A 69914-nucleotide genomic window follows, 5' to 3' on the forward strand; every position below is an offset into this window, starting at 1 on the left:
AATTAGCTGAAGAAAATGGGATTCAGTTGCAGAAAATCTAAACCATCATTACCACTGAAACAGAAGAAAACAAGGTTACAGTGAGTTAAAGAGAAGCAGTCATGGCCTGCAGACGATTGGATGAAAGTGGTATCCAGTGATGGAAATTCCATAGTAATTGATTATATGGGGTTGCATGTCAGGTGAAGGACCAGAGCATACGGAAGTCATTACCTTTGCAGTAAACACAACTGAAATTTTACAAATTCTTCCCAATTCCTCAATCAAAATTAGGTTTGGTGAAGATGGAGTCATTTTTCACGATGATCATGCATCTCGCCACCAAAGAGCATTAAAACATTTCTCCAGAAAAGCAATATCAACTCAATGATATGACAAGTAAACAGTCCGGATCTGAATTCAAAGAAAAATTTATGGTGGAAATTGAAAAAATGTTGCATGACAAGGCTCCAATCGATTTCTGACCACCGAACAATGAGCGTTTAAACGTTTGTTCAAGCCAAGGCGTACCAGCTGAAGGACATGGTACGGATCTCAATTCATCAATCAAGTTGAAAATTTATGGTGGAGACTGAAAAAATAATACATGACAAGGCTCCATCCTGCAAAAATGATCTTTCAACTGCTATAGGAGAGTGCTGGAACCCGAATGATGAAGCGCATTGTTTTTGATTAGTAAAGTTCATGCTTCAAAGACTTCAAGCTGTCATAAAGGCCAAAGAAGAGTACTAATTGTGGTTTTTGCTTCTTGATTTCACAATTTTTTCCGCAACAGAGTGACGCCATAATTTTTCCTTTACTTGATCTGAAAAAAGATGTGCCATTAGTTACAAAAATGTCAGTTCATTTTTTTATTTTTGTTTTTAGGTATGCTTTGCAAAGCCAGAATGTTCATCTGAGGATAAAATAGCTTTGTGTTATATCTGTAATTAGATTTTTTTACTATTATAGTACAAAAATCTAATTACATCCTCTAAGAGAAGCTATATATTTTATATTTTTTTGCCAGGGGTTCTATATCCTTAGTAAAGGCCAGCTGGCTGTTTACCCCTCCCTCTTCCAGTCAGTTTCATGCATCTGTTTAGTCTGGGAATCAGGAGAGGGGCGTGGCTTTCCATTATAGCTGCTATAGAGGAAGTGGGTTGGTCTGACTGGGAGTGAGAAGTAGGTCTCTGAGGATGTATGAACTGGTGCAGAAGGTGTTTTTTTATATTTTATACAATTGTTCAGAGGTGTCAAAAAATTCTAAAACCATTTAGAAAGATGAGGTAATGATGAACTTACCTCCTACAAGAATTGCAAAATAAAGAAACTTTGAGTGAAAAATTACAACTTTAAAAAAAATTGCAATGCACTTTGCGGGACTAAGCCAGCTTCATCGGGTAAGTAAGAGTGAAATCTCAATTGAGCTTACAGAAGAACCCAGCAACTCAAACTGAGGCAGAGTTTCTTCATTTTGCAATTCTGAGTCTTTTTGAGGGAGGTAAGGCCACCAATGCCTCTTCTTTTTAAACGGTTTTAAATATTTTAATTCACTTTGGCACTGAACAACTGTATAGTGTTTCAATCCACACTGAGTGGAGGGTAATGTTTGGCCTATCCCTGCAGAGAGCAACTTTTAAAGGGACTCCGAGCACCTCTCATGGGCATGGCTTTAAGACAGACGACTTCCAACAAAGTCGTGCTATGACCCCTCTGGAGGAGCCTCTTGCAATGGCCATGCGTGTCACTTCCTCTTCCTGCTTCATTCAGTGATGCACTTCTCTAACAGAGAAGACAGGGGTGACCCAGAAGTTATAACATAGCCAAGATGGCAGCCGCGATTTTTAAATTGAAATCGAACGGAAACTATTTGGTGTAGAACGACGATTCAGGCATCAAATGAAAGAGGAGAGCACAAGCTACAAAAAGGTATGCATGTTTAAGTACTTTGCAGTACTGGTCGGAGTCTTAACGGCATATCCATGAGAGGTGCTCGGAGTCCCTTTAAAGTGGGGATGGGTTTGTTCTCCCACTTGCCTATGGTGTGGCACATTTTAGTGAGTATAATTCACTCCCTCAAATGAACATTATCAAATTCAACATACCACAGTATAAGGCTCTCAGTTTTCTCACATCTGAAGTACCACATATTACTGAGCTAACAAGAAATCCAGGACTAATGCCATAGACAGCACAGTACTACGATAATAAATACAACTAATAAATGGTTTGCCTTTTCAAATATTTTGCCTAGTTAGCCTTTAACCACTTAACATCTCAGTCGTTTTCAGCTTATGCATCCGAGCAATGTTCACCTCCCATTCATTAGCCTATAACTTTATCACTACTTATCACAATGAACTGATCTATATCTTGTTTTTTCCGCCACCAATTAGGCTTTCTTTGGGGGGTACATTTTGCTAAGAGCCACTTTACTGTAAATGCATTTTAACAGGAAGAATAAGAAAAAAAATGAAAAAATTCATTATTTGTCAGTTTTCGGCCATTATAGTTTTAAAATAATACATGCCTCCATAATTAAAACCCACGTATTGTTATTGCCCATTTGTCACGGTTATTTCACCATTTAAATTATGTCCCTATCACAATGTATCGCGACAATATTTTATTTGGAAATAAAAGAGCATTTTTTCCGTTTTGCATACATCACTATTTACAAGCTTATAAAAAAAAAATAGAGAGAAATATTTCATCTTTACATAGATATTTAAAAAGTTTAGACCCTTAGGTAAATATTTATGTTTTTTTTTTTTTATAGTAATGTTTTTTTTGTTTTTTTTTATTAAACATTTTATGTGGGCATTTTTGGGAGGGTGGGATATAAAAGTGTTTTATTTGGGGAAATATTGGTGTATTGTAATGTTTTTGGGAATTTACTTGTAGTTTTACTTTTTGGCCACAAGATGGCAATCTCAATTTTTTTTACATGACGTCACTCTAAGCGTACAATGTACGCTTAGAGGGACACAGCTTCAGAAAGAGCGAAGCTTCCGAGAGAAGCTGTCGCTTTTTCAGCGGGGGAGAGGAATCAATGATCAGGCTCCATAGCCCGATAAATTGATTCCGTGGCTACCGACTCCGCGGCCGGGAGTGCGCGTGCACGCGCGCGATCGGCCGCGGGAGCGCGCCTGTCCTCCTTGACGTTTTTATACGTCAAGGAGGACAAAGTGGTTAAAGAGAACCTGTAAGAAAAAAAAAGCCTCTGGATCCTAATGAGGCTTCCCCCTTTCTCCTTTGCAGCATGGATCTGCACTGGGACCCCTGGACAGCAGCAGACGGCAATATTTACCTTTGCGATCAAGTGCAGGCGCAATACCACTTCCCGTCTCGTGTCTATGTAGTAGAGTGGACCCAATCGGGCTTGGCTATTTCTGCCAGGAGCCTGAGGGGGAAGATGGTACTGCGCCTGTGCTGTATCCCAAACGGAAATACTGCCGCATGCTGTAGCACTTCTGCGCCTCCACTGACAAGCTTGTTGGTGGATTTTCAGGGGGAGCCAGCACTGGATTGGGGCTACACAGGAGGAAGCCTCATTAGGATCCAAATAGGCGTGTCCGTGAGAACCTTATGCCTTGAGCCTGGTCAGGTTAAAGTAGCTGGTGCACGTTCCTCCTGTGGGTCACCACTTAACACAACTTTCAAAGTATACAGATAAGGAGGAGGAACTCAATAGGCTTTTAAACTTGCATCTATCAAATCTCAGCAATACCAACCCTGCGCTGACATGTGAAGACCAGGGTTCTGGAACATAGGGGTTGCATCTGCGGTTACAAGCCGGGGGTCAAGGCCTGCGATACCCCTGTGGCCAGACAGTTTTTTGATCGTAGCCATGGGGTGTCACAACTTCGCTGGTTGGTAATGGACCTTGTTCCACCACTCAACTGAGGTGAAGATAGAGATAGGATTCTCCTACAAAAAGAAGCAAGGTGGATGAGGAAACTGGATACAATTACTCCCAAAGGGATAAATGACATGTTAAGTTTGAAATATTTTCTGTAATTGTCACTGATGTTTCTTTTCTCTTTTTCCTTCTTTTCCCTCAGATATTGAGCAATATACCATCGGTGATGGTTGGGGGTGTCGGATAGAGGGTGGTAAGAAGAGACCTGCTGGTCCTAAAAGCTTGTATGCAGTTGTTGATTTAATAGGTAATTACCATGGTAATAAGCATAAGCCACTTGTATATCAGGTTATCTATGGGTCATAGGATGTATGTGTAGTGCCTTTTTGAGTACCCCAAGGGACTAAATGAACTTTGGACTTGTTCTATGATGTCACTGGTCAGCTGACCACGAAGAGACTGGGTGTGGTGCACATACTAATATTTATTCAATGTTGTTCTCTTTATGCATCTACACCTGATGAAGGGAGTCGCCCCGAAACATGTTGTATAACTGCTGAGATTTGATAAACGCAAGTTAAATGCAAGTTTAAAAGACTATTGAATGCCTCCTTCTTATCCGAAGCCTCATTAGGATCCAGAGGCATCCCCCTCCCTAAGTGACCACACACGATACAATAAAATGATCCAATTTCAAAGCAATTCGATAAAAATGATGGAAAAAATGAAGATCGAGAGTGATGGATTTTACCAATCAATTTTTATGAAAATGTAATGGTGTAGGATAGTCAATTTCTTGATGACCCAAGCAGTTTTTTTTCTTTTCATAACTGTGTAAAATTTAACGTGTGTGATACATTGGTCAGATTTTTGAAATGTTACAATCAAGCAGAAAAACTGATTGTAATTCTTGAATTGAAAGGAAATAATAATTAAAAAAAAAAATAATGGTGTTTGGCCACCTTTAGACATTCTATAGATTGCCTAGGCAAAGTACGAAATACGAAGCATTTTGTAGTTTGCCTAAAATTAGTTTGGTATTCTATAGAATGCCTGGATTTCGTACTTTGCCTGTATACTGTAGATGTACATTGTAAGTTAATGAAAAAAGCCTGAGTTTCAAGCTGTGAAGAGGAGTCCGTTTTAACAAATCCGGAGTCCGTTTTAACAAACAAACAATTTTAATAAACAAGATAAACGTGTTACTTTATGAAAAGGTTAATTTCTTTTTTTTATTTAACTTAGGAGGGAAATCCAACACAACGTAATCAGTCCAACACTATGTATTGCAAGGATTTATGGTAAATAAAGGTTCAGCTTGCTTAGTTTATGAACGAGCATCTAAAATACAACCATTCCAAACTTTTCCTACCAGAACTGGCAGATGGGAGTGTGAAAGTGTGCTGCCAGACAATGGATTAGTAAAGGTGTTGGAAATGAGTAGCAATGTCTCCTGCTTTGTGCAGTTAATTACTCAAGCTGCAAAGTGGCCACTTCTAGACAGTCTGTACCCCAAATGAATACTGCTGAGATGGGGGGCACAAAAAGTTCAATTTGAGCAATCAGTTTTAGACATTCTTAACTGATTGCACGTAGAAATAGAAAGAATTAACAACCTAAAATTACAAAAACAAACTTGTGAAGTACCAAATGTATAAAGAAAGTTGAATTTCCATTTGAAGGGAAAGTACCCTTACTGTTAACACTTCCAGGCCTGTTACTAGCACAAGTCATGTACACGTTCTTATATAAATACCAACTTAACTAAAAAAAAAAAAAAAAAAAAACAAACAAAAAAAAAAAAGGACAAAATGTCAAGGAACTTAATTTTAGTCATTGGGTTCAATTAGTTCACAGAGCCGCTTCAAGTTACCATTTATTTGTTCTAGAGAAGCCTGTCGCTTGTCCTCCAAATCATTCCTGGTTTCCAGGGCAACTGCAATTCGCTCCATGAAGTTGGTGATGCCTGAAAGGTGGTCGTTCTGTTCCTCTGTAGCATTTACTAAATACGACACATCCTCATGGAGTTGTGTCATCTGTCGGCTTAGCATTTTCCGATGTAAAGTCTGAAGGCGGGTAAAACGATTTAAATGCCTCACATTTAATTCCCGAATAGATTCCTTCTTGGCCTTCGGCGGCATCTGTCTGCCATGCTGAACTGTATGAGACCTTGAAATGTGGTCCACAGATGATTTTTCAGACACATCTGGTTGAGCTGAAGACGTCTCATGAGGTGAAGATTCTGATCTGTCTTCTGGCCCTTCCTGTTCAGATGTTTCTGGCTCTAGCCCATAAGTAAACTCATTAAACTCAACTTGTGACTGATCCAAGTCTTCCTCTTCCTCCATGTGCTCCTGACTAGCTTCATTCTGGATGCTGTGCGACCTGGACTCGCCCTTTGTTGGGCCGTCAGACTCAAAATCTAAAAAATAGACACCTACATTCCATTAATGTAGCAACAGTTCTCATGCCTTACTCTATGGTATATACATGATTTGGCTTAGATGAGATTTGGATATTTATAGCAGTATGGATAACCATTGTATAGGCTGTCATTAACTTATAAGGTAAGAGGATACCTGTCATGAGTACATATTGTAGCAGCACTGCTTGTGTTGGGCGTTGGGTGGTGCCACTAGTAGTAAAATATAGGTAATGTACAGTAGTTTACTATTCACTACCCAGTACCCATTCTCACTTGAACCCTCCCTTCTAAGTGCCTAAACCAAACCTCCCAACTTAATTCCTAAACTCCCCTGTAAATGCCTAAACCAAACCTCCCACCTATTGCCTAACCTCCCCTGTAGATACCAAAACTGAACCCCCATCTAATGCCTAACCCCCCTGTAAGTGCCTAAATTGAACCTCCCCTTAACCCTTATCCCCCCTGTAAGTGTCTAAGCCAACCCCCCCCCCCCCCCCCCCACACACACACACACACACCTAATTCCTAACCCCTCCCGTAAGTGTCTAAACCAAACCTCCCACCAAATGCCTAAACCTAACCCCCCATAAGTGCCTAAATTGAATTCCCACCTAATGCCTAACTCTATCCTTTACCACTTAATGTCTAGACCACACCTTCGTAAACCCCGGCACCCAAACAACAGCTAGTTGTAGATGATCAGCAACAAGTACTGAACACCTATGTAGCAGCCAGTTGGCTTCTACCCACATTGAGATGCTGAATCACTTGGGAACCTGATTCCCGATAACACTGACATCTATTAGAAGCTGATTATTATTATTATGCCAATACAATGAGAGTGGTACACCGCTCTGTTGTCTCCTGGCTCTCGCATTTTCACACTCTTGTATGTTGATATAGACACGCTCATTCTGTATCATCCTGTACCCTCCCAGTAGAAGTGGTGGCTATGGGTAACAATGTTTCACTGCACACATTTTATCTATAGAGCCTCTGCATGTTGGTGGTTATGGGCATACATGACTGCTGGAGTTTATACTCATCTTTTACTGTTATGGTTGTTTGCATTTTAACTGTTATATTCATCTAGTTTCTGCTAGCCTTGATAAAGGGGCCCCAGTGACTCCGAAACAATCAATACATTTGTTTGCTTGACTTAATGACACCCACACTACAGTTTATAGCACCCCAGACACTGGCATTGTGCAGTAAGGTGTGCGGAAGTCTGTTGACTTTTTGGCTCTATGGAGACGGGAGACACATGAGCGGCTTCAAGCTGCAAGAACTTCCTTTGAAGTTCCCAGCAGGGAACATACATCTAAAACAGCAATTTAACAGGGTGGATCCCTACAGGGGAGGCCAGTGACATCCGGGAAGACCTGTGCAGATGCGACATTCTCGTCCAGGAATAATTGTTTCAGCCAAGTGAAATCTTAAGTTTACATAGTTTTTAGATGAAGTTATAAAATGTTATGTTTTAGTTTACTCTTCTTCTCCATTAAGATTAATTATTGTGTATTAAGTTATAAAACAAAGCAGAAATAATGACCCTTTGAACTTCCCTGCAGTAAAACCTTATTGCAAGCTGTCTCACTGTGTCTTGGCTGTATAAGGGCTTCAGAAAACAGGAGTGTATTCGACTCAAGTTCGTCAAATCGCTCAGAGAAGCTCTTTTGCATAGATAACAACTGAAGTTTCTGAACACTTCCTGTACATAAAAACAATGAGACTCTTTTCCTTGCTACTAATGTTCGATCTCTTAGCTGTACTACACATACAAATACATTATCGTATTTTAGTTATTTTTACTTCAGATTTAAAGTAAATCTAAGATGAAGGGAACTAAAGGATTTATACTTACCTGGGGCTTCCTCCAGCCCCCTGTAGTTTGTCAGCTCACTTAATGTCCTCTCAGGCCAATTCGCTGAGCTGCTGTGAAGTCCGCGATCCAGCTGGGTTGCGAGCCACTGCATATGCGCTGTTCCGGGCCGCATGCATCCTCCATCGCACAGTCTTAATGAACTGCGCATGCACAGAACACTCCCAGCAACAGGAGCACGATTTGGTGGTTTTGTGGTCAGGACTGCGCGTGTGCAGTAGTCCGCAACTGAGCTAAGTCATAGACTTTAACAGGGCTGACAGTGTCATAGCGGATGGGACTAGGAGAACATTGAGGAAGCTGACAGACTGCAGGGGCCTGAAGGAAGCCCCAGGTAAGTGAAAATCCTTTTGCCCCATTCCTCTCAGATACACTTTAAGTGACCTGTGACATGATGTGATAGATGTGTATGTACAGTGTCAAGCACCGTAATAACTATGCTATGTTCCTGAAAGAAACCATTCAGGTATGCAACTGACATTTTCTCTCCAGTCAGACTATAGGGTACCCCTCACTGATAAGGGATTACAGCCATAAAATGTTTTTCTAGCAGAGAACAGCTTCTGAGTGTAGGGAATAGATAAAAAGGGTCAACAATTTATAAATTTTAGCTCTCTGCGACATGGAAAGACTGTGTCAATGAGCAAAAACAGAACAATAAATCTACTTTTTTTTTTTTTTTTTTTAACATAACATAAAAGTGTGGGATATCTAAAAAGTCATTTTTAGGAGTAGGAGAATATATACGATTGTTTATCTCTTCATTTTTTTAAAAGTATAAAAACTGAAAATACATACCTGTGTCTACAACTGAAGTGGAAGCATGCTGTGCATCATAGAGCACAGGATACCCCCGTGAAGTATTATTTGCCAAATATGGTCTGAGTAGCTCTTCAGATTCCAATAGAAATAAAGGGACTTTACTTCTAGCACTATCCCCAGCAGACAACCTGTATAAATAATACGGTAATAATAAAAAAAACATGTAACAAGCAGTAGCTCACATAAATTCATGTACAAAGAGATGCAAGTGACACTTACACAGCTGCCTGATGTGCTGCAATTTTCTTTCGTATGTTGCCTTTGATGTCCTGGTAGCGTTTTTTACAATGCTGAACATCCCGGCGAGCTCCGCCCAATGCAGTGACAGCATTCGCTATAGATTTCCATATTCTGCTCTTAGTGGTGCTGTCAGTCTGGGAAGAGAGTCTGCCAAAAAGGCGATCAAAGTGAGGGAGTAAATTCTCAATAAGTACGATGTTTTCTGGCTCAGAGAAGCGGCGTGCCCTTATTCTTGCTCTTGTGGTCTGAGAGGGTGGATGGGTTTCTCCTGCAACAAAAATATATTCCCAGGTCAGTGTTGGTGAGAACACATTAGAATGAAATTCTGAACTTTCCCATTCACAGGGGGACATTTTTCAAGAGTGTCTGAGACACAATCTTGGTAGGTTTTTAGAAATCCATGCAGAACTGTCTCACACATCTTAAGAAATCACTAAATAGTGCAGATTCCTTCCTAATCACTTGAGGACCGCAGTGTTAAACCCCCCTAAGGAGCAGGCCATTTTTCACTGCAGTTTTAAGGCCAAGTGATTCCCCCCCCCCCCTTTCTCCCCACCAACAGAGCTTTCTGTTGATGGGGTCTGATCGCTCCCCCAATCAGGGGCGTAGCAATAGGGGTTGCAGAGATTGCGACTGCATCAGGGCCCTTGGGCCAGAAGGGCCCTCCCTCAACTGCAGTATTAGCTCTATATTGGTCCTGTGATCATAATGACTTCTATAGATACTTTGAATAGTGGTAATCATTAAAGTGATCCCCATCCCCTTCTTGCACCTCTGACACTGTAGTTGCCATTGGCAGGTTTTGGTGTGCCGTATCTATTGATACGTATAGAGTGTTTGGGGGGGCCCCAATGTAAGACTTGCATCGGGGGCCCACAGCTCCTTAGCTACGCCACTGCCCCCAATGTTTATTTTTTGTTGCCAAATATTTATTTTATTATTTTTCTGATAAAATTTGACCCTTTTTTGTTCATTTTTTTTTCAGGACCGCCCTCCCTCCCCCCTGCCAGCCAATCCCCGTGATCAGCTGTCATAGGCTTCAGCCTATGACAGCCGATCACCTCTGTCTGCCCCAGGGGAACAGCCGTGGATCGCAGCGCTAAGGACTTTACGCCGATCAGCGTAAGGTGGTCCTGGGGCTGGCACCGCGTGCACGCGCATCGGTGTGACGCAGTCGCCAAGAAGTTAAACTGTTAGGAATAGGAGGAGTTAGGAAGTTTTCTCAGACAGTGCAGTGTGGAGGGAAATTGCCATTGCTGAGGTTAGCAATACATCTGCTGTATTGCATCAATGCCTAGCACTGGAAAAGTTAAGCACAAAACAGCTTCACAGGACACCTGGCAGCTGGGGGGAGGAGCACTTTACAAATCATGTCGAGCCTGATCTGCTGCATTATCTGTAGAACTGCTATTAAGCACTTCTTAATCTGTGACAGTTTAGGGATGGATTTGCACTTTTCTTAACTGTAGTGCAGCTCTAGAAATCCAAGCTAAACTGACACTAATAAGTAGGATTTAAGAAGTTTTTTATTATCATGGAGAACAGTTCCCCTGCTGATTAGAACCGTTTAAGAAGAAAAAAATGTTGGTAATGCTTTGATAAATCTGGTTCACGGTTTCCTCTAGAGAGAATAATTAGGGATGCTTCCTTTTTCTTAACGAAATGCAAGTTGGCTGAGGCTGACTCGGTCATATGGAGTAAAAGAGGACCTAAACTCTTTCACAGGAAAGAAGGAAAACACAGAGAAACCCACCCTGTGTGTATTTAGAGATAACAGCCTGTCTAATTATCCCTTAAAGTGGACCTGAACTCTGGCACCGGACAGAAGGAAACCGTAGAGAAATGCACCCTGTATGTATTTAGAAAGTTTAGCCTTTCTAATTCTCCCTCATCTGTGACTAATCACCAGTGTAACTTGATCTCTCAGCTGTGTCAGCTGGCTGTCTTGGCAGAGCAGCTAATTTGCAAACACAGGATGTTAACCCTGTGTATGTCTGCTTCCATGAAAGCAGGAAGTAGACAACACAGATTTATTACAGAATTTTTATCAGTTGTAACAAAGAAGTGTTTTTTTTCTGTAAAGGTTTTTTTATGCTGTTGCTGATCTTTTAGAGAAGAGAGGAAGTTCTGAGTTCAAGTCCACTTAAATTCTCCTTTATCTGCTAGTAATGAGCCACTGTAATTTGAGCTGTCAGATCTGTCCCGTTCAAACAGGCTATATGTAAACACAAGGGGTTAACCATTTCAGTGCTCCCATGAAACCAGGAAGTAACCATTCTGCAAAATCTCAGTAGGAGTTCTGTGGGCTGTACAGAAATGTTTTTTCTGTAAAAGTTATTATGCTGTCACTTATCTTTTAGAGTAGAGTGGAAGTCTTGGGTTTAAGCTGGTGCTTTTAGGCTGTGATAGGCCTGGACTACACTTTGACTACTGAGAAGCCTAGGGCTAAGCGCTTGACCAGGACCTATAAGAAGCCTAGGCTGTGTTAAATGGGGCTGCAAGAGGCCCAAGGCTGACATGTGGCTCTAGTGCTACAAGAGACCTAAGGGAGACCTGTGGCTCTAGGGCTGCAAGCAAACTGCATGACACATAACACCTCCGCACTCATGTAGGAGTTTTGGAAAATTCTATTGCTAGTTGAAAACATTGCGTACAGTGTAAACTGGTGCAATAAATTACCTGCATAATAATTGCAAGATCAGGGTCACAACTAGACTGTACTAGGAGTCCGGGTCCTGTACATAATGCAGAGCGGCAGTGGAGCAAAGCGTTATGCATTACCTGCTCCTGTCAGCAATACAGGTCTTTCTTCACTTCCTCTTCAGTATGCAAGTGCCGTGTAGCCAGCCAATCACCATGCGGCTACAGTCCATTGTCCTATCACAGGGACAGAAACTACATGGTGATTGGCTGGCTGCATGGCACTTGCAAACTGAAGAGGAAGTGAAGAAATACCTCTATCGCCAATTGGAGAAGGTAATACATAACATTCCACTCTGCTGTCGACAACATACAAGGCCAGCTCTCCTCTAGCTCTCGCTCCCCTTTAGTTACCAGGCACAATATAATTGCAACACAACAAAAATATATTGCAATGGCACAAACACATCTAAGGGTTAGTGATGTGGTGCGCAAGATTCAGCCCAAAACGCTTTGCGATACCAGACGCTATGCGCAATTACAGCAGCAATGAAGCATATGTCTGTGTACTGCAGGCGATGTATTGCACTCGTAACACGCAATGCAACTTTTCAACATTGTTGCCTCCCTACTTTGCAGCATATGCAACACATTGCGCATGGTGTGCAAGTAGCCTTATCTGTTTGGCAATAAATGGGGCTTTAGAAAGGAAACTCATAACAGATTGCTTGGTCCACTTTACAGACGCAGAATAACATATAGAAAACAATTGTTGCAGCAGGAAGATACCCTTGAATTGGAGAATATGTGACCTTTTTTGCATTTAATGTAATATTTATTACTCACTTGTGATCATCTGTGGATGAATTTCCTCCACTTTAACCCTCACATAATCTTCTTCCTCCTCAGCTCTGAAGTCTCTGCGAATCCGCCTGTTGCCTCTGATGCCTCCGGAGTCTGTAAATAAAGATGAGAGTGATGCCTCTGTACAGAGATGCATGAGAAACATTCGACAATACATGTAGCTGCTCAAGTCATGGTTATGAATGATTATTCAACATTTTTATCAAGGCATATACACATCAGGGATTAGATATGTAGAATAAAGCTCCATGCACACGCTCAACAGCGGTCTTTTATGCTTTCACAACTTTTATTGTGAAAACCCCCCCAAAAAGTCTCTTGCTATTGTTCAAACAGCTGATAAGACTGATAAGAAGTCAATCCAACCGTTGGATTGACGTCTTATCAGTCTTATCTGTTTTACCAAAAATTGTACAAGAATTGCGCTCCACGGACAATAAATTTCAACAATGGGATCGCAGCAGATCAAGAGTCACCTTACTCCCAGACTTGAAACCAAAATACAAACGTAGCTGCGCCTCAAAATTTTTAATTTGTTTTATAGGGTTGTCCGTATCTGGATGGTATAAGGACTTTGAAGCGCAGCTACGTTTGTATTTTGGTTTCAAGTCTTAAAGAGAATCTGTATTGTTAAAATCGCACAAAAGTAAACATGCCAGTGCGTTAGGGGACATCTCCTATTACCCTCTGTCACAATTTCGCCGCTCCCCGCCGCATTAAAAGTGGTTAAAAACAGTTTTAAAAAGTTTGTTTATAAACAAACAAAATGGCCACCAAAACAGGAAGTAGGTTGATGTACAGCATGTCCACACATAGAAAATACATCCATACACAAGCAGGCTGTATACAGCCTTCCTTTTGAATCTCAAGAGATCATTTGTGTGTTTCTTTCCCCCCTGAGGGGGGAGTGCATAGCAGAACCACAACACTGAAGAACTTGGCAGCCTTCAAGACACAGGCTGACAAGTCTGACAAGGGAAAGACACATTGATTTATTACAGAGACTGTGATAGTACAAAGTGCTGCAGTAAGCCAGAACACATTAGAATAGCTTTTGGAACTTGTAGGATGATAAAAAACAGGATGCAATTTTTGTTACGGAGTCTCTTTAAGGTCCGTACACACGCCGGACTGGAGGCAACGACGGGTCCGTCGTCACCTCCCGCTGGGTGGGCGTTCCAACGTCAGTCCGGCGTGTGTACGCACTGTTGGCGGACTGATACGGCTGTTTCTGAGCGATCCGCCAGTCCGGCGTGTGTACGGACCTTTAGCCGTTTTAGGTGTTTCACAACAAAAGCATACATACCTACCAACTATCTGCCAAACTTATCTGTTAAGCCCCATTGACACATTCAACAGCAGCCTTTTATGCAGCACATTTGTCAAACTGATAAGTCAATCCAACAGTTGGACTGACTTCTTGTCAGTCTTATCAGCTGTTTGAACAAAAGCAAAATACTTTTTTTTAGTCGTTTCACAACAAAAGTTGTATGGGGCTTAACAGACAAGTTTGGTAGATAGTTGGTAGGTGTGTATAAACCTTAAAAGATCGCTGCTGAGCGTGTGTATGGGGCTTAACAGAAAACAACGGAATAAGAATGAATAATGAATAGTCATCACTGGACCACAACTAATCATATGGAGGGGATGTGTATGTGCTGTGTGTGCTTGGAATTGATCACAATCAGATCAGATTCAAAACAGGGAGTGAACAATGAGTCTGAACAATGAGTCTGATTCTCTTCTGAGTGTTTATCACTCACCAGTGGTAATCTCCATAGGAGTTTCCTCCTCCTTAATCCTGATAAGTCTTTTTTCCTCTTCCTCAAATTGCATTAGTCTCCGAGACCGTCTGGTTTCTCGAGAGTCTGTGAATAAAGAGAGTGACACTTGTGTGCTGTGGGTGCATGTGTATACACATGCGTGTGTGTATACACATGCATGTGTGTATTCACATGCGTGTGTGTACGTGTGTGAATCGGACGGCAGTGGACCAATAGACATGTACAATGGATCTATGCTTTCCTATAGGCCTTTTCACAAAAGGTATTCGTCCACTCATTATGAAATTCAATTAGAAGTAAAAAAGAAACCCCAGGGAAGTTAAACAGAACATTTTCCCCATCTCAAATACACTTTAAAGCTAATGGGAACTGTAAATAAAAAAAATCAGCCAGATACTTACCCGAGGAGATCCTATAGATCCTTTCCACTACTATCATGGTTCCCTCGTTTAAGCGGCAGCTCCCCCATTTATACCCCCTCCACAGGAGACTTCAGAAGTCTTCGGGAGTCCAAGTGCTCCTGAAGACAGACGGCTCTGTACTGCGCCTGCTTGAGAGAGAATGCCAGCGCAGTATGGAGCCGCTTGTCTTTGGGAGCACTCGGGCTCCCGAAGACCTCTGGAGTCTCTTTCGGCAGCAGAAAGCTGTATTTGATGGGATACTGCTGCCAGGGGAGCCAGCGCTGGAATGCAGGGACTGCGAGAGGAGCAGCAAGGCTCTATAGGACCCAGAACCGTCCCTCTCATTAGGTAAGTATCTTGCTGATTTCATTTTTCAGTTTCCATTCACTTTCACTGTGTGAAGTAGCACACTGTGTGGCTCTTTTGTGTATTTGCTGTGTATTCCCCACCTGTGATCTCTGGGGGAATTTCTTTACTCGGCTCCTCATGCTTCACATCGGTCTCTTCTGATTCCTGTTTCACCTCAGCTTTGGTAACAAGTTTTTCATCCTTGCAAATGTACAATTATACAAACATTACATTAAGCTTGTGTATGAGGAATGCAGAGCATTGATCAAATATCAAGTTCTGGTTACCTGATAATCCTGAGAGATCTTCTGATCTTCCTGTACAGGATCCCCAACATAAGCAGAACTTTTCAATCTCTTTGGTGGACTACTGTTACTTGGCTCATCTGTAGGAAAACAATGGTGTCATTATGGTTAAATAGTTCCAGGTCTCTGACTCTTACTGGTAATTTCTGGACCTCACTCTCGCCTACCCCAACCAAGAGCACAGATGGTGCCATTAGCTCTGCAACATATTTTCCCATCCACCCGTCTGTTGAATCAAGGAAATCCCCCCCCCCCCTTTCCTCAATGAGGCTGTGGCAAACCCTCTCTGCTGGTGGTGTAAGCAGTGGTGAGTGTGGCTGTGCTACTAGCACATTAGGCTTCTCTGTGCTATCGGGGCAACCTTCATGGAGCACAAAGAGAGGGAATGAGCTGTGCTGATGCTGCCTGCACTGTAACAACTGGAACATGAGGGGAGCAAAATGAGGACCAGCTAAGACATTGGGAGCTACATGGGAGTGTGACTTCCAGCATAGAGCAAGTGCTGCTGTAGCTCCCTGCTTCTAGATATCAGCACCCACTCTGTGAGAGGCGCTATATCTGGCTCTTGACCCGACTTTGCTCCCTCCAAAAATTGTTTGCCTGAGGAAGCGGGACTGTAACCCGTGAAACGCGTTGCACTTTTGGAGCTCATAATAAATGTTACTTTAAACTTGAAGTAACCTGCCCGTTGTCTGGCCATTTTTTCAGAAGGGAGGTGAGTCCACCCACTTCCCCCTTTTTAACAATTTTAACTAATTTTACTCTACTTGGCGCCTCTGTTGTTATACCACATAATTGTTGAGTCCCCCCTTGGTGGAGGGGTGTATCCCCATTTCCTTCTATCTACAGAGAGCGACTTCTTAACCCTGAGCGGGGTCAGGTTACAATTCTCCCCGCCTGCTTATCCAGTGGTTGCCTTGGAGGCGACCGGTCCTTGTGAGTATAATCATTGTGTGTGTTTGCATCAGGCATCACCTCATTAACATACTACACCATATCGGGCTCTCGGTTCTCCCCCTTTCTTTCAACCTTTTGGATCTCAAGGAACCCCTGCATTAATTTTACAGGAGGCATGGTCTTTAAAAGTATGTGTGGCTAATTTTTTACTACCACCTAGTACACTTCCACTCATACTGTCTCTTTATTCTAGTGCAATTTATTAATGTGCTCATTATTTTTCTGACCCCCAATTTAGTGCTTGTTTTTACAGTACCCCCTATTTTAATGTGCTCTATTATATCACACACACACACAATAAATGTGAAGGCACCCCTGCAGAGTGCCTGAAGGCCATGTCCCGTTTTCAACACAGCGTGCAACACATCTGTTCATTAAACAATGTCTGCTGATTGCCGAATCTTCTGGAACCCTAGCAACGGCCATGAGAAGCAACTAAACAAGCACTAAATGTTTTCATTTAATGTGTTTAACCTCCTTAGCGGTAACCCCGTGTGTGACACGGGGTAAGCCGCCGGAGGGTGCCGCTCAGGCCCTGCTGGGCCGATTTAAATAATTTTTTTTTTTGCTGGACACAGCTAGCACTTTGCTAGCTGCACCAGCACCCCGATCGCCGCCGCTGCGCGCCCGATCGCCGCTATTCGTTGCTTCTTTGAACGGGATTTCCTGATCGGAGATCGCCGAAGGCGATCGAAGCGGGCGGGGGGATGCCGCTGAGCAGCGGCTATCATGTAGCGAGCCCTGGGCTCGCTACATGATTTTAAAAATTTTTTTTTTAAAAAAACTGCTGCGCTGCCCCCTGGCGGAATGTTTCATACCGCCAAGGGGGTTAAAGGGAACCTAAACTGAGAAGGATGTGGATTTTTCCTTTTAAAATAATACTGATTGCCTGACTCTCATGCTGATCCTGTGTCTCTAATTGTGGGAATACACGGGTCGACCGGCGGCTCGATTAGCCGCTGGATCGACCCCCACCGCGAGTCTACTCGTTTCCGCAGCTGCGCAGATCGATTCCCGCTCGTCCCCGTGGGCGTTGTCAGGAATATATTGGGGTGCTTAGGATGTAAGGAACAGGAACATATTCTTTCATTTTTCTGCCTGTGTTCCATGTAGGTCTGCTAGAAGGGAGCTGTTGCCGTTGATTGCTTGGGGCAAGGAAGTGGGTATTGTCTTGACCATATGAGGTGCTTTGAGTTTCTGCTAATGGGATTATCTGCCTGGCTTTTTGAACTCAGGAGACGGCCCATTGTCTCAATACACAAAGCAAGCCTAGTCAGGAAAAGTCTAAAACATGTCAGCTTGTGGTGAAGAAACCCTATTTCACTGTGAGGAAATTAAATTATTGGTGGAGTTGAAAAGCCTCACTTAACAATCTCTTGATGTATAGACATTGTAACCTGGGGAAATTGGGCTAAGGAAGTCTTTTGTTGGGTGTGGGTACTATAGTGGATGTTGGATCTCTGAATATCCAATTATGACTGAGGATGTAATTAAATCTAGTCTCCCCCCGTCCACACAGGCTTACAGCCTCGAGGCGAATATTTCATTATAAAAATCAGGGGACAGCTACCTCAAATCAGTTCTCTTCTGACGGTAGCTGCGGCTGGTCTCCTGGCCCAAGCTAGTGGACTCCTGGTCTAACCAGAATTGTGTCCGTCCACAAAAGTCCAAGATTCTTCTATCTGGATTCCTGTATTTTGGTAAGCAAAATCGCTTTGTGTGTATCTTTGTAACCTCTTATCTTTGTAACTCTTAATTTTGTAATTTTTTTATTTTTTGTATATATTCTGTTCTGCATTGTTCTATTTTTTCCCTGGAATATTAAATTATTATTTAATAAGCTTGACTTCTGCGGTACTAAACTAACACTCATAGCCTAGAGGAGACTGCAGTGTAGCTGTGTATAAGTCCGTGCCTAATTGTATGCTTGAGCAACACTACCATATGAAATTGTAATTGCATTGTATGTGTGGGGGCGTTTGTCATACGTTGGCCTAAAGCGCGCAGCTGACCCAACGTACAAAACGCCAGTGCGAGTAGCTAACAGTATCGTTCGGAACGACTGTTAGTGGTTTTGCTGCACGACAGGGTAACTTGCTTTACAAGTCAGTGTCTGATTGTGCTGTGTTACTGTACAACTGTACTGTGTGTGTGGGTGTGTGGCGTTCTCGTATTTGGCCTAAGCGCAAAGCTGACAAAAATACGAAAACGCAGTTTGCGCCTGGAGCCCTCGACAGCTGAGGGGACGTGTCTAGCAACGCTAGTGGTGGCAGTGGGAAGTGTTTGAGGGGTCCCAGCCTTGTTTGTAGCTTAAATAAGGCTGTTCCCCGCTTGATCTGGTCAAACCCGCAGTCGGGAACCGTATACGCAGGCGTGCCGCGGGCCGGTTCCTGACAGGCGTTTCCTTATCAGTGGCTCGATTCCCCACTATTGTCCGCCCGCGGGGATCGAGCGCAGTATCGATGCGCCGCGTGATCGACCTGTCGGAAATGATCAATCGAGCCATCAGCGGCTCGATTGATAAGGTGGCATCGAGCCGTGTATGCCCAGCATAATGCCGGGAATACACCATACAATTTTCTGTTAGATTCTTCTGTTAGGAAGCATAATTAGATTATTTTCTGTAGAGACTGGTTATGATCTCTGGTGCATTGTCTTCTGGTTATCTCCTGTTGAGTAGAACAATGCCTAATTGCTATGCAGATAGATGGTTAGATAGATAATTTCCAACATGTTGGAAATTATCTATCTGGCAGGTAAATCTTAAGGGGCCCATACACTCAGCCGATTTTCTGGCCGACCGATCGATCCATCGATCGCAAATCGGTTGGCCAATCGATCGATCGATGGCCGATTTCGATGGATTTCCATCGAACTGGCAGGGTGGAAAATTTAGGTCGATCTGATGAGATTGCTTATCATTTTGCATTGGCCTTAATGGAAATCTGATGGCAAAAAAATGCCATCAGATCGAATTTCAATAGATTTCAAACTGAAATCTATTGGAATTCTATCCTGGTAAAAAATGTTCTAAAAACACATCAGATAGATCATCAGATGCATTTCTTATCTATCTGCTGCCAATCTGACGAGTGTATGGGCACCTTTATGCTGGGGATACACGGTACGTTTCTGTACCGTGTATCGACCAGCTGATCCGGCCAGCTGATAATATTCAGCTGGCCCGATCAAGCCGCTCGACCCCCGCCCGATCCCCGGGGGTGGAAAATGGCAGGGAATCGAGCGCTGATAGGAAAGCGCCGGCGGGGACAAGCGGTAATCGATCCGCGCGCGGACGCAGCTGGGGTCGATCCGCGGCTAATCGGTTGCCGGATCGACCCGTGTATTCCCAGCATTATGCTGCAGAAAATCTAACAGAAAATTGTATGGTGTATTCCCAGCATAATACTTTCAGCCACAGCCCCTGAACAAGCATGCAGATCAGGTGCTCTGACTGAAGTCAGACTAGATTAGCTGCATGCATGTTTCAGGTCTGTGATTCAGCCTCTACTGCAACTAAACAGATCAACCGGACTGCCAGGCAACTGGTATTGTTTAAAGCGAAACATCCATATCCCTCTCAGTTTACGTTCCCTTTAAGTGGATCCTCCATAGTATTCTATCCTTCACAAGAAATGAAAGTCTCTTCTTACCCAGTGATGTGAGAAGGGGATGATTCTCCATCATGATGTCCTGCACACACTTCCGGTGCCCTCCAATTACTCCCAACTCTTTTGTTTCCAAGCCTGAATTCAGAACGTAGGCTGACTTGTACAGAAATGTATCTATAAAATCATACACTTATTAGCATTTTGAATAAAATCTTTACTGTATAGAAAACCCTAAACAGATCTCAGTTCTGCATACATTTCATTAGAATAACACTCTAGGCAGAGATATAAATATACTGTCTGAATAAACTTCCAATCAGGATAGCTAAATGTTCCCCAAAAGCTAACATAGCTAACATAGTATTCTCTATAGAGCTGCCCTTCCTTGACTTTACTTTATGGTCCTGTTCAAATAGCGCAGGGTAAAGCAGGCACAGAGCTGTCCCAAAAAAATTACAACCTACTGTACAGCTCTGGAAGTCCTTGGTATTTGGTACAGGTGGCAAAGGGAACAGTGACCATGTATTATAAAACAATTTATGTGACAATAATGGCACTCTGAGACTCCTTCACTGGCTTTTAAAGAAAAATGGGAAGGGGATATAGTAGTGACTTTCAGTGATCAGCAGTGCAGAAAAATTTAATCTAGGAGCCAAGAGGCGGGCTGCAACATCTTTATGAGGTGGTACTTGATGCTCTCTAGGCTTCATGCAATGTTTCCTGGCACCTCACATCTGTGCTGGAGGTGTGGTTTGGAGACAGGCACACTGCTGGGCATACATGCAAATATGGCGCCAGGAGATTTGGGCGCAGGGTGAAACAAAAAAAGTCTCACCCTGCTCCTGCAAAAGTCCCAGAGGCGTTAATTACTATTGCCCCTCCAGGTCACCATGGACTCAGGAGAAAGATGTAATTCGGCTGCCAGCTACTGCTGGCTCAGTCTTTTGACTATGCGCAAAATTACTGTCTGACCGCTGCTAGAGCTGTAATTCACATTACAGCCTATGGAAGCATGGCTGCCCACCAGGTGATGGAAATCGTCAGACCCCCCCCCCCCCAGTGCAAGAAATGATCCAAGAAGTAGGCCTAGTGCACAACAAAAACCGCTAGCAGATCCGCAAAATGCTAGCAGATTTTGAAACGCTTTTTCTTATTTTTCTGCAGCGTTTCAGCTAGCGTTTTGCAGTTTTGTGTAGCGGTTTTGGTATAGTAGATTTCATGTGTTGTTACAGTAAAGCTGTTACTGAACAGCTACTGTAACAAAAAACGCCTGGCAAACCACTCTGACGTGCCGTTTTTCAGAGCGGTTTGCGTTTTTCCTATACTTAACATTGAGGCAGAAACGCATCCGCAATCCAAAATCTGCAGCAGCCCGGGAGTATGCGTTTCTGCAAAACGCCTCCCGCTCTGGTGTGCACCAGCCTATTGAAATACATTACCCTAGCAGATCCGCACCCGCAAGCGGATCGCAAACTGCAGCCGAACCGCTCTGGTGTGCACTAGGCCGTAGACAGGGTTCAAAAAATGAAGGATCTGACCTCAACTATCCGAAGCAGGCAGGAGCAATTCTGGGAGACATGGTTTGGCTGGTCTTAATTTAGAAATCCTCACAATATACCTCCCTTATGGCAGCATGGGGCCTTACTCTCTCCTTACGGGTGATTGGGTTATTGAGGTAGATTACCGATGATAACTCAGTCTCATCAGGTAGCTGCACGATGATTTAGCAGATCCCAGATCTGCAACCCAGTGGATTCAATTACCCCCTTGAAATGAATACTCTCTCTCCAGCTTGGAGATACAGAACCACACAACACTCAAATAGGTGGAAATGCTTCTGATTTATGTATTTGAAACAAGGTACTGTATTTTTTGGACTATAAGGCTCACTTTTTCTCCCCCAAAAGTAGGGGAAATAAAGTAATTGCGTCTTATAGTCCAAATGCAGGGACTTCTTCACTTGTGAACGCCTACCAATACGAACCTCCAACCTTCGCAATGTTGGGGACTCCCTGTACTGTGCTCATGCAGAGGAGGACACAGGGAGACAAACGGAGGACACAGGGGACACAAAGGGGCATAGAGGAGGACATAAGGAGGACACAAATGGGCATAGAGGAGGACACAAAGGGGCATAGAGGAGGAAAGAGGCAGACACAGAGACACAAGAGGTACAAAGGGGGCATAATCCACAAGATGCCCCTTCAACATGGATGCACCAGGTTTAGTATATTTTTTTTTCCTCTGGTTTTTGTCCTCTAAACCTAGGTGCGTCCCATAGTCAGGAGCGTGTTATAGGCTGAAAAATACGGTATATATAGACATCCAGTGAATGCAAGATTTTGCAGGCCAATCGGGTGCTTATACATTTCAGTGTATATGGCTACAGACCAATCATCTGCTTGTACAGGATGGCATACATGTTTGGCTAACTGACCCTAGTTTGTCATTATATTTACATACACATTAACACTGCTTTCTAGTTTTACACAATGGTGTACATTTTAGTATGTTTGGCTACCTGACTCGAGTTTGTCATTCCATTTACATACATGATAGCAAAGACCCATATAAACAATGCATTCTAGTTAACTTAAAGAGACTCCGTAACAAAAATTGCATCCTGTTTTTTATCATCCTACATGTTCTAAAAGCTATTCTAATGTGTTCTGGCTTACTGCAGCACGTTCTACTATGACAGTCTCTGTAATAAATCAATGTATCTTTCCCCTGTCAGACTTGTCGGCCTGTGTCTGGAAGGCTGCCAAGTTCTTCAGTGTTGTGGTTCTGCTATGAACTCACTCTTCCTGGCCCCTCTATGCACACTGCCTGTGTATTTAGATAAGAGAGAAGAGAGAAGCTGCTCTAATCAGCTGGATAAATCGTCCTCTGAGCTGGCTGGGCTTTCACATACTGAGGAATTACAAACAAGGGCAAAGCTGTTTGCAAGAAGAAAAGAGCAGCCTGAAACTTCAGTGCATGGGGGAAAGAAACACACAAATGATCTCTTGAGATTCAAAAGGAATGCTGTATACAGCCTGCTTATGTATGGATGTATTTTCTATGTGTGGACATACTGTACATCAACCTACTTCCTGTTTTGGTGGCCATTTTGTTTGTTTACAAACAAACTTTTTAAAAATGTTTTTAACCACTTTTAATGCGGCGAGGAGCGGCGAAATTGTGACAGAGGGTAATGAGAGATGTCCCCTAACGCACTGGTATGTTTACTTTTGAGCGATTTTAACAATACAGATTCTCTTTAAGTGGTCACAAGATGAATACATATCTCCTTTAACAGCTAGCAAACATTTAATAGACTTGATCAACAACACCGGGGGACTTTTCACAATGCACACTTGTGAAGAAATTCCTATCGTCACTGAAGGTAAAACATGTGTTCTTCAATTACATAACAGGTAATATAATTAATAGAAAAATACTGGTCCCTAATGAATCAATATAAAATAATTAGAAAAAGAAAAAAATAATTTCTAGCCCAACATGCACCATCAGAAAGAAGAGATTGGCAGTGCACAGATCTAGAATTGGACTAGAAAGCAGCAATGGTGAAATGGCAGGGCTGAAGAAGATAAGATTTTAGCTGTTAAGGCCTCATTCCCAATAAATGTGTTGCTCTGTGCATTTCAGTAACATGTATAGTGTGCAGTATGCAAGGAAATGAGAAGTGCACTGACAGCTACCACTTATGTGTTGTGCAGCAGTGCATCATGGTAATGCACTGCTGCGTGCATTCTTACCTGCAAAGCAGTGCTGTCCCATTCACTGTCATGAATGAGATCAGCACTGCAATGGACAGTAACATTGGTGCCGTGGGTTGATGCATAAAAGTATGGACATCTGCATTGTATTTTGGGATAATGTAAACATTGACAACCTCCAGCACCAGTGGCTATTGTTAGAACTAGACATGCATTGTAAACAATCAATGTTCAATGTGACTTTGAAGGAAACCTGGCACTAGATATACATTGTAGTAAACCAGAAGTTAGAAAAGTTTGAAAGGAATCATTGTTGGCTCTTTGTCTGGCTGTTGTTCCAATCCTCTATGTGTGAACACACCTTTGACTGATGCCACCCGTTGGGGATAGTGACGAGACAACGCACTCTGTTGCTATGCCGGAGGCAGATGGACAATGGAGCAGTGCATAGATGAAATTACACAATGAAGCTGCCCGTTGCCCAGCCAAGTTGATCCGCTAGACGGATCGCTTGCGGGTGGTGATCAGGGTCTACTGTACACATGCCTCCATAATGCAATGTACTTGCATTATTTAAGTCTACGTACAGTATGTCAGTCCCAGCATGCACTAAATAAGCTACTCTGTGCTTATACTGATAATAAAGTACCTGCAGCTTGTATTTACAAATAAAAAAAAAAAAAAAAAAAAACAAAGCCCAGTACAAAATGGGGATCTGTGCATTATCTAGGGGTTTGCTGTGATCCCAAATTACATATACCAATAATATACAATAAATATTATGTATTTATTCAAACAATTTGTAGCTACTGTTATATTAAAAACATCTATAGATCTATCTTATTCAGTGTCTGACAATTCTGATATAGTAAACTACTTGGCTAAGTCCCTTGGTGTTTACTATAAAAGGATTCCACTGTGTACATACACTGCATTTCAGTACAATTGATATTATCATGCGCAATAGTGCATCATTCTAATACTTGAAGCATGTTTTGCAGCCTCCTTGCCACTTCTTCAGAGGTTCAGCAGTGGGAACACAGTTTTATTAAGGGCTCGTTTCCACTGTAGCGGTGCGGAATCGCCTGGATTCCACCGCTGAAGAAATCGCATGCGGCTGCGTTTCCCCATGCGGATATACCCGCGATTTCGCATGCGATTTCGCATGGCAAGGAGCCATGCGGATTTAACCATGTCACTGCCTGTGTTAAGTTCCATTGGCTTTCATGCGAAATCGCATGCGAAATCGCTGGGAAATCCGCATGACAAAGCCGCATGCGATTTCCCTATTGAATACATTAGCGGCGATTCGCCCGCATTCCTGCCGCACGCGAATCTGCACGACCCTGTCGTGCAGATTTTCCCCGCACCGAAAAACGCCGCCGCCGCCGCACACGTGGAAACAGCCCCATCCACTAACATTAAGTATGCGAATTCGCATGCAGTGCCCGCATGCGGATTCGCTATAGTGGAAACGAGCCCTTATAGTCACAGCAACCTCCTGATCTCTGATGAAATAACCGAAAAATGTGCAGAGAACCATGTAGGATGTATTTATCGCTGTAAAAGACTGTTGGCACATCTTAGCCACCAATGTACACTGCATACAGTGGGTAAAATGTTTAGCGCTATACAGCTAGTAATTTGTAGAATTATACCCTGTGAATAGAAACTTGTTTGCAGAAATAAACACTTGTAGGAAAAAATTTAACATACACTTGAATTCCATGCAACATAATACTAGGTACACACAAGTCAATTTCCCATCCAATCAGTGGGAATTGGACGATTGTCTCTAACATGTTTGATTTGTTTCCGATCGTTAATGGGATCGGTTCTTGCACGTTTGATTTGTTTCCGATCATTAATTGGATCGATTCTTGCAAAGTTATCATCAGAAAATCGATCCCGTTATCGATAGGCGCAGTTTGGACATGTACACACGATACTTCGAATTACCCGTCGATTGTACGGAAAATTGAATGTGTACCTAGCATTGAACATGTAGGTTTTCTACAGCCAGGCACCCCTTAAAACTTCTTAACTACAGAAGCTACAAGCACTCCTAATCTCGTCTATAGCCATATTTATTTTCTGTAGTGGCTAATCAGTGATCAGAGATCTTTTAGAATGCCCCCCGTCACATCAATGCTCCCCCAGTGCAGCCCCCATATACAGATTAGAGGACTAGCAGAAAGATGATCATTTGTTGGGGTTCCCCATCCAGCCCACAGAGAGTGCTGCACCGCTTTCTATCATCCTAATTCTAATATCGTAATTAGCAGACATTAATACCTTGTCTCCACTCTCCAGCCCAACACCCGCATCAGGAAGTTTCTTGCATACTATTACAGCTCCTCCCGACTGCTATGTTGGGCTACAACAAAATGGCGACTATCGCTCCAACACCGAGGACCTGATAGAAAGTTATTTTGCATCATATATTGTATAGATTTTACATTCGCGCTCACTGCTAAAGGATCCATCTGCCTGCACATAAGATGTCAATTTAAGACATTCAATTAAGAAAATCATTCAATTCATTGCCGTGCTGTAGGCATCACTAGGGCATCCGGAAGTAGCCACGCAGCCATGAAACTCACGAACCGGAAATACAGGAACAAAAACAAAGGGATTGTTTCCTGTTTTGTATTTCAAATGAAATTGCTCCTTTAATTTCACTGTGTGATGATGTGATGTGATGACAAGACAGAGTTTTGCGAAAGAGAAGTATCTCTGTATAAAAATATGCAATTCAGAAGACCATAGTAATAATGCACAGTTTATTTCTGTGGAGTGTGGCTCATCACGGGTTGCACATCTCTTCTTTAGTTCAGGAGATGAGAAGAACCCCAATGTGTATTATTTCTTTTATTGCACTTATTCCACTTCCTGCAACATTATTCTACTTGCATTACCTTGTTTGTGTAATGTTCTTAGAAGGCTGAATATAAATACTCTATAAACAAATATCACTGGCGCTATTCTACTTGAGGTGACCCAGCGAGAACCCTCATAGTGAAATTCTGCTAAGGCATACCTCCCAACTTTTTGAGATGAGAAAGAGGGACACTTAAGCCACGCCCCTGTCACTCTCCTAATCACGCCCCAGGCACACCCCTAGTCACGCATACCATCAAGATTTCATTACAAAAAATATGTTGTTTTATAATTCAAACCACACTGGTCCTTTCTATCCTGGTTCATTTTCCTTCATATTAACATTTTAAAATAAATTAATAATATATCCATTTAAAGGATGGGAATAAAGTTTAGACTCAATCAAACACATTTTTTAGTGGAGAAATATATATATATTTACATAGAAAGAGGGACAACGTCCTGAACCAGGAACAAATGAAGGACAGAGGGACAGGGCTCCCAAAGAAGGCTGTCCCTCCAAAAGAGGGACAGTTGGGGTGCTATGGCTCAGGTGATAGGGTGGACGGCACCCTCTTGAACCTTTAGGTTTTAGATAGGTAGTAGTAATTGTCACCTCAAGTTGATTAGCTCCATCACTGTGTGAAATTATACAAAATGGGTTATACAATCCAGAGGCTTCCTCCATCTACCATGAGCGTATTATTCTAGTGCTGAAACCATCTCAACATTTTAGACCAGGGCTTTAACGAGTGTGGCTGCACTGCGCCTGCGCAGAATGCTCCCGGCCGCTGGAGTGGCACCAGTGCACATGCACAGAAGCCAGGTCGGTGGCTGTTACAGAGAGGACACCAGAAGACTGAGTGATGTCGGAACTGCTGTGAGGGACACAGAGACTTGTAGGGGCTGGAGGAAGCCCCAGGTAAGTAAAGCTGCATGAGTTTTTTCATCTCATAAAGATAATAAAGACAATGGGCTTGATTCACTAAGACAAATAGCACTCCTTTTCAAAGTTAACATGCCTTATCAAAGTTAACACGCCTTATAAGAGTAGCATAGCAAACTTATGCCTGCCAATTGGTAATAACGAGAGTTCCACTCGTCCTGCCCTGAGCCCATGCGGGTTCGTAGCGCTCGCTATGCTACTCTGATAAGGTGTGTTAACTTTGATAAGGCGTGCTAACTTTGATAAGGCATGCTATTTGTCTTAGTGAATCAAGCCCATTGCGTTTTGCGGAACCTGCCCACTTCCTCAGGTCTACAGTGTAGTGTCTTATGCACAAAAAAGAGAGTGACCCCCACTCAAGAACTATAAACATGAAAAACTTTATTGATCAGATGTTTAATCCCCTAATCCAAAACTCTCCCCCATAAAATTCTGCCTAGGGTCTCAAATGGGAGCGCTCCCCCACACTCACACATAACACACCACCAACCATACAATCCTGATCGGCCGATCTTTCTAAGATTGCACTTGTGTGGATACTTGAGAGTAATGATACTTGTCCATATAGTTCCCAAAGAACGCCTCCTGAATTCCGCTTCTAAGTACTTTCTTCAATGGATAAAGCAGCCTCTGATGCTTAACTAATCTAAAGGTAACAGTATATACACTTGTAGCAATGTCCTGTAAAAACTGAGCAGTAGATATTCTTCAAACAGCAGCCCAAGCTGTATAACAACAATTCCACTCTGCTCAGCAGCGGCGACCACAGACACTTCAAGTGATAACAGAATGAGAATCCAAGAAGGTCCGCACACTCCAGGAATCAAATTCCAGACTTTTATTCAGCCCATGTGACACAATTCCATTCCATTACACCAACGAATCGTTTCGGGGCCCCGTGGGGTCCCCTTTGTCAAGGCTATACAGACAGAACGTTAACAGTGTTGCAGTAAACCATTTACCTTATAAGCAGTCATGGGATCACATGCCACTCCCCCCATCAAGTTTGAAAAACCTTAATTAGCATATGTAAACACACTGTTCGTTATAACCATACAGACATCGTGATTAACTGTCTGCAACATTAACATCTGTCCATGACACTAATACTGTTACTCCACATACCTGCACAGTGGAGACATGTTTTTGCATTGCCCCACTCCTGTGAACTTTAAAAAGTTAGCGCTGATGGCCCCGGTAACGTACCAAGGGCGGAACTCCCGCCTCTCCCATGGTGCACTCACGCAGGGCGGGTGTCCGTGACAGGCTCAGGTGAGAACAACTACTTCTACTGGTTCCAGCACCTCGCTGGTGGTGTGCGATCCCACATCTACTTGGTCAAGTGATAACAGGTCTTCACAGATCCGCTCGGTGGCGGTGACAGATATTACCGTCTCAGGTCGATTCTTGCATCAGGGTGCATGTACCTTCACTGCGGCGTCTCCAGTACATAATACTTTTAGTCATAGACTAGAACTAGTCCTTGGTAAGAGTACTTGTAGAAGGCAGGAACAAAGAACATCTATCAGGCGCTAGGCAATGTAACTGTGGATACATGTAAGAGTGATGTGCATGCAGGTACTATGCAGGGGAATGAGGGGATCCTTCCTCTATTACACATTCTTCATGTACAATCTGAACCAGGTTTATGGGTGATAGACAACACCTCTGTGTTCAATGTGCACAACATTCTCAGTGGATTCCCTGCAGCTCTGTGGGGAGTGCATATGTAGAGAATAGTACTACTTTGTAACAAAGTAAACCTGAGACAGAAGAAATTAAAGTTTTATACATACACAGGGCTTCTTCCAGCCCCCTTCAGGCTTATCAGTCCCGTACTGTCCTCCTCTGCCACCTGGATCTTCTGCTATGGGTCCAGGTACTTGAGCCTGTCGGGCGTAGTGCGCATGCACACACTCCACCACTGGGAGCATACTACACCTGCGGAGCACTATTGCGCATGTGCAAAATGTTCCTGGCTGTGGGAGCGGCACGCGGCCGGAGTGCGCTGACTGGCTGAATTACCGGGACTCATACAACAACAACAACATATAACATTTGTAAAGCGCTTTTCTACCGTAGGACTCAAAGCGCATAAGCATGGCTCAGACCATCGTGGTACAGAGGAAGAATTTTATAAGTCTGGAAATGCCAGGCTAAACAGGTGGCTTTTCAGTCTGGATTTGAATAGCTCCAGGGATGGTGCTGTTTTACTGGGTGTGGCAGGGAGTTCCAAAGAGTAGGGGCAGCATGACAGAAGGCTCTATCGCCAGATTTTTTGAGGTGCACTCTGGGAGTGACCAAGTTTATAGAACTTGCTGATCTGAGGTTGTGAGAGGTGTGGTGCAGCTTCAGCAAGTCCTTCATGTATCCAGGGCCCAGATTGTGCAGGGATTTGAACGTCAGCAGTCCAATCTTGAAGAGTATTCTCCATTCTACTGGTAGCCAGTGCAGTGAGCGAAGGATCGGTGTAATGTGACAGTGGCGAGGTTGGTTTGTTAGCAATCTGGCAGTAGCATTCTGCACTAATTGCAGGCGACGCAGGTCCTTTTAGGGGAGGCCAGCATAAAGGGCATTGCAGTAGTCCAGCCGTGATGTGATGAAGGCGTGAATTAGGGTTGGAAGATCCTCTGGGGGAATCAGATGTTTAATCTTTGCAATGTTCTTCAGATGAAAGTAGGAAGATTTAACTACAGATTAAATTTGGTTTCTGAAACCCAGTTCCCCATCGATTAGTATGCCAAGGCTGCGCACAAGGTTGGAGCTGTTTATGTCTGAATTCCCAATCCTGATTGGTGTTGCTTTAGGATAGAGATGTTTTGATGGCGAGCTCTGGCTTTGGACAAAAAGGACCTCAGTTTTGTCAGCATTCAGTTTCAACCAGTTATCATTCATCCATGCCTGTAGCTCAGCTAAGCAATAGTTTATTTTTGGAGTAGGGTCTGTTTCACCAGGTTTGAAGGACAGGTATAGCTGTGTGTCATCGGCGTAGCAGTGGTACGTCAGGCCATGTCGTTGGATAAGTGTACCGAGTGGCAACATGTAGATTGTAAACAGCAGAGGGGATAGGATTGATCCTTGTGGCACTCCGAATTGTAGAGGTGCAGGTTTGGACATTATAGGTCCTAAGGATACTCTCTGTGTTCTGTCAGTCAGGAATGATCTGAACCACTGGAGGACTGATCCACTGATGCCACAGTACTCCTGCAGTCTGTTAAGAAGGATTTCATGGTCAACTGTATCAAAAGCCGCTGAGAGATCCAACAGGATTAGGATGGAGCATTCCCCTCTGTCCCTTGCCATGAGCAGGTCGTTGCAGACTTGGATGAGGGCTGTTTCACAGCTGTGGTGTTTCTTAAAGCCAGATTGTAGAGGGTCCAGGATGTTGTTTACTGACAGCCTGGTTTCAAGTTGCAGATAGACAGCCTTTTCAATAACTTTACCTAAGAAGGGGAGGTTGGAGACAGGTCTGTAGCTGCTCATAGCATCTGGATCCATGGAAGGTTTTTTAAGAAGGGGCTTGATGATTCCTTCTTTTAGAGAGGTAGGAAACCTCCCTGCTTGCAGAGAGCAATTTACTATTTTGTGAAATGCTGGACCAAGCAGGTCAGGGCATTTCAGCATATGTTTAGTTGGTCCAGGATCCAGGTCGCAGGTTGTCTGGCGGAGGCGACGGAGGATGTCTGAGATCTCTTCCTCACTAATACTTTTGAAGTCAGTCCAGGTTGTTAGGTTGTTTTTGCAACTATTTCCAGGAGTTGTATAAGTCTTAGGTGCTGTGGACGGAATGAGAGACCGAATAGAGGATACTTTGTCAGCAAAGCAGCAAGCAAATTTCTCACATAGCTCCTTTGAGGAAGTTATAGTAGGCTTTAGACAGGATGGGTTACATAGTCTATCAACTGTGCGGAATAGTTGGACTGGTCTGTTGGCGGCCTTTGCGATATTCTGTGATAGGTAGGAGGATTTTTTCTTGGTGATCACATTTTGGTAGCTTTCCAGGTGAGAGACAAGGGTGTGTTTATCTTTTGAATTCTGAGATTTTCGCCACTTCCTTTCTAGTCTGCGCACTTCTTTCTTTAGGTCCTTTAGTGAGCTGTCAAACCACCGTGCATGGTGAAGTGGTGTAGACCGTTTAATGCGAACTGGAGCAAGGGCGTCATAGGCAGATGACACTGCATGGTTGTACTCATAGCAGAAGATCCAGGTGGTGGAGGAGGACAGCGAGGGACTGATTAGCCTGAAGGGGGCTGGAGGAAGCCCCAGGTATGTATAAATTTTTTCTTTTCATCCGTTTCAGGTACCCTTTAATTATCTCCATCTCATCTCATTGACCATCTCTACCGTATTCGTGACACAGCTACACATCAGGCTTTATTCTTACAGCATAGATGTTATTTAGTATACAGTGGTGTGAAAAACTATTTGCCCCCTTCCTGATTTCTTATTCTTTTGCATGTTTGTCACACTTAAATGTTTCTGCTCATCAAAAACCGTTAACCATTAGTTAAAGATAACATAATTGAACACAAAATGCAGTTTTAAATGATGGTTTTTATTATTTAGTGAGAAAAAAAAACTCAAAACCTACATGGCCCTGTGTGAAAAAGAAATTGCCCCCTGAACCTAATAACTGGTTGGGCCACTCTTAGCAGCAATAACTGCAATCAAGCATTTGCGATAACTTGCAACAAGTCTTTTACAGCGCTCTGGAGGAATTTTGGCCCACTTATCTTTGCAGAATTGTTGTAATTCAGCTTTATTTGAGGGTTTTCTAGCATGAACTGCCTTTTTAAGGTCATGCCACAACATCTCAATAGGATTCAGGTCAGGGCTTTGACTAGGCCACTCCAAAGTCTACATTTTGTTTTTCTTCAGCCATTCAGAGGTGGATTTGCTGGTGTCTTTTGGGTCATTGTCCGGCTGCAGCACCCAAGATCGCTTCAGCTTGAGTTGACGAACAGATGGCCGGACATTCTCCTTCAGGATTTTTTGGTAGACAGTAGAATTCATGGTTCCATCTATCACAGCAAGCCTTCCAGGTCCTGAAGCAGCAAAACAACCCCAGACCATCACACTACCACCACCATATTTTACTGTTGGTATGATGTTCTTTTGCTGAAATGCTGTGTTACTTCTACGATAGATTTAACAGGACACGCACCGTCCAAAAAGTTCAACTTTTGTCTCGGCGGTCCACAAGGTATTTTCCCACAAGTCTTGGCAATCATTGAGATGTTTTTTTAGCAAAATTGAGACGAGCCTTAATGTTCTTTTTGCTTAAAAGTGGTTTGCGCCTTGGATATCTGCCATGCAGGCCGTTTTTGACCAGTCTCTTTCTTATGGTGGAGTTGTGAACACTGACCTTAATTGAGGCAAGTGAGGCCTGTAGTTCTTTAGATGTTGTCCTGGGGTCTTTTGTGGCCTCTCGGATGAGTTTTCTCTGCGCTCTTGGGGTAATTTTGGTCGGCCAGCCACTCCTGGGAAGGTTCATCACTGTTCCATGTTTTTGCCATTTGTGGATAATGGCTCTCACTGTGGTTCACTAGAGTCCCAAAGCTTTAGAAATGGCTTTATAACCTTTACCAGACTGATAGATCTCAATTACAGTACTTTTGTTCTCATTTGTTCCTGAATTTCTTTGGATCTTGGCATGATGTCTAGCTTTTGAGGTGCTTTTGGTCTACTTCTCTGTGTCAGATAGCTCCTATTTAAGTGATTTCTTGATTGAAACAGGTGTGGCAGTAGTCAGGCCTGGGGGTGACTACAGAAATTGAACTCAGGTGTGATAAACCACAGTTAAGTTATTTTTTAACAAGGGGGGCAATCACTTTTTCACACAGGGCCATGTAGGTTTTGAGTTTTTTTTCCTCACTAAATAATAAAAACCATCATTTAAAACTGCATTTTGTGTTCAATTATGTTATCTTTGACTAACAGTTAACGTTTTTTGATGAGCAGAAACATTTAAGTGTGACAAACATGCAAAAGAATAAGAAATCAGGAAGGGGGCAAATAGTTTTTCACACCACTGTATATAAAAAAAGATTCCTGTGTACACATCATATATACAGTCACAATCAGATATGACGGACTTTAAGAATACGAGGACTGCTTTTTTGAAGCAGCACAAGTAACTATTTTTTTGATTGGTTTATTTCATTTTTGTGGACTAAGCACAGCTATTACTGTATATATTATTTATGATGACTATTATATGAGAAATAGAACATGTTATCATATTTTCAATTTTTATTACAGTTTAAATTCATTAGGAGTCGGAGTCGGTGTTTCCCCGACTCCAGGTACCCAAAAATCTCAGCAGAAAAACGTGTGCAGAAAACTGTAAGACAAGTGTGTCCCCTGCCTTAAAACGCATTTCCAAAACTCTTGAAAAACGCATGCGTTTTTAATAACGCAGCAGTGGGCTCATGCCCTAAGGAAGTATCCCTGTTCAAGTCTGTTACCACATCAGCTAAGAGACAGCCCATGTACACTGCATAGAAGGTTTTTCTTATCCTGATCAACAGCAGAAAGCAGGGCCATTCTCATACTGTATGCAGAATTATACCGTGGATGAAAACATTTATCTGCAGAAAAACACCAAATGAAGCAGCAGCTGATCATCCACTGGAATTAACCCTACATTTCCATTGCCAAGCAACAAAACATGCCAGACCCTACAAACCTGTCATGTAGGTCTTTTACTGCCGCAGACCCTTAGAAGGTTTGTAGCTAGTGTAGTTGAGGGGCCCCACGGTTGCTTTCTGTTTGCAGCAATTTGGTCCTGACCACTAATTTTTAAGAAACGGGAACCCAGCAGTAAACACAAACTCTAAAATTGAACACCAGGACCTTCGGCCACGGCTGGGCTTCAAGTGGACCTGAAAAATGGAGAATCAATTTTAAGATCTGCCTGCTGACATTCAAGGCTCTACACCACATGGGTCCCAAATACATAGCGGATCTATTGGAACTTTATGCCCCTCCACGCACCCTCCGCTCTGCCAACAAGATGAAGCTGGTTATTCCCAGGATACACTTAACATTTGGTGCTCGGGCCTTTTCCTACGCAGCCCCTACTCTATGGAACTCACTTCCACAATCATTACGAGAGGCTCCCTCTCTGGACAGCTTTAAAAAAAAGGCTAAAAACTCACCTCTTTTCCCTAGCCTTTGAGACTGCATAACGCAGGGTCACAGCGCTTTGAGTCCCCAGGGAGAAAAGCGCTATATAAATATTATTGTTATTGTTATTGTAACTCAGAACTTCTTTACTGCTGCAAAAGATAAGCAAGATAAGCAACAGCATAATAACCAGGAGGAAACACTATCCACGCCACCAACCGAATAGGTTTAGTAGAGTTGCACGAACAGAGGCAGTAGCCAAAGCGAGTGCTGTACCTTAAGCCCAGCGGATGAAAGTCCTGGTGTGCAATGTTAGCATTAGTCTCCTGCTGGGTCCCCTATTTCTTACAAATTAGTGGATGCAACCAAATTGCCATGAGTGGAAGTGGCCGTTAGTCATACCTCCCAACATTTTGAGTTAAGAAAGAGGGACACTTGAAAATACGCCCCTACCACACTTTCAGTAACGCCCCCCAAGCCACGCCCCTAGTTACGCATATCATAAAGATGTCGTTTTACCACTCAAACAACACTGGTCAATTCTTTCATCATGAATTTTATTTCATAATAACACTTAAAAGTAATAAATACATTTAAAGGAAGAGAATTATATTCAGAGTCAATTTGAAACTGAAATTTGAAATACATAGATCTGTACATCAGTCCTGAAGGAGGGACAAATGAAAAAGAAAGAGGGACAGTGGGATTTGGTTTCCAAAGAGGGACTGTCCCTCTGAAAAAGGGACAGTTGGAGCTATGCCCTTGGTCTACGATAGAGTGACCAGACGTCCCGGATTGCCCGGGACGCGTCCCGGATTCGGGGTCCGCTGTCCCAGGCTGCATGAGGTTAGCAGCGGCCTTGGGACTCTGGTCACTGTATTGCATGAACTAGCTGCGGCGTCTATAGACGCCGTGCCAGTTCATTGCCCGCAGCCCCGCTCCACCCTCCTTAGTCTTCCGGTGTCTGTTCCGACACCGGCAGGCGAGCAGGGCTACGGCAAGATGGCTGCCGAAGCCCTGTACTGGAGATTATTTGTGTCTCCAGTACAGGGCTTCGGGCGCCATCTTGCCGTAGCCCTGCACTCCGAGCGCGGGAGACTGCAGGAGGAACAAGACGGTCCCAGGAGCAGCGCGCCAGAGGAGAATTCTGCCAGGTGAGTAAATGCTTGTTTTTCCAGGTGAACTGTGCCCCCATTGCGTTTATTTTCTGGTGACATGTTTGCCCCCATTGCATTTATTTTCTGTTGAAATGTTTGCCCGCAGTGCGTTTATTTTCTGGTGACATGTTTGCCCGCAGTGCGTTTATTTTCTGGTGACATGTTTGCCCGCAGTGCGTTTATTTACTGGTGACATGTTTGCCCGCAGTGCGTTTATTTTCTGGCGAAATGTTTGGCCGCAGTGCGTTTATTTTTACTGGTGACATGTTTGCCCGCAGTGCGTTTATTTTCTGGTGACATGTTTGCCTGCAGTGCGTTTATTTTCTGGTGACATGTTTGCCCGCAGTGCGTTTATTTTCTGGTGACATGTTTGCCCGCAGTGCGTTTATTTTCTGGTGACATGTTTGCCCGCAGTGCGTTTATTTTCTGGTGACATGTTTGCCCGCAGTGCGTTTATTTTCTGGTGAAATGTTTGCCCGCAGTGCGTTTATTTTCTGGTGAAATGTTTGCCCGCAGTATGTTTATTTTCTTGGGAAATGTTTGCCCGCAGTGCGTTTATTTTCTAGTGAAATGTTTGCCCGCAGTGCGTTTATTTTGTGCTGACATGTTGCCCGCGGTGCGTTTATTTTGTGCTGACATGTTGCCCACGGTGCGTTTATTTTGTGCTGACATGTTGCCCGCAGTGTGTTTATTTTGTGCTGACATGTTGCCCGCAGTGCGTTTATTTTGTGCTGACATGTTGCCCGCAGTGTGTTTATTTTGTGCTGACATGTTGCCCTCAGTGCATTCATTTTGTACTGACGTTGCCCCGTTGCCCACAGTGCGTTTATTTTGTGCTGACATATTTGCCCACATTCGTTTATTTTGTGCTGACATGTTGCCCGCAGTGCGTTTATTTTGTGCTGACATGTTGCCCGCAGCGCGTTTATCTTGTGCTGACATGTTTGCCCACAGTGCGTTTATTTTGTGCTGACATGTTTGTTACCCCCCCCCCCCCCCCCCCCCTCCCAGGTTGAACCAACAAAAAAAATGGTCACTCTATCTATGAGGTTTCCCTCTGGGTCCCCTAAACTAGACCAGTGCCCATATTATTTTCTGTAGTGGCAAATCAATTATCTCTTTAGAGCTTATCCCCCGTCACATCAATGCTTCCCCAGTGCAGTTCCCATATACAGATTAGAGGAATAGCAGAAAGATGATCATTTGTTGGGGTTCCCCATCCAGCCCACAGAGAGTGCTGCACCGCTTTCTATCATCCTAATTCTGATCTCGTAATTAGCAGACATTAATACCTTTTGTCTCCAGCCCAACACCCGCATCAGGAAGTTTCTTGCATACTATTACAGCTCCTCCTGACTGCTATGTTGGGCTACAACAAGATGGCGGCTATCGCACCAGCACTGAGGACCTGACGGGAAGTTATTGTATCACGGACTTACTCTCTCGATAGCGACTAGATGCGACTCCGTCGCCCAGCTGAAAGAGGAAGAAGGATTGAATAGGCGACATTAGGGCACCCGGAAGTAGCCGTAAACGCACCACAGGCGCCAAAGATAAAATGTAAGATGATTGTTTAGTGAAAGGGAATCTGCTGTGTGTGCAATTATGATAGACGGTATCAGGAATAACAATGCGACAGTTTATTACTGTGGGGTGTTGCCTATGGGGTTCACTTGCTTCTTTTCCGTTACAAGATTAGAACCTCAAGCTGCTGCATTCACTTAAAGGGAACCTGAAGCGAGGAAAATTATTTACAATAAACACATGAAGTAACTGCAAATGAATATTACATACTTACCTCGCCGTCAAATCCTCTCAGAGGCTCACCATTTTCTTCTTACATTGATCCCTTCCAGTTCTGACAATATTTTGTCAGAACTGAAATATACCAGTTGCTGTCAGTTACAACTGAATGTGCAAGGTAATGTCCATGTTTCCATATGGCTAACGTGGGTGATATTACAGTTTAACAGTGTGCTGACCAGGAAGCTGTTAGGGGGTAAAGAAATACTTTGTAAACGATTATCAGTGGAGCTAAGCCAAAAATCTTAATAGTGAACCGGAACCTGCAGGGGGACAAAAAAGTGAGACACATAGGTAGAGGTTAAATCAAACCTGGGAGAACCTCACCTCACTTACCTCAAGAGGGGGAAGCATCTGGGTCCTCCAGAGGCTTCCCTGTCTTCCAGTGGCTGTTCCACTGCTGAAACCCCTCAAGTGAGGCCACACTGCGCTTGCGCAGTGTAATGGACCTAGTTAGGGTTCAGGGGGAAAACCGAGCCCGATCGGGTCCTTGCTACTGCAAAAGTGGCATGTGCTGTATCATGGACTGGATCAGGCTCAGCTTTTTCTGTCGAAGCTTGAGCAGGTCCGTGATACTGCGCATGCGTGAGCCATCGACGAGCAGATTTGTGAATGGGACAGTGCTGGAACGGGCCAGTAGAGAAGGTTGATTATTCATTTGGGGCAAGTTTTTTTTTTTCTTACAGGTTTCTTTTAAAGGAAACATGAAGCAAAATGTGCTGCCCCATGATATACTTACCCGGGGCTTCCTCCAGCCCTTTTGGAGCTGACATATCCTTCGTAGCATCCCCGCTCGCAAGCCGCCAGCCCAGGGTCCCTGCCGGGGCAGAAGCCGACTTCGAGGTCATCCTAACGGTGCCTGCGTGAAGCGCTGCTGTCAATCAAGTCCACGTCCGCAGTGTACTGCGCAGTACACTGCGGACAACGTGGACTTGATTGACAGCGGCACTCGCGCAGGCACATGAGAGGAGGTCGGCCTCTGCATCAGCTGGGGGCTGCGAGCGGAGGTGCTGCGTGGGACATGTCGGCTGCAAGGCGCAGGAGGAAGCCCCGGGTAAGTATCATGGGGCAGCACATTTTGCTTTATATTTCCTTTAAGCTTCTGGCTGGAAAGTCCAGCGGATTCCTATGTCCTCCTCGCCCCCTCTGTTGCCAAGTGGGGACCCTCTGAACATATTCCACAATAGCTTGATGGATATTTTCTTGTGGCTGCGATCCCAGTCCACAAGCGGCTTCATACCACTCTGTAGGTGCAGCAGTGCTCGCACAGGTACTGTCACGTTCACAAAGGGAAGCATGGCTGCAAACTGTCGGAGGGTCCGGCAGCAGTGGTGTTCAGGAAGATATGTGAAGCCTCTGAACTATCCAGAAGCTTCTTTCTACGTAGGTAAGTATCTAACTTTTTGTTCCCTGGCCAGCACAGGTTTGCTGGAGTGCTATGATGAAAATCTACAAATCCTAAAATATACACAAGTACATGCATTTGATCCGGAGTAAATGCACTGCAAGTTACCAACTTCATATGTAGCTGTCAGTTACAGTAGGTATTATAACTTTACTGAACCCTTTACTGACAGGATTTGGAATAGTACTTTTGCTCATGGGGGATTCTCAAGGTTTCCTTTACTTCCAAAATCACTCCCTGAAAAGCATAACACAGCCCAGCTGTCAGTATAGGGGCAAACGAGCAAGCAGGCCAGCCGCAATTTTACTTTAAAGGAAACATCAGGCGAAGTAATAAAAACAGATTTACTTACCTGAGGCTTCCTCCAGCCCCTGTTTTTTATTACTTCGTCTGATGTTTCCTTTAAGTATTTGCCAGAGATGAGTTTTGAACAACATAAAGGAAACCATGAGAATCCCCCTTGAGGAGGTGGACTAGTCCAAAACCTGTCAGAAAGAAGTTTAGAGCCATCAGATTATAATAATAATGACTATAAGTGACTGCTACATTGGAAATAAGCCATTAACTTTGCAATTTTCTCTTGGACAAATATGCAGCTTAATTAAATGTGTACACATGCTTCATACATTTTATTCATCATAGTGGTCATTTAAAGGGACCCAAGTAGGGTTGATCGGAACTGCCAAATTTAGATTTTGTTGGAATTCGTTTTCCACAGGCAACTTCAGAATTTCGAGTTCTGATTTTCGTGTTCTGCAGACATTTTGCTGGCAACACGAAAATTGTCTTCTGAAACAAGAACTTTTGGCAAACGGTGACAACAACAAAATGGCCGCTGGGTAATCCCCGGGGATGCCCTTGTCCCCTGGACCCCACATTCATGTGAAAAACCACTCATTCTGCCACTTTAGTGTGGCTTCAGAGGACCAGGGAATCCCTGGCGGCCATTTTGTTGACCTCAATATGTGCTGCAAATTTTTGTTTTAGAAGCCAATTTTAGCCATGTTAATGCTGAAAATTCTTGTTTCTGAAGCCAGTTTTCGGTACAGAATATGGTACCATGAACAGTGTAAATTACGAGTTTCCTGATTTTACTTGAAACCGTTGAATTCCTATGCGGAGCTTCGGAACTGTGCCGATCCGAAAGCTCAACCCTAGACCCAAGCACCTATATACAAAAATATATAAAATGATATTATGAACCTCCCATAAGGGTGGTTCATAATAGATTGGGCTATTGGGGTTATCAACAATACTTTCCTATGTAGGGCTGCTCCTTAGCCACCATCAGTATGGAATCCTCCATCTCCCCCAGGAAGAACCTCAGGTGCTACGGATTCAACCTGTGCCTCTGACGACTGCAATGCATTCCAGGAGATGTTGTCCTGCGATGTTAGTACATCTTCCATCATGCATTGTGCCAGTCGGGGGCACACTGCACTGCCGGAAACTTCAAAGTACGGCAGCTGCATTTCTGCCTGGGGAGTATGGTGGGTGCCATACCGATGCAGGGGCTAGGGAGAAGCCTTCCGATAGGTAGGTATTGCTAATTAGCAAGAGACGAGCCTCCCCTAGGTAGGTAATGCAGGTCACGCCCACACTTCTTTTACCATCTCGGAGCTAGTGTGGTTAAATTGAGCTAGCATGAACAGTACTCCAATTACAGCAACGTCTACAACTTGAAGCATTTTGATTGGCCGAATTGTGCCAGTGTATTATTACTACAACCTATCTGAAACCTAGCAGTTCGAGAGGGTGCTGTCCGCCCAATCACTTTAGTGGAATTCCCCTATGGACTCTCTCTGGGTCACCTCAGCCATACCAGCTCCACCATCTCTAGAGGTCAAAGCCCTGAGAACCACAACCATGTACAAATCTGTCTTGATTATTCACTGCAGCTCATTCCGAATCAAAAAGTCAGCTGGTACGACCATTATCTAGACCAGGCATGGGCAAACTTGGCCCTACAGCTGTTACGGAACTACAAGTCCCACAATGCATTGCAGGAGTCTGGCAGCCACAATCATGACTCAAAGGCAAATGCATTGTGGGACTTGTAGTTCCGTAACAGCTGGAGGGCCGAGTTTGCCCATGCCTGATCTAGACCATATTTTGAATTTTTGAAGGTGGCAATATGTCAGCCTCAAATAAGTGGAACATAAATAAAATATTCAGCAGAAGTAAACTGTCATAAACCTCCAAGGTTGTGCATATCTCGGTTGAAGTGATTCAACCTACTCCATCTTTGGTGCTCCTCGGTAAGCCTTCAGAACTACTAGCCTCCCTAAGTTGTTCAGAAGAGCAGTGCATACATACTGCATAAGCGTGAGCCCAGTATGGGTGCCCTGTTCTTCAGAACTACTCAGGGACGCGAGGGGGGGAGGAATGAAGAGAGGAACGGACAATGCACAGAGGTATTTGGATTCAGCATGAACATATCCCTGTGCTTATGTTTGGAAGTATCTGGAATTTCAGGTCACTTAGGTTCCTGAGTTCGGAATCTTGGTGCCTGTAGAATAAGGGCAAACCAGGAGCCTGATGAGGCCAGTACCATTAGGTCAGGCGGAGCAGTGCTTTTCAGCGCTGCTAGATTTGGATGCAGCCAGCACCGCCATAGACTGTAATGGGAATCAGTCTATAGCGGCGCTCAGTGAGTAACGTCAGCGCCGTCAGAAGACGGAGCGGAAGTTGCTTAAAAAACACAATAATTTGGCCTCCAGCAATCGCTGGAAGCCGAATTATTTCATTCCCCCATTATCCATAGCGGCCTGGAGGGGTAATAATAATTAATACGGCCCGGATTTGTGCAGAAGCAGGATCAGCCATATACCGGCTGTGTCCTGCGCCCAAGTCTACCGGCGCCGATTTCAAATGTACGCAGGTCAGGTGTAATAGGACAGGAATATGGGTGTATTATTCTCACAAGGATGGGTTGATGGACTGCAGATCCTGCAACCACAGTATGTGCCAATGGGGAAATTACCGTCCCCGAGTTCTGAGTCTTCAAGGACCTGGATGGTAGCCCTCCTTGGGTCTTTCCTAACTCCAGGTAAACTACAAGTGATAGGAACTATCCCCTCCTTAGGAGATGTACTAGGTAATTCAACAAGATTTTTAGGAGGCACCCAAAATAAATTCACATGTATACTATATTGTAAAAGTAAAGGTTAGAAGTGTCTTTCCTCATCCGAAGGATCGGGGGAAACATTTGGAAAAGTCTACAGAGGCACCCACATCTACACAGCTCAGCAATAAGGCATCTGCCTGTTTTATTGACCTGATGAAGTGGGAAGAGACACGCAAAACGCATTGTCATCATTTTAATCATTCTCGAATAAAATAAAAAATACTTTTCCAAATGTTGCTGTCGATCCTTCCGATGAGGTAAGACAACTCCATTTTACTTTTATAGTATAGTATACATGTGAACTTATTTTGGGATCCTCCTAAAAATCTTGCATTTTGGTAACGTTTGGTAGCTTTGCCTCAGGTCAGGTATGCTTTAATGCCTGCTTTATCTCATTTTCTTAGCTGTGCATTGCTATCATGTTACCTCATGACTCAGTAGCATTAAGATGTGTTCATTTTACACATAGATTAGTGCATAAATTAACACATACTTGTGAAATCTGCTGTGTGTTATCTCAGGTGCTGTTACTGAATGATTCATGGTAGTTTTTCAGCTGCCAGCAGAGGAGAAAAATAATTGTATCCCCAAAAATATTCCTAGATAGACTTTCTTACAATACTATATACTTTCTTTGTTCTTTTTTTCTCCTAAAGGGTACCTGTACCAATTAAATTGATTTAAATCCTCCTCAGGCACGTATACCTGTGCGCTCCCAAGCATCTGTAGAATTACACACGCTCAGTACCGGATGCCATGGTGTGCTGACCCGCTCCTATGTTGCTGAACACGGAGATATGCTTTAAGTGCGACCGTACTAAAATAAAAGGTATCAAAATGTTAATATAAGTTTATAAAAAAATGTTTGAATTATTTTTCTTATTTTAATTTTTATTAGTTTATTTTTAATATATTGATTTTTTATTTATTCTTAAGGTGGCCATACACTAATACACTAATAATGCTCCCTAGTTCCGGCTGCGCTGCCCGCCTGTAGAGTTCTGTCCGATCTTTAGATTGCTGCCGCAGGGATATGGGAGAGAAGTGATGTGCAGTAATGCGCTATATGATGCAGCGCAGCCGGAACTAGGGAGCACATCCTCCGGTCCCCTCCAGTACTCTCACCCACCCTCCTGTCCGTACAGTGGCCTGGCCAGTGCTCCCCTGGGCTGCCTGCAGCAAGTGTATACTCCTCGCAGCCGATCATGGCTGTGAAGATACTCAGCGTGAAGCCGTACTGCGATCAGAAGCCGGGCACCAGCGGGCTGAGGAAGTGGGTCACAGTGTTCTAGCACAGTGGCAGGACAGGGTGCTGTGGACAAGCGCTACTACATCAAGGAGGCTGCCGCTGATCTTAAGATATGACAACTCTACAGGCGCCAGTAGGGCAGCGCAGCCGGAACTAGGGATTGCAATTCAGAGGGAGACCCGCTCCATGCGAGCAGACGGCAGCGCACATGAGCATGTGATGCGGGCGGGCCTTGGAGCACCCGGACGGGGTTTCAAAACAGCCGGGCGGCCTGCCCCCTTAATAGGTCCTGGGGAGAACACTGTATAAGATTAATCTACACTGCGTTACCGCGTATTGTGTCCCATCAACCCCTCTGTGTGTCCAGTTCAGTCCCAATACAGCTCTCTTGCGAGGCAAATGGTGCATACTTTATCCACTCCATGCACCCTCTTCGTGCACATTTCAGAACTGCTGTGTGAAGCAGTAGTTGCTGTAAGCATTGTGGGAAAACGCGGTTCAAAATGTCTTGGATTGCATGTATGCCCATGAATCTCTCTGCTGTGTCTGCTCAGCCTTTCTGTAAGGCTCGATTCAGATCCAGCCAGATTGCCAACGGTGGTGCGTTGTAGTCCAGTTGCTTCAGTGGGAAACGCATCCGCTGTCTGCAATTTTCATGGAGGTTGGATTTTTGCATTGTGATCAGCGCACCAGATCCATTATGGACCGACAAGTTTGAACAGATCCTATTAATAGGCTCTTGGACTGTCAGTTTTTGCAATTCAACAAAATGGACAAAAACTGTCTGTTTTGTGTTGCACTGTGCACTGAGGCTCACACAATCCACAAGCCGGCGCCCGGTGGATATCATAGTTACATAGTTATTTTGGTTGAAAAAAGACATACGTCCATCGAGTTCAACCAGAGAACAAAGTACAACACCAGCCTACTCCCTCACATATCCCTGTTGATCCCTGTTGATCTCAAATGTTTATTCATCTGTGTGTACCTTTAGCTACCTAATACTATTTTGAAATCAGGCTACCTACTCCTTTTGGTATTATAAGGAAATAAAGCCAGATAGTACTAAACTAGGACAAATATCTAAGGGCTGGTTTAGAAGGTAAGGCTGGTGGGGGACCTGTTTAGCCAATGCTAAATGCATTTCTGTTCCCGATTGCAGGACACATGTAGCATCCAGGACAAGACAAGATAAAGTGATCTACCGCAAGGTTTATATGAACAATGCCGACTGCCATCATTGTCATTCATTTGAATGGAACGGCAGTCGATAATGCTTAAAGGGACACTGTAGGGGGGTCGGGGGGAAAATGAGTTGAACTTACCCGGGGCTTCTAATGGTCCCCTGCAGACTTCCTGTGCCCGCGCAGCCAGTCACCGATGCTCTGGCCCCGCCTCCGATTCACTTCAGGAATTTTAGACTCTAAAGTCTGAAAACCAATGCGCCTGCGTTGCCGTGTGCTCGATCCCGCTGATGTCACCAGGAGTGTACTGCGCAGGCCCAGTATGGTCTGTGTCTGCGCAGTAAACTCCTGGTGACATCAGCGGGATTGAGGACATGACAATGCAGGCACAGTGGTTTTCAGACTTTAAAGTCGGAAATTCCAGAAGTGAATCGGAGGCGGGGCCAGAGCATCGGAGATTGGCTGCGCGGGCACAGGATGTCTGCGGGGGACCGTTAGAAGCCCCGGGTAAGTTCAACTAATTTTCCCCCAACCCCTCCCTACAGTATCCCTTTAACCACTTGAGGACCGCCCCCAGCCGATGGGCGGCGGCAAAGTCCGGGCCCAAACGACCGCAATACGCCCACCGGCGGGGGCGGCTGCGGGAGTGGCTATGCGGCGATCGCGTCATTCGTGACGCGATCAGCCGCCGGGGACTCGCTCCGCCCACCGCTCGTAGTAACCCGCCGGCCGTTCGGAAGCGCCGGCGGGTTACTAGCACCCGGATCGCCGCTGCACGTATGTATAATAGGCTTTGTAATGTATACAAAGCCTATTATACTGGCTGCCTCCTGCCCTGGTGGTCCCAGTGTCCGAGGGACCACCAGGGCAGGCTGCAGCCACCCTAGTCTGCACCCAAGCACACTGATTTCCCCCCCCCCCTGCCCCCTGATCGCCCACAGCACCCCTCAGACCCCCCCTGCCCACCCCCCAGACCACTGTTTGCACCCAGTCACCCCCCTAATCACCCATCAATCACTCCCTGTCACTATCTGTCAACGCTATTTTTTTTTTATCCCCCCCCCCTGCCCACTGCCCCCTCCTGATCACCCCCCCACCCCTCAGATTCTCCCCAGACCCCCCCCCCCCCCGTGTACTGTATGCATCTATCCCCCCTGCTCACCTGTCAATCACCTGTCAATCACCCGTCAATCACCCGTCAATCACCCCCTGTCACTGCTACCCATCAATCAGCCCCTAACCTGCCCCTTGCTGGCAATCTGATCACCCACCCACACCAATAGATCGCCCGCAGATCCGACATCAGATCACCTCCCAAGCGCAGTGTTTACATCTCTTCTCTCCTCTAAACACCCACAAATTACCCATCAATCACCCCCTATCACCACCTGTCACTGTTACCCATCAGATTAGACCCTAATCTACCCCTTGCGGGCACCCAATCACCCGCCCACACGCTCAGATTGCCCTCAGACCCCCCCTTATCAATTCGCCAGTGCAATATTTACATCTGTTATTCCCTGTAATAACCCACTGATCACCTGTCAATCACCTATCAATCACCCCCTGTCACTGCCACCCATCAATCACCCCCTGTCACTGCCACCAATCAATCAGCCCCTAACCTGCCCCTTGCGGGCAATCTGATCACCCACCCACACCAATAGATCGCCCGCAGATCCGACATCAGATCACCTCCCAAGTGCAGTGTATACATCTCTTCTCTCCTCTAAACACCCACTAATTACCCATCAATCACCCCCTATCACCACCTGTCACTGTTACCCATCAGATTAGACCCTAATCTGCCCCTTGCGGGCACCCAATCACCCGCCCACACGCTCAGATTGCCCTCAGACCCCCCCTTATCAATTCGCCAGTGCAATATTTACATCTGTTATTCCCTGTAATAACCCACTGATCACCTGTCAATCACCTATCAATCACCCCCTGTCACTGCCACCCATCAATCACCCCCTGTCACTGCCACCCATCAATCAGCCCCTAACCTGCCCCTTGCGGGCAATCTGATCACCCACCCACATCAATAGATCGCCCGCAGATCCGACATCAGATCACCTCCCAAGTGCAGTGTTTACATCTCTTCTCTCCTCTAAACACCCACTAATTACCCATCAATCACCCCCTATCACCACCTGTCACGGTTACCCATCAGATTAGACCCTAATCTGCCCTTTGCGGGCACCCAATCACCCGCCCACACCTCAGAACGTCCTCAGACCCCAGCCCTGATCACCTCGCTAGTGCATTGCTTGCATCTATTTCCCCCCTCTAATCACACCTTGAGACACCCATCAATCACCTCCTGTCACCCCCTAGCACACCTATCCATCAGATCAGGCCCTAATTTGCCCTGTGTGGGCTCCTGATCACTTGGCCAAACCCTCAGATCCCCCTCAGACCCCCTTCCGATCACCTCCCCAGTGCATTGATTGCATCTATTTTCCCCTCTAACCGCCCCCTGAGACACCCATCAATCACCTCCTGTCACCCCCCTAGCACTCCTATCCATCAGATCAGGCCCAAAACATCCTGTCATCTAAGAGGCCACCCTGCTTATGACCGGTTCCACAAAATTTGCCCCCTCATAGACCACCTGTCATCAAAATTTGCAGATGCTTATACCCCTGAACAGTCATTTTGAGAAATTTGGTTTCCAGACTACTCACAGTTTTGGGCCCGTAAAATGCCAGGGCAGTATAGGAACCCCACAAGTGACCCCATTTTAGAAAGAAGACACCCCAAGGTATTCTGTTAGGTGTATGATGGGTTCATAGAAGATTTTATTTTTTGTCAAAAGTTAGCGGAAATTGGATTTTTATTGTTTTTTTCACAAAGTGTCATTTTTCACTAACTCGTGACAAAAAATAAAATCTTCTATGAACTCACCATACCCCTAACGGAATACCTTGGGGTGTCTTCTTTCTAAAATGGGGTCACTTGTGGGGTTCCTATACTGCCCTGGCATTTTAGGGGCCCTAAACCGTGAGGAGTAGTCTAGAAAACAAATGCCTCAAAATGACCTGTGAATAGGACGTTGGGCCCCTTAGCGCACCTAGGCTGCAAAAAAGTGTCACACATGTGGTATCGCCATACTCAGGAGAAGTAGTATAATGTGTTTTGTGGTGTATTTTTACACATACCCATGCTGGGTGGGAGAAATCTATCTGTAAATGGACAATTGTGTGTAAAAAAAAAATCAAAAATGTGTCATTTACAGAGATATTTCTCCCACCCAGCATGGGTATGTGTAAAAATACACCCCAAAACACATTATACTACTTCTCCTGAGTACGGCGGTACCACATGTGTGGCACTTTTTTGCACCCTAAGTGCGCTAAGAGGCCCAAAGTCCAATGAGTACCTTTAGAATTTCACAGGTCATTTTGCGACATTTGGTTTCAAGACTACTCCTCACGGTTTAGGGCCCCTAAAATGCCAGGGCAGTATAGGAACCCCACAAATGACCCCATTTTAGAAAGAAGACACCCCAAGGTATTCCGTTAAGAGTATGGTGAGTTCATAGAAGATTTTATTTTTTGTCACAAGTTAGCGGAAAATGACACTTTGTGGAAAAAAACAATTAAAATCAATTTCCGCTAACTTGTGACAAAAAAAAAAAATCTTCTATGAACTCACCATCCTCCTAACGGAATACCTTGGGGTGTATTCTTTCTAAAATGGGGTAATTTGTGGGGTTCCTATACTGTCCTGGCATTTTAGGGGCCCTAAACCGTGAGGAGTAGTCTTGAAACGAAATTTCTCAAAATGACCTGTGAAATCCTAAAGGTACTCATTGAAGTTTGGGCCCCTTAGCGCAGTTAGGGTGCAAAAAAGTGCCACACATGTGGTATCGCCGTACTCAGGAGAAGTAGTATAATGTGTTTTGGGGTGTATTTTTCCACATACCCATGCTGAGTGGGAGAAATATCTCTATAAATAGACAATTGTGTGTAAAAAAAATAAAACAATTGTCATTTACGGAGATATTTCTCCCACCCAGCATGGGTATGTGTAAAAATACACCCCAAAACACATTATACTACTTCTCCTGAGTACGGCAATACCACATGTGTGGCACTTTTTTGCAGCCTAACTGCGCTAAGGGGCCAAAAGTCCAATGAGCATCTTTAGGCTTTACAGGGGTGCTTACAATTAGGCACCCCCCAAAATGCCAGGACAGTGAACACACCCCACAAATGACCCCATTTTGGAAAGTAGACACTTCAAGGTATTCAGAGAGGAGCATAGTGAGTCCGTGGCAGATTTAATTTTTTTTTGTCGCAAGTTAGAAGAAATGGAAACTTTTTTTTTTTCTTTTTTTTGTCAGAAAGTGTCATTTTCCGCTAACTTGTGACAAAAAATAAAATCTTCTATGAACTCACCATGCCTCTCACTGAATACTTTGGGATGTCTTCTTTCCAAAATGGGGTCATTTGGGGGGTATTTGTACTATCCTGGAATTTTAGCCCCTCATGAAACCTGACAGGTGCGCAGAAAAGTCAGAGATGCTTGAAAATGGGAAAATTCACTTTTGGCACCATAGTTTGTAAACGCTATAACTTTTACTCAATCCAATAAATATACACTGAATGGTTTTTTTTTTTATCAAAGACATGTAGCAGAATAACTTTCGCGCTCAAATGTATAGGAAATTTTACTTTATTTGAAAAATGTCAGCACAGCAAGTTAAAAAAGTCATTTTTTTGCCAAAATTCATGTCTTTTTTGATGAATATAATAAAAACTAAAACTCGCAGCAGCAATCAAATAGCAGCAAAAGAAAGCTGTATTAGTGACAAGAAAAGGAGGTAAAATTCCTTTAGGTGGTAGGTTGTATGACCGAGCAATAAACCGTGAAAGCTGCAGTGGTCTGAATGGAGAAAAAGGCTCTGGTCCTTAAGGGGCGAAAAGACTGTGGTCCTCAAGTGGTTAAAGGGAACCTAAACTGAGAGGGATATGGATGTCTCCTTTTAAACAATACCAGTTGCCTGGCAGTCCTGCTGTTCTCTTTGGCTGCAGCAGTGGCTAAACCACAGACCCGAAACAAGCATGCAGCTAATCATACTTTAGTCAGAGCACTTGATCTGCATGCTTGTTGAGGGGCTGTGGCTGAAAGCATTAGAGACACAGGAACAGCAGGAAAGTCCAGCAACGGGTATTATTTTAAAAGGAAAAATCCATATCCTTCTCAGTTTAGGTTCCCTTTAAACACCACTTTTGTCACCCGCCAACAGCCACCGCATTTGCCGCTCATGTGAACCAGCCCTAATGCAAGTTTAGTGAGGTATGACAACTAGCAAACGAAGGTGTATATATACCGTATTTTTCGGACCATAAGATGCACTTTTTCTTCCCCAAAAGTGGGGGGAAAAGTGCCTGCATCTTATATTCCAAACAATATATTTGGGACCACACACACGCACACACTCTCTGCAGTGTCTGCTGCCAGACATGCTGACCCCTGCCCTCACTGCACCATTTTAATGAGCCCAGTGTCCCCCTGTGTCGAAGGAGCGTGCAGAAGTGGCTGAGCCAGCTTTCAGATGACCTGCGGTCAATCAGGCAGGGGATTGCTCTTAACTATTACTGGAGCCGATGGTCTCGAGGGCGAGACCACTGCACTCACTGATTGGCAGCGACCCCGCCTGATTGGCCGCAGGTCATCTGAAGGCTGGCTCAGCTACTTCCGCATGCACTGCCGCTCCCGGGACAGAGTGAGTTATCCGGACATGGGGGCACTGGAAGAACATAGAAGGACATGGGGCAGAGGTGGAGATGTGGACAGAGGAAGGACCGAGATGGACACAGGAAGGACAGAGGTGGAAACAGGAAGGACATGGGGGACAGATGTGGACACAGGCAGACATAGGAAGGACAGAGGGGGACACAAAAAAGACAGTGGACACAGGGGGACAAAGGAAATACAAAAGGGGACAAAGGATGATACAGGGGGACACAAAAGGTACAAGAGGGACACGAGGTGTAAGGGAGACAAAATGATTGAGGGGAGAAGATCCATTAGTTGCCCCTACACCATGGACGTACTAGGATTAGTAGTTTGTGTCCTTTTACCAGAGATCTTAACAACTAAAGATTTGAACCCAGGGCTTCCTCCCGCCCCATAAACTGAGCAAGTTACCGGGGCTGATTGCGGCTGAACGGCAGACTGGGAGGATGGCGTGGGACTTAGACGTGTTTATGGGGCAGGAGGGAGCCCCAGGTAAGTATCAGATCTTTAGTTGTTAAGATCTCTGGTTTACTTTAAACCTAGGTGCGTTTTTTATGTTTTTTTGGGGGGGAGAATGGTTGACGCAACCAAACTGTATGTTTGCCACAGTCTAGCTACACATAATACTCTCCTTTCCTCTATTTTCCTTACAAACGTGAAAAAATACACTACTACTATCTCTTTCCCATGTGGCCTTCATACTTACACTAACACCCAGCCTCTCTACCTTCCTTTCCAAGGATTACGCGCTCCAAAATGGAGCATTTCTTATACTCAGAAAAGCCTGTTTTCTCTTTCCTGTGCAGACCATCATACTTAAGGTGGCCACACACCATATACATTTTTAAATATCTGTTCAATTCAAGAATTGCAGTCAATTCTTCTGACTAATTGTAACATTTCAAAAATCTGACCAATGTACCACTCACACATATGTTCGATTTTTCCTCAGTTATGATAAAAGTGATTGGAAACTCTGAGAAAATTGCTTGGGTGTGTATATTAATAAACTGACAATCTACCACACACCATTTAATTTCCATAAAAATTGGTCCGAAAAATACACCATTCCCGATCAACTTTTCTCGAATAAAAACGAGAAATCCAATCAGATTTTTTGCTCAAATAAAAAAAGCTTTCGATTTTTTTTTAGGGTAATCTGATCTTTTTTTATCGAATTGCCGTAAAATCGAATTGTATTATGTGTGGCCACCTTTACCCTAACTCCCATCCACATTTCAGCAAATACTGAAATGCAAAGCCCTCCTGTTGTACCTGTAGAAAACAGTTTACAGCTGTTTTAGCATTGTATGTGAGTCATGATGGTGCTGATTACTCTCTTGTGTTGCTATAGGTTACCATGCTCTTCATTGGGAATTACAACTATCATCGTTCTCTCAGATGCTGACTAGATTATCTTCAGAGTTGTGAAGCGTCACTTCTGAGAAGAAATCTGAACTTCTTATTTTCAAAGGAGAAGACAAATAGAAATTTCAGGTATAACTTTTATTGAAATATGTAAAACGTGATTTTTTTGTAAATTTTTTTTTTATATATAGTTAAAACATAACTCAAATCAACGCACTTACATTAGTACATATACGTAAAACTCTGGCTCACAGAGCCTTCAAATTTGGCCCACAAGTGGTTTCCCCACTTTTTATTATGTTTGGCCCACTTTAGCCCACCATATTAGAGTGGAGAACTAGATCACCAGGCAAACCAAATTGGGGAGGGAGTGAGGACCACTAGACACCAGGGAACTCTATAGGGGAGGGAGGTCCACTAGACACCAGGGAACTGTATGGGGGGGGGGGGGCAATAGACACCAGGGAACTATATTCTTTGATGGTGTCCTTTTGTTTTTTATATCGTTAACCACTTCACCTCCAAGGGTTTTTTCCCATAATCACCAGAGCAATTTTCACATTTCAGAGCTGCGTCCATTCATTCCCTAATAACTTTATCAGTATTTTTCACACTGAAATGATCTATATATATATATATATATATATATATATATATATATATATATATATATATATATATTTGTGCTCCAGTTAGGCTTTCTTTGGGTGGTACTTTTTGCTAAGAATTATTTTATTCCAACTGCATTTTAAGGGGAATAAAAAAAAATCATTATTTCTCAGTTTTTGGCCAGTTTAGTTTTAAAATAATACATGCTGCCATAATTAAAACCCACACATTTTATGTGCCCATTTCTCCCAGTTATTGAACTGAATTATGTCCCTATCACAATGTATAACCCCAATATTTTATTTGGAAATAAAGGTGCATTTCTTGAGTTTTGCGTCCATCACTATTTACAAGCCCATAATGTAAAAAAACCCCCACAGTAATATACCCTTTTGACATACATATTAAAAAAGTTCAGTCGCTAAGGTAACAACTTATGTATTATTATTATTAAATTATTGTATTATTATTATTAAATTATAGTAATTTTTTATGTAACCATGGGAGAGTTTGGGCAGTAAAGAGTTAATTTTAAATTGTGTAGGTCTTTTTATAAAATAAATGTATGTAGGTGTAATTTTACTTTTTGGCCACAAGATGTCCTCACTCATTAGCTTCCTGAGCGTACTATTAGTACACATACGAGAAGTAATGCGTGGCCGTGTACGTTTCTTTTTTTTGTGAATTACTGTGGCATCTCATTGATCCCGATGATCATTGACATAGGGACTGCATTCCCATTCATTGATTTCCCCTCTAACCAGGGCTATGGAGTCGTGGAGTCGGAGCAATTTTGGGTGCCTGGAGTCAGGAAAAAATGCTCAGACTCCTAATGAATTTAAACTGTAATTAAAATAGAAAATATGATAAAATGTTCTATTTCTCAGATAATAGTCATCATAAATAATTTATATATACAGTAATAGCTGTGCTTAGTCCACAAAAATGAAATAAACCAATCAAAATTAGTTACGTGTGCTCCAGTCCCCGTGTTTTTAAAGTCAGATATACATATCTGATTGTGACTGTACAGTATATATGATGTGTACACAGGAATCTCTTATATATACTAATAACTACTATGCTGTAAGAATAAAGCCTGATGTGTAGCTGTGTCACTAATAGAGATGGTCAATAAGATGGAAATAATTCTGCGTTGATGCTGATTTATGCAAATGTATGCATGCATTTATGCAAATGTATGCATGCATCTTTTTGCTCATGAAATCAAATCATTTGATATGTTGTTAAAATTTGGTTTGGTGACTACGAATTAAATAGTACCTGAGATGGATGAAGAGAAAAGTTTTATACATACCTGGGGCTTCCTCCAGCCCCCTTCAGGCCAATCAGTCCCTCGCTGTCCTCCTCCGCCACCTGGATCTTCTGCTATGAGTCCCGGTAATTCAGCCAGTCAGCGCAGTCCGGCCACGTGCCGCTCCCACAGTCAGAAACATTCTGCACCTGAGAAATAGTGCTGCGCAGGTGTATTACGCTCCCGGTGGCGGAGTGTGTGCAAGCGCACTACGCCAGACTGCCTCAAGTACCTGAACTCATAGCAGAAGATCCAGGTGGCGGAGGAGGACAGTGAGGGACTGATTAGCCTGAAGGGGACTAGAGGAAGCCCCAGGCATGTATAAAACTTTAATTTCATCTATCTCAGGTTTACTTTGTTACACAGTAGTACTATACTCTACATATGCACTCCCCACAGAGCTGCAGGGAATCCACTGAGAATGTTGTGCACATTGAACACAGAGGTGTTGTCTATCACCAATAAACCTGGTTCAGATCGTGCATGAAGAATGTGTAAGAGGAAGAATCGCCTCATTCTCCTGCAGAGTACCTGCACATCACTCTTACATGTACCCACAGTCACATTACTTAGGGCCTGATAGATGTTCAGATTGTGCATGAAGAATGTGTAATAGAGGAAGAATCTCCTGAGTCCCCTGCAGAGTATCTGCACATCACTCTTACATATACCTGATAGATGTTCTTTGTTCCAGTCTGTACTTTTTACAAGTACTCTTACCAAGGACTAGTTTTAGTCTAAAGGGAATAAATATGGCAGTCTACATATCCTTCTCACTTCAGCTGGCTTTTAAAATTCCTAAGCGTTGGCAGTTAACCTCCCTGCCGGTTATCCCGAGCTCAGCTCGGGGTAACCTGCCGCGGAGGATTCCTCAGGCCCTGCTGGGCCAATTTGCATAATTTTTTTTTGTTACACGCAGCTAGCACTTTGCTAGCTGCGTGTAACTTACGATCGCCGCGCCGATTCGCCGCAACCCGCCGCATCAGAGGGTGCCCCCCCTCCGAGACCCGTGCGCTGCCTGGCCAATCAGTGCCAGGCAGCGTCGAGGGGTGGTTCGGGACTCCCTCTGACGTCATGACGTCGGTGACGTCATCGCGCCCGTCGCCATGGCGACGGGGGAAGCCCTCCTGGTAATCCCGTTCAGAACGGGATTTCCGGATGGGTATATGCGCCGGCGGCGATCGGCGCATTCGGGGGGACGCCGCAGGGAGGGGGGAAGCATGTAGCTAGCGCTAGGCTAGCTACATGCTAAAAAAAAATGCCAAAAAACACCCTCCCTGCCGTGCGCAGCAATTTTTTATAACGGCAGGGAGGTTAAGAGACGAATTTCATGTTACATACTTTCAATCAACAAGATTGTAATATGCAAATTAGAGGAGTCGAGGAGTCTGAGTCGGTGGAATCCTAAACTGAGGAGTCGGTGGATTTTTGTACCGACTCCACAGCCCTGCCTCTAACGATCGGCGGCGAGACTTTGCATTTTGTTTGGCCCACTTTAGACCACCAGGGAAGCAACATTAGAGTGAAGCCCTAGATCACGAGGGAAACCATATTGGGGAGGGAGGTCCACTAGACACCAAGGAACTGTATACAGGAGGATGGTCCACTAGAATCCAGGGAACAGTATAGGGGAGGGGGGTTCAGTAGACTCCAGGGAACTGTATAGGGGAGGGTGGGGGCCACTAGATACCAGAAAACTGTATAGAGAGGTAAGGGGCCAATAGAAACTAAGGGAACTGTATAAGAAGAGGAGGGTCAATAGACCCCAGAGAACTGTATAGGGGAGGGGTCATTAGACATTGAGGTTGGCCCACTTTGTATTTGAGTTTGACATTCCTGCATTAGTAGAATTAAAGGACACCTGAAGTGAGAGGGATATGGAGGCATCCATATCTAATTCAATTTAAAGCAAACCTGAACAAACAAAGTTAGAAGCTCCAGTATAGAAATACCTCTGGATCCCCCAGAGGCTTCTCCGATACTTCTTGAGCCCATCGCTGCTCGTCAGGAAGCTCTTCTTCTTCACTGCTATGCGTCTGTCTGTGAATGAGTGCATGCACACTGATGGCGCACTCCTGTGCAGTAGTACAGGTGGCTCTTTGCTACTGCACAAGCATGAGCTGTCTTGCACCTGTGAAGTGTGGCCATGCTTGTACATGGATAGGTGTGCGGCTACGCAAATCTATTCAACAAGCCTTTCTTGTAATAGGTTCAGAGGGTCCCTGCACTAAAACAGCGATCTTGAGGAGGATGGGGAAGCCTCTGGATTATCAAGAGGCTTCCCTCTACTGGGGTAAGGATCTGACATTTTATCCAAATTTCCTTTCAGGTACACTTTTTATATAATACCAATTGTTGTCCTGCTGATCCTCTGCCTCCAATACTTTTAGCCATAGACTGTGACTGGATTCGCCACATGGTGTTTCAGTTCCCATTCACTGATCAAAGATCATGGCCATCAATGAAATATACCGTATATACTCGCATACAAGCAGAATTTTTGAAACCCCTAAAAAGGGGGTCAAAAGTTGGGGGGTCGGCTTGTATGCGAGTCTTCCCTGGTGGTCTAGTGGTCGGATGGTGGGTGGTCCGCTCCCCCCGCGGCCGCCGCTGCTATTACCTGCTTTGGCAGCGGCCGCTTCCTAATCCGCATTCCCTTTCTGAAGTTGCAGAGTGTATTACAGCAGCTCGCCCGGCGCTGCTGCTGTGACGATGCAGGGGGCAGGAAAGAGCTGTTCCCCTGGTAACGGCGATACAGATCGCCGCTATAGGGAGCCGCACTCTTTCCTGCACCCTGCATCGTCACAGCAGCAGCGCCGGGCGCGCTGCTGTGATACACTCTGCAACTTCAGAAGGGGAATGCGGATTAGGAAGCGGCCGCTGCCTAAACAGGTAATAGCAGCGGCAGCTGCGGGGGGAGCGGGGAGCGGGGGGAGCGCTATACTGGGGCACTACCTACCTATACTGGGCACTATACTGGCTAAACTGGGCACTATACTGGCCAAACTGGGCACTTTACTAGCCATACTGGGGCACTATACTAGCCATACTGGGGTACTATACTAGCTAAACTGGGCACTATACTAGCTAAACTGGGCACTATACTAGCTATACTGAGGCACTACCTACCCATACTGGGCGCTATACTGGGCACTTTACTAGCCATACTGGGGCACTATACTAGCCATACTGGGGCACTATACTAGCTAAACTGGGCACTATACTAGCTATACTGAGGCACTACACTAGCTATACTGAGGCACTACACTAGCTATACTGAGGCACTACCTACCCATACTGGGCACTATACTGGCTATACTGGGCACTATACTAGCTATACTGGGTACTTTACTAGCTATACTGGGCACTATACTAGCTATACTGGACACTACCTACCTATACTGGGCACTTTACTAGCTATACTGGGCACTATACTAGCTAAACTGGGCACTATACTAGCCAAACTGGGCACTATACTAGCTATACTGAGGCACTACCTACCCATACTGGGCACTATACTAGCTATACTGGGACACACTGGGGGGCTTCACCAATCCAGCATTTCCTACCCCCGGCTTATATGGGGGTCAATAATTTTCCCTGTTTTTTCAGGGAAAAGTTGGGGGGTCGGCTTATATGCGGGTTGGCTTATATGCGAGTATATACGGTAGATCATTTTGTTGTGATAGGTAGAGATAAAGTTATTGGCGAATGAAAGGGAGGAGTGCTGAATTGTGAAAATTGCTCTGGTCCATAAGGGTAAAAACCCCATAGCCGTGAACTCGTTAAAATCCAAAATCTAGATTATCAAACACATTTCTAAAATCTCCTTTGTATGATCAAAATTTCAATATTACATATTTTTTCAATTTTTTTTTTCTTTACAGGTAAATATGCCTAGCTGTATAATAGAAGGTTGTCCACACAAAACCGGGCACCCGGAAACCGGACAAGAGGGAATAACCCTTCATGTTTTCCCAAAAAACAGTGTAGGGATAAAACAATGGCTGCAATGCACTGGACAAAATTTTACGGACATAGACAGCTTGACAAAGAAAATCCTGGATGGAAAAGTTATGGATCTTTTCAGATTGTGCTCCGTACATTTCCTTCCTGATTGCTACACAACAAAAAATTTAAAAAGAAAATTAAAGAAAGATGCCATTCCATCGATTTTCCCTTCAGTTCCAGACAACCTACTTATAAACGAGAAGTGGGTTATGGCTAGTGGTAAGCAAAGAAGACCGAAAAAAAAGGATACAGAGTTGGAAACTTTGACCTTGTGTAGAAATTGCAAGTGTTCAATAACAGATTCTTCAAAAACATTTACAGATGCAAGTTGCCAAACTGACAGTTTGGATTGGATACACGTACAAGGAGAAGACACAATTGTCATTCCGATGACATCACAACATGTGGAACACTCTTATATCTCACATTTTTCTACACCAGTTGTGGACTCCCGATTGCAATATGTACAACAATCTGGTTATAACAGATTACCATTGACCTTTGAAAAACCAATTAGAAAACAATCTTTTCCTAAAGCTACGCACAGAGTGCATTCAACCACAGCATCCACAGATGTACGAGAAGCTGTCTGCACCACAGGTAGAGGTTTTAAAGATGTGGGACACGTTTCTTATTCAAACTCTTTACTTGAGGAATTTTCACCAATAGTAGTGACTCAATCAAAGGATCCAGCTTATAATCCATTTGAAATTAGTTACACCAATTCAGAATTTATGGAGCAACAGGATTACACCCCTCAAACTGAAATGGATCATTCAGATATATTTACTAAACTAGTAAAGATGAAGAAATTAATTGTCTTCGAATCCTGTCTGGATGATTTACTACTGAAGGTAAAATGTTTGGAAAATGAACATTGTAACAAAAAGGTGATCACCATTAACAAAGAGTACAAAGGGTCTGCTGTGATTGTTCGCGGTGTGTGCGAAAACGGACATCGTTTCAAAATTTTTGAGTCGCAACCCAAATTAAAGCGATACCACGCTGGCAATGTACTGCTATCAGCCTCCATAATATGTTCTGGGCAACATTTTTCAAAAGTATCCCATTTGTTGAATATTTTTGGATTACAACATTTCTCACAACATTCATTTCGTGTTCATCAGAGGAACATTTGTTTTCCTGCTATTCAAAAAGCATGGAAGAGGGAAAAAGAAAACGTGCTTCAGGAAATCGGTGATGATGCTGTAGCTATTGCCGGCGATGGCCTGGGTTGTAGTACTGACCGTAGTGCCAAATACTCCATCTATACAGTCATGGAATTGTTATCCAAAAAGGTCATTGACTTTGAAATTGTGCCAGATATGCAGTGTTCATCATCGTCTGCCATGCAGAACTTTGCATTTGAGAAATGTATGTCTCGAATGATAGACAATAATCTAGATGTTATATACTTTGCTTCAGACCGTCATGTGTCAATAACTAAAACCATGCAAGAGAAATATGGGCATGTAGACCATCAATATGATGTGCGTCACTTTGCAAAAAATGTCTGCAAAAAATTAAGGGACGCAAGTAAAGAAAAACCATGTGCATCCCTCAGACCTTGGATTGACCAAATCATCGACCACTTTTGGTGGTCAGTGCTGAGCTGCGATAACGATGCTGAAAAATTAGTAGACAACTGGTTATCGGTCATGCACCATGTAATAAACGAACACGAGTGGTTGGAAAATGGTACTGAAAAAAAATGCTCCCATGTCGCTCTTTCAGAAACAGAGGAGGATGATGCAGTTTGGCTTCAAGTTGGGAATCCGGCTTATGAGAGATTACAATCCATTGTGCATGACAAGGAATTGCTTGATGGTTTCAAGCATTTGACGTGGTGTTGTGACACAGAGCCGCTTAAGGAATACCATAGGTCTGTCCTAAAACACCAACCTAAAAGCATGCGTATGGGGATGCAAAGCATCAAGGCAAGAACTGTTCTAGCTGCCTTGGCAAATAACTACAATGCAGACAGGCAACAAGCTACTGTACTATATCCGCATGGTAAAAGTGGAGAGCTCGGCTTCAAGACAAGGAAAATTGTTGCAGCAAATGGAAGGAATGTCTATGAAAGCAAACAATATGACTTCTTGACTCCTGTTTTAGTGGACATGCTAAAGATTTGTGCCGGTTCTGAGAGTACCTTGTGGAGGAGAGATTAACTTCCACTTCCAGCAAACATTACAAAAATCCCGAGCTGAACAGCTACTACTGCAAAGGCCAGCTTGGTTTGGGACATCACCTTAAAGTGTACCTGAGATGACAAATGTAAAAGATTTGATACTTACCCGGGGCTTCCTCCAGCCCCATAATCACCGATGAGTACCTCGCCGTTCTCCTGCTAGCGGACCCGGTAACTGGCTCAATTGCGCCAATTGGTCTCTTCTGCGCATGCGCGGACCCTCCATGCATGCGCAGAAGAGCCCGACTGACGCAGTTGAGCCAGTTACATTTTACATTTGTCGTCTCAGGTTTTTTTTAATACTACTGAATGTAGTTTTGAACTATGCTGTTAGAACATATTCTTTATTACAATTGCAGGTTTTTTTTTTAATACTTTACATTATCTTTGTAGAGTTTGTTTTTGTTTTCTGTTTACTGATATATTTATTATATCAATTAAACTTGAATGTATACTTAGTTATACAGGTTATCCGGAAAAAAATAAAAATGTTTATTGAATGAATACGTTTTCAAAGGAATATTTCTTTTCTCATATACATCAAAGGGAAAAGTGTTGTTGAAATATATGGAAAAACAAGGGGAAAAAAGTGTGTGTTTGTATATACACTGTGCCCCGTCGCATGTCCATGGACATATTCACGCTACTGCCCTTCCACCCTTGCCACCATTTGGGTTCTGGGCCATTGCTTCTAGTACACAGACCAGAGTAACTGAGTTCACTGCGTGGTAGACCAATAAGAATCCTTCCAGTTGCTAGGGAGGATTTCCATTGGTCTTTTGAAATTCAATGGGAGCCTGATGCTTCGGCCGGGACTCTGATCTATATACCAGCTGAGTGTCCTGTGCAGTGGAGCTGAGCAATGGTAGCAGCAGTGGAGGACCTGAGATGACCGAAGAAACAGAAGACAGGTGAGCAGAGCAGGAACGTAAGTGGCGACCAGCCTAGTAAGGACAGACACTGTCCGTTTTCATTGGCTTGCATTGATTCCATCTGCATCCGCTTGATCGGCGATTTGGGATACTCTCTATCAACCCCCCGTGCCACCAGTGTCCCCCCTTCCCCCCCCCCCCCCCCGTGCTTTTAGTCCCCCTGTGCCTTCAGTATCTCTGTCTGTGCCACCTCTGTCCCCCTGTGCCTGTAGTGTCCCTGTCTGCCACCTCTGCCCCCTAACCCTCCCTGCCTCCACTGTGCCACCTCTGTCCCCCTGTGCCTGTAGTGTCCCTGTCTTTGCCCCCTAACCCCATGCCTCCACAGTGCCACCTCTGCCCCCCTATGTCTCCAGTGTACATCCTCTGTTCCCCTGTGCATTCAGAGTCTCCCTGTGCAACCTCTGTCCCCATGTGCCTGGAGTGTCCCTGTCTTTGCCACCTCTGTCCCCGTGTCCCCAGGGTACATCCTCTGTTCCCCTGTGCCTCCAGAGTCTCCCTTTGCAACCTCTGTCCCCATGTGCCTGCAGTGTCCCCGTCTTTGCCACCTCTGCCCCCTAACCCCCGTGCCACCCCTGTGTCTCCAGTGTACATCATCTGTTCCCCTGTGCCTTCAGAGTCCCTCTGTGCAACCTTTTCCCCCTGTCCCTTCAGTATCCCAGTTGTGCCACCTTTGTCACCTTGTGCCTGCAGTTTCCCCGTCTGTGCCACCTCTGTCCCCCTGTGCCTCCATTGACCCCCTCTACGCAACCTCTGTGCCTCCATTGTCCCCCTCTATGCAACCTCTGTCCTCCTGTGCCTGTAGTGTCCCCCTCTGTTCCCCTCAGCTACAACCTTTCTTCCCCATTTGCTACCTTTGGTCCCCCATGCCACCTTTAGACCCCTTGTTCCACCTTTTATCTCCATGTGCTACCTTTTGTCCTCCTGTGCCTCTTTCTGACCCTTTCTGTGTCACCTTTAATTCCCCATGCCTTGTTTAGTCCCTCTGTCACTTCCCTGGTGGTGTTAGTGCCCCCCCCCCCTCCCTCCTGTACCAGATCAGAGCCGGGTTTGTGGGTAGGCCACAAAGGCCGGTGTCTAGGGTGCTGGGAATGCTGGAGCAGTGTTGCTGTGTGTACTGTTGTGGCTCAACCGCACCACGCTGTCCATTGGCCATGTCTGCGCTGTCACCTCCCTCACCCGCTGTGCTTCCCAGCATCAGGCCTCAGTTCAGCACTAGCCAGTGCTCACAATAACTAGAGAGCAAGGTTGTGTTCCCATTTGAAAGTAGAATGGATTTATTTTTTCCGCTTACTGCATCGCAAAACTGACAGGAGCCATTCACACTTGTCAGTCTGCAACGGATCCATTGGATCTGTTGTGGTAAGTGGACCGCAATTTTGTGCAGTCCACGATAATCCCGGACAGGCGGATGTATTCCCCTTATAGCCTATGGGGGTTACACATCTGCCTCGGGCTACAGCCAGACCACAGTGGACCAATGGAGCAGACACTACACTGTCCACTCGTGCTGGCCGTACGTGGTTGGGCTGCTGCAGACAAGAGCTGACCCCAAGAGGTGCCATGCACAGTGCAGCACCAAAATTCAAATATATGGTGCTGACAGCAAGTAAGGGGCGAGGGGGATCGGAAGAAGGAGAGCAGGTGAGGTGGACTGCCTGTACTAGGGGAAGGAAGAGGCTGCCTGTACTATATGAGGGGGGGGGGGGGGGGGGGGGGGAGGAGCTGCATATACAGTACAGTGGAGGAGGGTGGAAGGGATGGCATCTGACTTTCTATATTGTACCGGAGGAAGGGGGAGGCTGCCTGTACTATACTGTACTGGGGAGGCTGCCTATACTATACTGGGGTGGGCTGCCTATCTAAACTTTACAGGGGAGGATGGCAGACTGCCTATACTGTACTGGAGAGGGGGGAAAGCTGCCTATACTATACTGGGGGATGGGCAGGCTGCATGTACTAGGGGGGAGAGTAGGGACTGGCATCTGGCTACCTATACTGGGGAGGATGACAGGCTGCATATACTATACTGGGGGGGGGGGGGGGGGCCTGCCTGTGCTATACTGTACTGGGGGAGGGGCGGGCTTCATGTATTAAACTGGGGGAGGCGGGATGCCTAATACTGTGCAGGGGGGGATGCTTCCTATATTATACTGTGCTGGGGGAGGGGGGCTGCCCACAGTGTACTAGGGAAAGGAGGTATCTAGGTACCTATACTGTACCGGGGTTCATTTGGCTACCGATACTGTACTTGAGGGGGGGGGGGGTTTATCTGCCTGTCTAAACTGAAGGATGGGGGTGGCATAAAGGGGGCTACCTATACTGGGAGGGGAGTCATCTGGCTATGTGTACTAAAAAGGGGGCTATCTATACTGTGTGTGTGTGTGTGTGGGGGGGGGTATCTGGCTACCTATACTGAAGGGAGTAAGCATCTGGCTACCTATATTTGGGGGGGGGGGGGGGGGGGGTGGAGGTGTCATCTGGCTACCTATACTGAACAGTGGGGGGGGGGGGGGATCTGGCTACCTGATACTGTTGTTTAGGGGCACATAGCTACTTTATTTTATCTCAAGACGGCTTGCACTTTAATTAATTTATCTTGAGGCACCTGACTAATTAATTATTTTGTTGGGAGGCAAATGACTGCTTAACTATTTTATCTGGAAAGTTTTGACTAATTAATATTTTTACCTAGAGGCATGTGACTGCTTAATTCTTTTATCTAGGGAAATGTCACTACTTTGGCACCTAGCCACTGAATTATTTTATCTGGAGGCATGTAGTCACATGCCTCCAGATAAAATAATTCAGTGGCTAGGTGCCAAAGTAGTGACATTTCCCTAGATTATATTATGCAGAGGCATATCACTACTAAATTACTTTATCTGTAGACGTAATTGTTTGATCTGGAAACGCGACTACTTACCGTAAATCTTTAATCATGTGGCACATGGCTACTTAATTCTTGTATCTATGGAGGCCATGGCTTGTTCATTTTTGTATTCCGAGAGTATAGTGGTAAATTATGTAATCTGAGGAACCCAGATGGGCTTTCTGGGAAAAAGTGTGTGTGTGAGTGTGTGTGTTTTAGGATGCTGCTAATCAGGGGGCGGCTGATGATAGTAGGCCGTGGGCGAAAAAAGTACAAATCTGGCCCTGTCTATAATGCAGATTATAGTGCAGCAGAAGCCATGCTTCTCTCTCCTCCCAGCCAGTCTCCAGCGCTGTGCATCTTTCCACTCCACTCACCTCTCAATCTAGTGCCCGGTTCATAATCATGCAACTTGCAGGAAGAGATTCTAGGCACTAGAGGGAGAGGTGAGTGTTGGGCTCCAGCTATGAGAAGCACAGATCTGCTGCGCTATACTCTACATTATAGATCAAGCGAGGGAGAACAGGAGGGGGGCGCTCCTCAATATGGGGCAGACCATTTGTATCAGCGTGTCGCATGTTGGGCGTTTGAAAGTCAAGGGCCCCCTGTACTAGAAAGGTCAATAATTTGGATAATTATTTAAAGCACACCTGAACTGGTTTAAAAAAAGTTGAGGTTTACTTACCTGGGGCTTCTTCCAGTCCCCCGTAGTCTTTAGGCCCATACACACGTCGGATTTTTCTGAACGACCCGTCGTTTGAACGTTCCGTTGTTCAGTCGTTCGCACGTCAAATCCGACGTGTGTACAGACTATCGTTCGGGTGATAAGACTGGTTTCTAACCAGTCTTATCACGCGAACGATAGTCCGTACACACGTCTGATTCCGCGTGCGAACGACTGAACGACGGGACGTTCAAACGACCCGTCGTTCAGAAAAATCCGACGTGTGTATGGGCCTTTTGAGGCCCTTCAGTGTCTTCTTAGACAATGACATTGTGCTACTGTTTCCTCTCATAAAGCTATGGTGCATGTGAGGTCCTATTCATGTGCGCTCCTGAGGATGGGTGTGTTCTGCATGTGCAGTTACAATTCTTTGCAGAACGCTAACGCCCACAGGAGTGTGATTGAGGAGGCGCACAGACAGGACCACACATGAGCTGTAGCTGCGTCTCAGCCGAGTCCAAAATTTTTATGAGGGGTGACAGCGACACAATGGAGGGGACTCACTGTGGACTGTCTGTGGTAGTAGGGAGGAATTTAACTCTGGACAATGTGGTTCTATTGAAAATTAAGCCAGGTAGGTTTTGTAACGGCCAATAAGGAATGATCAATGTGATGGAAATAATTTCTCCTTGAATTCAAATTTCATGTACGCACCTAGGTTAAGAGAACAAAAACTAGGGGGGAAAAATATACCAAGTCTGGTGCGCACATGGTGCAGGCGGGTCTCCCCCCCAATCACTATGTCTTGTACCTCTTGTGTCCCTGTGTCGTCCTCTGTCCTACTCTGTCCACGTGTCCTCCTCTGTGCCCGTGTCATCCTTTGTATCCATATCCTCCTCTGTCTTTCTGTGTCCCTCTTCGTGCCCGTGTGCTCCTCTGTGCCCATTGTGTCATTCTCCTTGCCCATGTCCTCCTCTTTGCCCCTTGTGTCTTCCCTGACCATGTTGTCCTCCGCTTTGTTGCCCTGTGTTTCCTCTATGTCCCTGTGCCGTTCTCTGTACCGTATCCTCTTCCTGTGCACCCCCATGCAGAGTGCCATATATCTTAAACGGAAGCAGCAGCTTACTTGCTCTGGGCTCCTACAGAGACAATCGGGGACATCTCCTCTCTTTCACGGCTCCCCTTAGTGCTCGTCGCATGCAGGGACATGATCAGGAGAAGCCGGCACTAGAGGAAGCTGTCAAGGAGAGGAGATGTTGCTGATCGCTGCAGCCCTCCACAGCAGGTGAGAAATGGGAGTCCCTGACATCACGATGAGTCGGCGGCGGTCGGGGACTCCGTGTATTAGGTCTATAAGATGCAGTGACTTTTTTCCTCTCCACTTTTGGGGGAGAAAAAGTTACTTATGGTTTTAAAAAAATAAGATATATGCAGTTTTATTTTCTTAAATAAACTTCTATTGGTCCAAACTCAAGCTGCATACATTTACATACTAATTTACATAATCATGCATGACTTGAAAATATTTGCATCTCATTGATCACCCCTGATATTGTCCAGCCTTGTGAGCTCCTCATATGATAATTAATGGTCTGATAGAGAGACTACCATAGGGATGATCAATGAGATACAAATATTTTCAAGTTCATGCATGATTATGTAAATTTGTATATACATTTTTGATATTTGCCTAAGTAGTGGGAAGCTTCTGGATGGTTTAGATGCTTCCAAGATCCTCCTGGAGTCCACAGCTGCTGCCTGGGATCCTCTTCTTCAGGACCACGCTAATTACTGGACACATTTGTACAGCACATATGCCAGTATGCTCCATGTATGCCCAGTAAAAAAAAAAAAAAAAAAAAAGCTGTTAGTGCACAGAGAAGAAAACTCTGTGAAAGAGTGGTTTCATTTTATTGGGCATGCACAGACCTTACTCGCGCATACCCAGTATGGATGCGCTCCTACATGGACAGGAACGTGGCCACAAAAGCATGTTCTTATTGAATATGTCCAGAGGGTTCTGAGAGGATTGCGGAAGCCTCTGAACTATCCAGAGTCTTCCTACTACTGAATAAAGTATCTAATTTGTATTATGGTATGTTTTAATTACCTATGCAGCGGGCATTACTAAGACAGCTATTGCAGATACTAAAAAGACTAATCACTGCTTCTGTTGCTATCATGCCAGAATGTTCAAAGATAATGGTTCGCACCACATCCAAGTATAAATCCGCTTTATTGAAGATCCATAAAATGCTGTGTAGCAGCTACAGCTCACTGTTTTGGGTTACATGCCCTTTTACCAGCCGCTCAGCACAATAAAATCAAATTACACAACACACATTTATATAGTAAAAGGCCACGCCCACCCGCCAATGACTTCGAGGCCTACGAAATGGAGGACCTGATGGGGAACTTCTCATTAATATATAAAGCACTCCAGAGCCATACATCTGGCCTATTGGGCAATTCAAAAGCAAGGCAGGGTTCCCGTACACCCACAGAGGATTGCCGAGGTGCTGTTCCATCTCTGTCAGCTACCATGCCAGAAAGCAGGGGTGACAAACTCAAATACACAGTCGGACGAAACTGAAAACTGGGACCAAGTCTCGGGCCAGTCTCCATGTCTAGTGGCCATCTCCCTACCTTATACAGGTTCCTGGTATCTAATGGCCCCTCTCCCTCCCCTATACAGTTTCCTGGCGTCTAGTGGTCCCTCCCCTCTCCTATACAGTTCTCTCGTGTCTAGTGCTTCTCCTCCCTCTCCTATGCAGTTCTCTTGTTTAGAGGTCCCTTTCCCTACCCTATACAGTTTCCTGGTGTCTAGTGGTCCCTCCCCTCTCCTTTACCGTTCTCTCGTGTTTAGTGGTCCCTCTCCTAAACAGTTGTCTCGTATTTAGTGGTTCCCCTCCCTCCCCTATGCAGTTCTCTTGTGTTTAGTAGTCCCTCTCCCTACCCTATACAGTTTCATGGTGTCTAGTGGTCCCTCCCTATACCGTTTGTGTTTATTGGCCCCTACCCTATACAGTTCTCTTGTGTTAAGTAGTTCCCATCCCTCTCCTATGCAGTTCACTTGTGTTTAGTGGTCCCTCTCCCTACCCTATACAGTTTTCTGGTTTCTAGTGCCTGCCACCCTAACTTATACAGTTCCCTGATATCTAGTGCCTCCTCTTCCTCCCCTCTATAGTTCCCTGATGTCTATTGCCCCCCCCCCCCCCCCATAGCTCCCTGATGTCTATTGCCTCCTTATATAGTTCCTTGGTGTATATCCCCCCCATATAGTTCCCTGATGGCTATTGCCCCATCCATATATAGTTCCCTGGTGTCTATTGCCCCCCCTCCCCTATATAGTTCCCTGGTGTCTATTGCCCTCCTCCCCTCCCGTATAGTTCCTTGGTGTTTATTGCTCCCACTCCCCTTTATAGTTCCTTGGTGCCTAGGCATACCTCTACCTCACCTATACAGTTTCCTGGTATCTAATCCCCCCCCCCCCATACAGTTCTCTCGTGTCTAATGCCCCCTTCCCTCCCCTATACATTATCCCTTGTGTCTATCGGCCACCCTCCCTTTCTTATACAGTTCTCTGTCTAATGGCCCCTTCATCTCGTATACAGTTTCTTGGTGTTTAGTGCCCCCCTTCTCTCAACCTATACAGTTTCCTGGTCTCTAATGGTCCTCCCTCTCATCCCTATACAGGTCCCTTATGTATATTGCCCCCCCCCCCGTCTCCCAAATGCAGTTCCTTGTTGTCTAGTGCCCCCCCCCCCCATACAGTTCCCTGGTTCTTCCCCCCACCCCATACAGTTCCCTGGTCTTTAATGCCCCCCCTCTTCCTTATACAGGCCCCAAATGTATATTTCCCCCTTCTCCCAAATACAGTTCCTTGGTGTCTACTGCCCCTTTCCCTCCCCATACAGTGCCCTGGGGTCTACTGGTTCTCCCTTCCTCCCTTTACCATATTGTTTTCCCGGTAGTCTAGTGCTTCTCCTAAACAGTCCCTTCCCAATATAACATCTCTGGTGGTCTAGTGGCCCCAGTCCTGTGCTCCCCCAACCCCAGTAAATACAGAATATTGGCGCAGAGGTAGCCATGCTCATCTCACCTCCTCAAAGCTCCAATGATGTCCATCTATCTAAAGTGGGCATTTCCTCTGCTCATATCGTTCTCATTTTGCATGTAATTACAAACCAGAAAGTAGAGCAAGCGGCCACTGTAGAGGATGGTTGGAAATCGTGGGAACCCTGAGAAGGCGAGATAAGCATAGTGCTGATACTCTGATTATACTGGGCTAGGGTAGCACGGGACCAGGGGCGAGTTGTGACACACGGAAGGATGCCAGACCAGCTGCAATACAAATGCACATTTACCGTCGCGGGCCAAATAAAATGTCTATTTGGGACAAATTTGGCCTGCAGACAAGAGTTTGACACCCTTGCTACAGAGAACACAGACTTCCCAGAAACTCACAGAATTCTTGGTGAAGACCGCTTCCTCAATCCAAGCTATTCGTGGATTCACATCTGTGAGGGGCGATCAGTCATAGCTCTTTCTGTAGTCAAGTTTGATATTCGATATACTTTAATACAGCCTTGTGTGCTTCTTTCAGGTTATGGAACTTAATTTTAAAAACAAGGTTTTCCTTTTTTTAGCTGAAAAAGCCTTGTTTGAGACACAAAAGATAGGATTTGGATACTTTGATTACTTTAAGAGGATACATTTATCTATGTGCCCAGATTTGGGCTTTAAAGGATACATGTACTTATACCTATGGGTAAACCAAACACAGATTGTCCCCACATCAGGGCTGCAATTCCCGTTATATCCACTGGCTGCCATTTTCAGCACATATTATACAGGAGGACTGAGGCTGCTGCCAGCTCTCCCTGCATTCCATAACTTCCCAGCATGAGGTTGCCAAGCATTACTTACCTGTGATCAGCTATCTGCATAGCAGCTTTGATCTATAAATAAACAAAAAATATGTGCATTGCAGGATGCCCTGTCCAGCGTGGCAGACAGGCTTACCTGCAAATTACCATATTTTTCAGCATATAAATTGCTCCGGGCTATGAAACGCACCTAGGTTTAGAGGGTAAAAAACACGGGGAAAAAAATATACTAAACCTGGTGTATCCATGGTCTAGGAGTGTCTTGTAGATCCCCCCCCCCCCAAATATTGTGTCCTTCTTGTACCTCATGTATCCTCCTGTGTCCCATTCTGTCCTCCATCCGTCCCTTTCCATCCCTCCCCCCTTCACGTGTGTATTTTCCACTCCGTGTCCTCCTACACTCCCCATGAACAAATAGAAAGCTGCGGCAGCACGGCTAACCTAATGGAACGGAGCCTCCCCTACTGATCACGTCATCAGCAGAAGCTGGCACTAGGTAGCAGTGAACCAGGGAGAGCTCTCTGATCGCCGCTGGATTAGGTGAGCCGTGTTGTTGCTACTTTCTATTTATTCAGGGGAAGTGGAGGAGGA

General features: G+C 44.6%; 2 protein-coding genes across 5 annotated transcripts; one reads left to right on the plus strand and one right to left on the minus strand.

Annotated features, from left to right (window-relative positions):
• Window positions 1-392: 392 nt before the first annotated feature.
• On the minus strand, window positions 393-26424 carry LOC137534356 (uncharacterized). Of its 3 annotated transcripts, none has more exons than XM_068255826.1 (10): window positions 26141-26424; window positions 20166-20297; window positions 15538-15635; window positions 15352-15451; window positions 14481-14585; window positions 12700-12810; window positions 9193-9481; window positions 8950-9101; window positions 5718-6266; window positions 393-805 (listed from the first exon to the last, which is right to left on the minus strand). In XM_068255826.1, the coding sequence occupies exons 2-10, from the start codon at window positions 20197-20199 to the stop codon at window positions 729-731; spliced, it is 1515 nt and encodes a 504-aa protein (XP_068111927.1). In that variant the 5' UTR covers window positions 20200-20297; window positions 26141-26424; the 3' UTR covers window positions 393-728. The 3 variants fall into 3 exon arrangements, with proteins under 3 accessions (XP_068111927.1, XP_068111926.1, XP_068111928.1); XM_068255825.1 differs by having other exon boundaries at window positions 5718-6281; XM_068255827.1 differs by lacking the exon at window positions 14481-14585 and having other exon boundaries at window positions 5718-6281.
• Window positions 26425-37367: 10943 nt separating this feature from the next.
• Window positions 37368-60323, plus strand: LOC137534330 (uncharacterized). Of its 2 annotated transcripts, none has more exons than XM_068255777.1 (4): window positions 37368-37516; window positions 42948-43120; window positions 51830-51972; window positions 57655-60323. In XM_068255777.1, exon 4 carries the CDS (start codon window positions 57661-57663, stop codon window positions 59947-59949), a length of 2289 nt encoding a protein of 762 aa, XP_068111878.1. In that variant the 5' UTR covers window positions 37368-37516; window positions 42948-43120; window positions 51830-51972; window positions 57655-57660; the 3' UTR covers window positions 59950-60323. The 2 variants fall into 2 exon arrangements, with proteins under 2 accessions (XP_068111878.1, XP_068111879.1); XM_068255778.1 differs by having other exon boundaries at window positions 42987-43120.
• Window positions 60324-69914: the final 9591 nt, after the last annotated feature.

This window comes from Hyperolius riggenbachi, chromosome 10 (assembly GCF_040937935.1).
Source record: "Hyperolius riggenbachi isolate aHypRig1 chromosome 10, aHypRig1.pri, whole genome shotgun sequence".
Taxonomy (NCBI): Eukaryota; Metazoa; Chordata; class Amphibia; order Anura; family Hyperoliidae; genus Hyperolius; species Hyperolius riggenbachi.

Coding starts and splice junctions, on each gene's coding strand:
- LOC137534330 (XM_068255777.1), top strand. CDS start 57,661: ATGCCTAGCTGTATAATAGAAGGTTGTCCACACAAAACCGGGCACCCG.
- LOC137534356 (XM_068255825.1), bottom strand. CDS start 20,199: ATGATGGAGAATCATCCCCTTCTCACATCACTGG. Junction 15,636..20,165: donor TCCCCTTCTCACATCACTGG/GTAAGAAGAGAC, acceptor GTTTTCCTACAG/ATGAGCCAAGTAACAGTAGT. Junction 9,102..9,192: donor GCAGCACATCAGGCAGCTGT/GTAAGTGTCACT, acceptor TTATTTATACAG/GTTGTCTGCTGGGGATAGTG.